This window comes from Durio zibethinus, chromosome 1, assembly GCF_047325235.1.
Source record: "Durio zibethinus cultivar Kanyao isolate XHJ-2024 chromosome 1, ASM4732523v1, whole genome shotgun sequence".
Taxonomy (NCBI): domain Eukaryota; kingdom Viridiplantae; phylum Streptophyta; class Magnoliopsida; order Malvales; family Malvaceae; genus Durio; species Durio zibethinus.
The window spans coordinates 6,381,622-6,434,688 of record NC_143162.1 but is presented as its reverse complement, the minus strand read 5'-3'; the positions used below and the strand labels follow the sequence as shown (position 1 = coordinate 6,434,688).

General features: G+C 32.9%; 4 protein-coding genes and 1 pseudogene across 7 annotated transcripts; 2 read left to right on the top strand and 3 right to left on the bottom strand.

Annotated features, from left to right (window-relative positions):
- Positions 1-536: 536 nt before the first annotated feature.
- LOC111311913 (ras-related protein RABE1c-like) lies at positions 537-3,787 on the top strand. Its single transcript, XM_022911755.2, has 9 exons — positions 537-691; positions 819-946; positions 1,574-1,646; positions 1,745-1,845; positions 2,581-2,646; positions 2,896-2,993; positions 3,117-3,179; positions 3,269-3,361; positions 3,490-3,787. The coding sequence occupies exons 2-9, from the start codon at positions 874-876 to the stop codon at positions 3,571-3,573; spliced, it is 651 nt and encodes a 216-aa protein (XP_022767490.2). The 5' UTR covers positions 537-691; positions 819-873; the 3' UTR covers positions 3,574-3,787.
- Positions 3,788-8,344: 4,557 nt separating this feature from the next.
- LOC111311912 (WAT1-related protein At2g37460-like) lies at positions 8,345-10,796 on the top strand. The gene is made up of 7 exons (XM_022911754.2): positions 8,345-8,697; positions 8,818-8,880; positions 8,965-9,081; positions 9,273-9,516; positions 9,599-9,760; positions 10,084-10,235; positions 10,295-10,796. Exons 1-7 carry the CDS (start codon positions 8,495-8,497, stop codon positions 10,533-10,535), a joined length of 1,182 nt encoding a protein of 393 aa, XP_022767489.2. The 5' UTR covers positions 8,345-8,494; the 3' UTR covers positions 10,536-10,796.
- A 267-nt stretch (positions 10,797-11,063) lies between these two features.
- On the bottom strand, positions 11,064-14,578 carry LOC111311911 (uncharacterized). 3 transcript variants are annotated; one of them, XM_089761359.1, is made up of 5 exons: positions 14,411-14,550; positions 11,988-13,253; positions 11,842-11,910; positions 11,567-11,760; positions 11,245-11,385 (listed from the first exon to the last, which is right to left on the bottom strand). In XM_089761359.1, coding segments are annotated over exons 2-5 (1,515 nt in total). In that variant the 5' UTR covers positions 13,239-13,253; positions 14,411-14,550; the 3' UTR covers positions 11,245-11,384. The 3 variants fall into 3 exon arrangements, 2 of the variants coding, with proteins under 2 accessions (XP_089617485.1, XP_089617481.1); XM_089761355.1 differs by having other exon boundaries at positions 11,247-11,385; positions 11,562-11,760; XR_016342425.1 differs by having other exon boundaries at positions 11,064-11,385; positions 11,562-11,760; positions 11,842-13,282; positions 14,411-14,578.
- A 3,805-nt stretch (positions 14,579-18,383) lies between these two features.
- Positions 18,384-19,200, bottom strand: LOC149520310 (uncharacterized). Its single transcript, XM_089741953.1, has 2 exons — positions 19,060-19,200; positions 18,384-18,743 (listed from the first exon to the last, which is right to left on the bottom strand). Exons 1-2 carry the CDS (start codon positions 19,198-19,200, stop codon positions 18,384-18,386), a joined length of 501 nt encoding a protein of 166 aa, XP_089598079.1.
- Positions 19,201-30,057: 10,857 nt separating this feature from the next.
- LOC111311910 (type I inositol polyphosphate 5-phosphatase 8-like) lies at positions 30,058-34,666 on the bottom strand (annotated as a pseudogene). Its single transcript, XR_016342421.1, has 10 exons — positions 34,380-34,666; positions 34,198-34,282; positions 34,027-34,098; positions 33,603-33,693; positions 33,193-33,297; positions 32,184-32,664; positions 31,867-32,063; positions 31,576-31,684; positions 31,229-31,377; positions 30,058-30,468 (listed from the first exon to the last, which is right to left on the bottom strand). The product of XR_016342421.1 is annotated as a type I inositol polyphosphate 5-phosphatase 8-like (transcript).
- Between the last annotated feature and the right edge of the window lie 18,401 nt (positions 34,667-53,067).

Here is a 53,067-nt window from a genome sequence, read left to right as displayed (position 1 = left end):
TGCACCTAAAAAAAATCTTTAACATTTAATTTACATCCAAACCAGTATTTAAACTTTAATTTATATTTAAATAAGCTTTTAACATCAATTAATTTTTTGTTTGAAATAAAGATTTACTTAATACCAAAAAAAAATTAATTGAGTTTAATAAAAATATAAAAATTTATTTAAATAATAATAAATTTCGGAAATTTTTTTTTAATATTTTAGTCTATAAGATTCTTGATCTTCAATGAGCAGGCATTTCAAAACTTTTTAAAATTTTTTTGAATGATATTTATTATCTTAATATCTAGTGCTGTAGTGCATTCCTGCTTGCGGCGTCGTCGCTGTTAGATATCCAAATCCAACACATACAGCACCGGCTAAACGCTGCCGTTTAACCAGTAGCTAAGGAAAGCCAGTCGTTTTCTTCAATCAGCAATTATCTGTCCGTTGACGAATTAAAAAAAACATCGTCCGTCAGATCCACACATATTAATCCAACGGTTGGGAGTCGAACCCAATAACTTATTTCTTGAATATACTCCCATCTTACACTTTCTTTCCTTTTCTCTCTCTCAAAATTAAAAAAAAATAAAAGAGGCACTTCTTTTTCAGCGGCCAACCGGTGCTGACGTACCAGAGGCGCTTCCCTTCTCATTTCTCTCGTCTAATTTCACCAGATCTCACTCTTGTTTTTCCTGATCCGGTGTTGCTTTCCTTTCAACTCGCCAAATAAAATTTAAAAACATTTTATTTCTGTTACTTTTACTTTTTTTAAAATTTTTTTTTGACATTGATTATTAACGTCGAAGCTTTTTTATTTTTGGGTCTAGGGTTTATTTGTTCTTCTCCCGTTTTTGTTTGTTTCGATAAATTTCTTCTATTTCGATGGCTGCTCCACCTGCAAGAGCTCGAGCCGATTACGACTACCTCATAAAACTCCTTTTGATTGGCGACAGCGGTAACTATTTCTGTTCTCTTTATATCTAAATATAGATATATCTTGATTTGTAATGCGTTCTAGTCGTTATTCCACATTGTTTTTTAGAAATGTTAGGGCTCTTTAAAAGGATTTGATTTGATTTTTTTTCTTTTTGAACATAGAAAACCTAGATGTGAGACCGTGATGTGCATTTCCAGATCATTATCTTAGATTAAACTTCATTTTAGGTTTATAGATTATCTTAATACGGAGATTTTATTGCGTTAAACGAGGTTGATTCGAAAAAAAAAAGTCTGTTTTATTTCTTTTATGGTGCATCTACACTAATGGCATTGCTCATCTTATATTTTAGGTTGTATTTATTAATTTATTCTGTCCTAATATAGCATATTGCCATGTGAATACTCTGTCTCGGTTAGTGTTACTGATGATGAATATCATGGAGTCATAGCATGTACATTTGCATAAGGGAACGTTTACTTAATTCATGCGATAGACCACCACAAATAGTTTTACTTGCCTCTAATTAGGGATTGATAGGTGATATTGTAGTGATTTTAAAGGAGTTTTTCTGGATATTCTGCACTTTTTTTGAATTTGAGTTATGAATATGTCTGTTTACTATGTTATTGTGTTGTTGGGCAGGCGTGGGTAAGAGTTGCCTCCTTTTGCGTTTTTCGGATGGCTCATTTACTACAAGTTTTATCACGACCATTGGGTAGGTGTTTTTCTAATTGCAGTATAGTGGTCTTATTGTTATTATTACATTTGTTATAAAGGGTGTATGGGTTAATAGGGTTGCGTTTACTTTGGCAGAATTGACTTTAAGATAAGGACTATAGAGCTCGATGGAAAAAGAATCAAACTGCAAATTTGGGATACTGCTGGGCAAGAGCGGTTTCGAACAATTACAACTGGTTAGTTTTTGGGCTTTGAAGGCATCATTGACTAGAAATGAATTGTCTAATCAGAATTATAAATTATCTGATTGGTAATAAATTTGATTGCATGACTTGTGCATTGTTTTACTTGAGTCCATTAATTCTTAGTGTTATTGAATGATTTGAGTTACCATTTGTTCTCACTCTAATATTGTCAAATTTAATAACATCTCTGATTCAAAATTGTTGTTGCTTTCCAATTCCCTTTCTGTGTGGTTTTTTAGTTTGTTAGAAAGTTAGGACTTTGTATGCTTCTGTGTTTTGTCTCTCTCACGCTTTCCAACCCACCTATTGTCATACTCTCGGATTGTGTGAAAGGACTTGGAAATAAAATTACAAACAACCTATGGTTAGGATTGAAATTCTTTCAGTTATGTAGTTGCCTAGCCTCTCATATTTTCTGGATTCTTGTTACTTAACCTTTAGATTGAAGTTGTTTTCTATTAGTATTATCTCTTAGGTAGTTGCAAATTTTTCCTATACGTAGTGTTTTATTTCTTCCTCTCCCACAACATGGTTGCTTGCTTGCTTCTTTTTTTTTTTTAAAAAAAAAAACTTCTCTTGTTTTACCCTTTTGGGCTGGGCATGGGGGTGTTCACTTTATTTTACTTGCTCCAGATGTCTACACTCGTCAATGCATCCAGATTTTATTGTCTTCTAGAGTCTTGTCTGGTTGATAGACGAATTAAATAATATTTTCTTTTTGTGCAGCTTACTACCGCGGAGCCATGGGTATTTTGCTTGTGTATGATGTAACTGATGAGTCATCTTTCAATAGTAATTACTGAACTTAACTTTTTATCATTTTGATTTTGGATTTTCATACATATGTTGTTTGATCTTATCCACCTTTGAATCTTTAGAACTGGTTGTAGTGTTTCCACTTATATTTGCTTGTTTTCCAAACTTTTCAATTTCCTGCAATGTTGAAACCTGAAAGTATACTCCTTATCTGGTGATTTGAAATTTTATTCTTTCTCCATTATAATTATCTTATCAACTGAACTGATATCCGTTTCTGCTTAGACATTAGAAATTGGATTCGTAATATTGAACAGCATGCTTCAGACAATGTCAACAAGATTCTTGTGGGTAATAAGGCTGACATGGATGAAAGCAAAAGGGTCTGTTTCTCTTTCTCTCTCTTCCATGTGCTTGTATTTGCATGCATTTGTGGTTGCCCTTCTGTTTGCCATATTGCCTTGGATATTTTTTCTTGTCAAGTTGATTAGAAACTTATTTTTCAGGCTGTCCCTACCTCAAAGGGCCAAGCTCTTGCTGATGAATATGGCATCAAGTTCTTTGAGACTGTAAGTAATTTTTTCTGCTGACTTTGTAGTTACTTTTGATGTTTAGTTGATCTTTCCTCTATGCTCAAGAGCCACAATCTATCATGCAGAGTGCAAAAACAAACTTAAATGTGGAGGAGGTTTTCTTTTCAATAGCCAGGGACATTAAGCAAAGACTTGCTGATAGTGACCCGAGGGCTGAGGTATGGTTTCTTTAACTCAAAATATCATCTTTTCTATCAACACATGCATACTATAATTATGCAAATCTATCTCTTTAACATCTTTTAATTCAGATATTGTTGTCAATTTTTTTTGTTCCTCTTTGCAGCCACAGACGATCAAAATTAACCAACCAGACCAGGCAGGAGGGGCCGCGGCAGCTGCTCAAAAATCAGCTTGCTGCGGATCTTGAACAAATTATGTTGAGAGTGAGATCTGAAGGATACATTCTCTAATCTAGGAGCTGTTTTGGTCCGGGGAAACTAATTTTGTTACAACTATATTGTTGGTGTTTGTATTCTTTACTGCCTATAATTATTTTTTACATATGCTACTCTTTGGTGTGAAATGTTAGATCCTCGTTATTTTGCAAAATTAATTATATTAGATTATTTTTTCCTAAATAACGTGTTTGAAAGCCAGTTTGTCTAGCATTTTGATATTTGGAGTTGAAACTAAGAATTGCTATAGTAATTTGGTGAGGATTATGGAAAAAGTACCAAGAATTGGAGCATAATCAAAACAAATACGTTTGTGCAATTTAAAGAGTACTGTACAACTTACAAACAGACCTCTCGTACTTGATTTACTCAAAACTCTTTAAGATGAATCAGGACCAGAAACCAGAGAATCAAGGAGGTGCATAAAAGTGGAAGGCCATCTTATCCAAAATGTATACCCAGGAATTTTCTATACACGTTCTCCTCTTGGATTGTACAGTAACCCCCCAATTTGTCTCCTCAAAAAATTCGATATCCCTCACACACGAGAGAGCCTTCGAAATGCACATGACAACGCATTTGACAGATATTATTACTGGAAAATTATCTGAATTTCCTTTTTCCATTCATATATTTTTCTCTCTTTTGCCAACTTGAAAGACTTGAGCTTCAACCTCTCCCTCTTCCCTGCCAAACGATCGGAGCCTGAACAGAGGCAAACTCGGCTTGACTCGGTTGATTTAGCCCCTAGCCCCAATACTAGTCTAGAATCAATTGGTAATCTTATTGGTGTGGTTATGTTGTTCATTTCTCTGACTTGTTTCCTTCATTGGAGAATATAAGTTTGGTACATAGTCGGATTCTCTTGGTAGCTGCGGAGAGGTTGGTTTTGGCTCCTTGGCCTAGGGCGTTGCCTATAGGTAGCATTGCAAGGATTTTTATTTGTAATTGGAGGTGACCCGTCTATCTGGAGAATAAAAGTTTGGTACATAGTCGGATTCTCTTGGTACCTTTGTTAATGTACATAGTCGGATTCTCTTGGTACCTTTGTTAATGCGGAATCATCTGCTGCCATCTAAAGTTGATTATGTACCAAACTTGGGCATCATATTCATTGTTTTATACTACTACTTTAATACAAAGAAGCATTTCTGACATCACCATTCGGGCATTAGAATGAGCCATGTCCTGTTTATCTTAAAAACATTTTACAGCTGCAACTAGAATGAATTTCAAAGATTTTATTCCTCAACTAGCTTGGGTGGGAATGGGATATTTATCTGTGACGTTTGCTACTCTATAAAGCTTAATAGAATCCTAATCCACGGGTAGATTATAATCCAATACTGGACTATTTACAACTCTGAATCAAATTGATGAGCAGCCGATGCCACTCAGAGTGAGAGACTCTATCCGATTTTGACTAAGGCTTCATTTGGATTCCACTGCACCTAAATCCAAGAGTGTTTTAGTCTTTAGTTGCGTTGCAAGATACATTTAGAGAGCACCACAGCGGTGTAGTTGAGAGCCAAAACTTTTATTGCCCCTCTATTTGGAACCAGAAGGAGAAAGTCTTATGAATCATTGGACTCTTGGGCAGTGACTGTCTCAATTACTGCATCTAAATACATATCCTTAATAGCTAATTTTACCTCTAGTGCTGTTTTCAGTCTAAACATCCATCTAAAATTGACCCTATTGTAATCTTCCTCACCATATAATCTGTACTAAATGACTTTGCTTGCTAGTACAAGATTCGGGTTGCTTGAGAAATTATACATATCAAGTTGGATGCTGCTGCAATAATGAAATAGCTCAGGCATAGCTCTAAAAGCCGCTTTCCCTCTCTTTTCTCTGGCTTTTAGATATTTCTTTTTCAGTTCCTTTACGACCACAGGTGTAAGTTTGTTTCAACATAACCACTAAATTCATTAGGTTTAAGTGGCAGTCAGTGGATAATCACGGGACAGGTTTCCACCCCATCAGACCTACATTTCATTAAAACAGAAATATCTGGGATTGTGGAGTACTTGGTGCCAATATATATATATATATATATATATATATATATATAAAGCATAGGGAAACAAACTGTGCAAGTGGAAGCGTGAGCCATGAAATGGAAAAAGCATTAAGGCTTTTTTTACCATTGACTAGTCCTCTTTCCCTCTGAAGATTGCAACAAAACAAATGAACAACAAATTAAGCTGAATAAAGTAAGAAAGAAAAAAAAAGAAATCTCAAAGAGATTTCATGTTGGAACAAAATAAAAAAGAAAACAAATTCTTAATCATCTCCTTCAATAATGGAGTTTGATTTCAATATAAGGCAATTTCGTCCTATCCACATTCTCCTTTTGATGAGTGGAATATGAATAAGCAAAAATGGCTCAGGAGTAATCTATGGGCTACATAAAAATACCTGATGCAGAAACAAAGTTTCAGACCCTGACCTGGCATGGCCTGATGACCTGTCTTTGCCCAAAAAATCTTCAAACAGAAAAGGTTAAAGTTGAAAAGAAAAAACCCAAATCTTGTTGTTAAGACAAGAAGTTCTGTTCATCTGAGAGTGGATGTATGTCCGCACTCAGTTGGGAATCTCTTTATTCAACTTACGTTATATTCATGGAGTAATGCAGACCAATCACGAAACACTCTTTAAGCAACTTTTGGGAGAAAATTACAAAAGCAACTCCACCAGTTCATGGACTCCTCAACCACGTAAAGGCACCAAAATATTAAAAAAAATGTCACTGGCGTCTACAAAATTAATGAAGGAAACAGCCAATAATTCAGCTGGCATTGATGTTTTCGACTTTGCCTTTGTTGGTGCCTGCAGGGGTAGGCTGATTTCCATAGTTAATGCCGTCACAATCAAGCACTAGTAATCACTATTGACGGGTAAGTTGCACCCTTCACGTGAGACTCGTTGCCTATTATATTTTAAGTATTAATTTGCTTTTAAAATAGGATTTAGTTAATAGTTATTTTTTATAAAAAAAGTTATACTTTCAAAATAAAAAAATTATAAATGTTTATATTCTTATTGAATGTTATATTTTAAAAATATTTTTATAAATTAATTGAATTAAATTATCAATTTATTAATAGCAATTCATTTTTTATAAAAATAAAATTTTTAATTCAATAAAAAAATTAAAAAATTAACTCATAATCTTTTTTTTTTTTAAATTTTTAATATATCTTAATATATATGTTATCGTGCTACTCCTAACACACAATGTGAATGTGATAATTTTTTTAGACTTAAACAATACTGTAACAACTTATTAATGTAAAAAAAAATTGATTTCCTCCGACTAAAGACACACAAAATGCTTTTATAAGTATGTCTTTAAAAAAAATAGAGGGTAAAATTGAGAATAAAAAATTACAGGAAGCCAAAAGTTGAAAGCAAACAGGAAGAAAATTAAAAAAAAAAAAAGGACGAAAGAGAAAAAATATTGCGAAAAAGAACTGGACTCTTAGACTCTTAAGAAGAGAAATGAGAAATCGAGGATGGCAAAGAGAACCGATCCCTTACAAGTCAAAATTCACCTCAATTCTAAAGTTTAGAACAAAAGATAGAGCACAAAGTAACCTCATAGTACAATTAAAGGATCTGAGAAAGAAATACATATATCCCAGAAAACTCACTGGTGGCACACACGAAGGCATGCAGGAAGTAGAAGCCAAAAAGGGTAAGCTTTGGAAAAAGACTTGGACTTGGTAATAAAGTACATGAACCCAATGTACGTGAACAAAGAAACTACCAAAAGCTATGAAGCAATCCTTTCTGAGTCAATGTTTGGTGCCCATAGATCCACTGGCAATAACCACCCACGTTTAATTCCTCCTCTCCTCTTAACAACTTTTCTATCTTTGTAACTCCTGAAATCTCTGCTTGATTTACTTGGGTTTGCTTGGTGATTGTGAAAAAAAAAGAACTCGGTCATGTTACAGTGACAAGATAATTGGGTAGTTTAGACAAAGATTCTACACAATTGAAATTCATCGTGACAACAGCTTCAGTTCTAATTTCTTGCTTTGGAGGACTCTTAAAGAGAGAAAAAAGAAATCGGGCAGTACTCTCAATTTTTAAGTTTAAACATTTCTACTTTTGATCAACCAGAAGATTGCTCGAGGATTGTAGAGTTCTTGAATGGAAAGATTAGGATTGCTCAGTTTCAAATCTAAAAAGATTTAGAATTTGTAGAATAGTGTAGCTGAATGGTTTGATCATAGAGTTTGTAGAATTCTTGAATTGATAGATTTAGAGTTGCATAGTTTCTTGAATGGAAAAATCTAAAGAAGTATAATCTCAAATTTAGAATCTAGATAGATTTAGATTTGTAGAGTACGATAGGTGATGGTATGATTAAGAGTTTGTAGAATTTTTGAATTGATAAATTTAAAGTTGTGTAGTTTTTAGTGTTTTTTAAATTCGACATTAAAAATATATATTTTTATGACTATGTGTAGATTTTTCGTAGTGTATACATTTTAGTAAAGTATTAAAATAATCTAATTAAGAAAGTCTTAGTAATAAATAAATAGATTTTGTTTTAAATATGTCATTCGAATAAATGTAATTTTAATTAAAATTTTGTGGTTACAATTATTAAGCTTTATCAAGAGCTGATGATAATTTTCATGAAATCGGATCCATGGGATCAAAAGAGAGGGGGGCCTATTAGTATCAGAGACAAATTGTTTTGCAACAGAAATGGAGTTGAGTGATGGGGCGTCAAATGTTAGATAGAATATGCCATTAAGTGGAGCAACTTACGTACATAAATAGGAAGAGACAGATAGCAGAAATTCCTCATGAGTGCAACAGCTGATTAACTTTGCTATTTTATTTCGAGAGAGCAGTCATAAATTCATAGGAGATATGGGTAACCAAGGACATGAACATGGTTCTTTGGGCAAGTTTAAGCCATTCCTTGCTGCAATTTTCTTGCAAGTTGGGCTTGCAGGAATGGATATCTTGTCTAAGGCTGCACTCAACCAGGGGATGAGCAATTATGCACTCGTCGTCTACCGTCATGCCATTGCCACCGTTATCATGGCTCCTTTCGCAGCCATTCTCGACAAGTATCTCTTCTCTCTCCAAAAACATGCATTCAATGAACATGCCTGTAACAATATAATGTTTGTAATTAGTACTGCATTTCAGCGGAGAAAACTGACATGGAAGCAACTTTTGTTTGACAGGAAAGTGAGGCCTAAGATGACACTGCCAATCTTCACCAAAATAATGGTGCTCAGCTTACTGGAGTAATTATCCAAATTAGATTACAATTTTCTGTTTTTTTAACATTTTAGGATAACATCTGACAATGTTTATCTAAACTCTGGCAGGCCGGTCATTGACCAAAACTTGTATTATGTGGGGATGAAGTACACGACTGCAACTTTTGCAGCTGCCATGTATAACATTCTTCCTGCCATTACCTTCGTAATGGCTTGGATTTTAAGGTAAACAAACCAAATAGCAACAGTTCGTTCCTGGACATCCAGTAAAATCTGAAAAACAGAGAATCCAGGCCAAGGCTTTCCTAGAAGCTGAATCATATGACAATAATTTTAAGCATAAACATGGTTAATTTTTCCATGCGTTCTTATTCTAATTACGGCAGCTAACTAAAAGTTTGATCATGTCCCTTCAGGCTTGAGAAGGTAAACTTGAGATCCATCCGCAGCCATGGTAAGGTTGTTGGAACCCTTGCAACAGTTGCAGGAGCCATGGTCATGACACTGATGAAAGGACCAGTGCTCGGGTTATTTTGGACAAAAGGAAGAATTAACCATCAAGCAGCAGCAAAAAATGGGACAGATTTCCATGATACGATTAAAGGCGGTGTAATGATCACAGTTGGTTGCTTCAGCTACGCTTGTTTCGTGATTCTGCAAGTAAGTACATAAAAAGTTTTGCAGTATCAATTCTTGATGGATTTCCTCAACCATGACGTTAACCTGGGTGTGTAATTTATAGGCAGTCACGCTGGAAACGTATCCTGCCGAGCTTTCTCTCACAGTTTGGATATGCCTGATGGGCACGCTTGAGGGCACCGTAGCGGCTTTGATAATGGAAAAAGGAAATACTGCCATCTGGGCTATTAAATGGGACACCAAGTTACTGACAGCTGCATACAGTGTAAGAATATTTACAATTTACCAACCCATACACTTCTGAAATGTTTATAGATTTTTGAACAAGAAATCATTCCCAGACTCAAATCTCAACATGATTATGATCATTTACCGTTCGAGTCCTGAAATTATAGAACTGATTCAATTTATCCATATCCTCTCCTCAAGGTTTTGAATAATCCTGAACAATATATTTTGGGGAAGAATGCACATTTTAGCTTTAATTCGTTTGCTGCCATTGATTTTTATTGAATCCAATGGTTAAGACTTAATATATTTTTTAATTTTTTATTTAACATCTTATATCTGAAAATTGCGTGGTTGCAGGGTATCGTATGTTCAGGACTAGCTTATTACATTCAAAGTGTAATAATGAAATACAGAGGTCCGGTGTTTGTTACAGCTTTTAGTCCCCTATGCATGGTTATTGTAGCTGTCATGGCCTCTTTCATTCTGGCTGAACAAATGTTTCTGGGAAGGTAAAGTCTCCAAATTCATATCACTAGAATAATTCTCAAACTGATGTTATATTTTACAGGGTGATTGGAGCTATCATCATAATTGTGGGTCTACATCTTGTGCTGTGGGGTAAAAGCAAGGATTACAAGTCTCCGCCCCCATTAAGCAACCAACAAATAGTAGAGCCAGCTAAAATAGAAATGGCTAATAACCAAAAGGACAGTTTTGATCATCAGGCGATCACAATTGATGCGGCCGGTAGAGAAATCTCAATCAGAGATGAAAACTTACAAGAGGAAAGCGATTCAATTCTGGTCTAGATTTTTCTTTCTCGTATCCACTACTCTAAGAGACGGAAAACCACTAAGCAATTACGGAATCGTGGTTTCAGATGCGAATCTGACTATCATCCAACGATACGACTATACACTAATAAAATATTATGACTAAAGTCATGATGCAGGATTTGATCAGTAATCCACCCAATACCTCAAGCGATAAATCTGATCGAGCATTTGTAATCATTAAGCTTAATGGAGTTTTTCTATTCTCAAAATAATCAGCATGAATTGATAACATAACGCATCATGCCAACGCTATGGGGTAAGGCCAAGGGTCCTCTATTGCTCCTTTGGTCCGTCGCCAATGGGTAAAGAAATTGAGGGTTGAGCGCATTTCATGAAACCATGGCTTGGGCCCATTTAAGTAGTAGTTTTAAATATGCAACACTGAGATACCTCAAAGAACATGTTTTGGACTTCAAACTAGTAGAATCTTATAAAAGGCAGATGATATAGTACAAACGGGAACCACCAAAGGATATATAAAGAAAAAAGAATAATAAAAGCTTTCTAAGAAAAAACTAGTAACATTTAAATTTCATCTCTTTCTCTTCCATTAAGCAATGGACTACATGTTGCTGAGATACAACCAAAGACACGATAACAAGTATCTATTTTTGTGGCACTGATCTCCTACTTTTAACATAATACCTAACCCTCAAATTAGAAAACATCCACGTTAAGTTAGTGGCATAGTCTGGTCAAAAGGATCACAAAACAGAGGTGACCCTACCTTACAAAAGAATATGATTGTTGTGTGACAATTGTTTCCCTTGTTCTTCCTTCCCATATATACGCTGAAGTTCTCGAGTGGCAGCTAAAAAGGACTCTGAAAAAGAAAGGAAAAATGAGTAGGAAACATTTGTTTATCAATAAAGTGTATATGTAAAAGATGCATTTCCTTTTAATTATCCTCATCAGTGTGAGACAGACAATGTTGGAGCATTCAGCCATTCATATCTTAGGAACAACAAAAAGCCATTCAAATTCAATAGTTTACTTCACCTTACCAAAGCCGGAAGGACTTCTGGTTAATAGGCGAACCAGTAATAGTCTGAATAACGTCAAACAACATATTCTGAGGTGTACTTCTGAGCTCTTGGACGATCCCATAAATTGTCTTCCCATTCTCAAAGTAGATGTGATTATTTGGGTGCTTTGTTTTGCAACCAGCATGTCGCTCAAATTCATATGCATTAACCACCTATTAGAAAGTAGAAACCAGCTGATCAGCACATAGATACTTTGCCTCAAAACTTCCCTCCATACAAATGAAAAATCCCACCTTAGAAAAATTGCATGCTTGACAGCCACATTGATATCCAGAACTCTTTATAACACTACGAAGCTCCTTCTAAAATACATAAAAAGAAGCAGGTGTGTCACCACAGTAAGGTAAACTATAAGAAGAATACATGAACTGAGATTTACCTCCCGTGACCAGGCAATATATTTAACAGGAACTCCATCAAGCATACCAGTTGATAGTAAACTTCTAACATTTGAAGGGAAGTTATTTGAAGGAACCTTTTTTGATGTTTTCAGCTCTTCTTTCTTCCTAGAAACATCAGTTCCAGAGGCAGTTACATTACCAGTGGAAACAATTGCATTGGCATTGGATTTAACCAACTTTTTCACATTTGGTGCATCACATCTTTGGACAGAGGGCTGACCCATTAATAACTCATAGCCCAATATAAGCCTTCCCGATGGATTTGTATCATCATCATCACCATAGCCACCAAAAGATATGATACTCTCCCCTTTACTATAGGACTGACCAATTGACAAATTATTGTACTCACCCTTGCTGTAACTATGACTAATAGATGTGACACTGTCATCTCCTTTAACGTAGGTGTGACCCACAGTTATGAAACTATCATCTGTCCTGTTGTAGGTTTGACCCATGGACATGAAATTGTTATCACCGTTATTGAAGGTATTGCTCATTGCATTGGCATTGTTACTTTCTTTATATGTTTGACCAGTGGTAATGCTGTCCTCACTTTTGTTATAGGATTGTCCCATTGACATGAAAACATTATTCTCTCTTTCATAGGTGTCACCAATACACATGATGTTTTCATCCCATTTGTCATAAGCAAGACCCATTGATATTTTACCATCTTCCACCTTGTTGTAAGCATGAACTGTTGACACAGAGTTATTATCCACTGTATCATATGCATGTTCCATTGATACAACCATGACATTCTCAGAGTCCTTGACCTGACTGACTTTTACCTTCCTAATCCCCCCATAATTTAACCCAGATCTAGGATCTTCCAATGTATGAGACTTGGATAAACCGAATAAAGAGTCATTTGTAAATAAATCTTCGCTAACCTTTCTCCCCATGTCAACTTTCTCTGTGCTAACTGAATGAATATTCTGATCATCATAATTCACAGACCGAGCTGTCTCAGAATCAAATAACTGTTCAGCAAACTGCCCAGAGATTGAATGAAAACTGGAAGCATTTTCCCATGGAGAAACATTTGAATTCAATATTTCGGAATATAAGTTAGTAGTTGGAACTCCAACCAACTGCTTCTTGTTAGGAAAAAAGACTGTCTCAGGACCATCCGTGAACCATCGATGAGAACGCTTGGGCTCAATTCTAGATGAATTATCATTTCCCATCTCACCTTCATTTAAATATCCAGCACCTTTTGTCATCCAAAAACCCTGATTCTGGAAAGACGGTCATATGTAACACATTCCTAATCAGAAACAACTCGAGACCATAAGGTCATGCAGAAGAGAATAATAATAACAGTCAAATCCTTTTCATTGATCTAATATTCAAGGTTAACCAGGTCCCATCAAGACAGCAAGTAGGCACTAGACTGTCTACACACGCATGATGTAGGAAGTAGAAAATGGTCAAAATGACATTTTTCTTCATTCTTACACATATCTAAGTTCTTCAGTACACCTCCACCTACAGCACTCAATTACAACTATCGAGAAAAAATTTTAAAAATATTCGAAATGGCAAAAAGATTTTTTTACCAACACAATATTTTAGTTGATACAAAATTTGTGTAAATGGCCTTAACTAGACAAAACTTCATAACAAATAAGCAACCGGAAACTACAGCAAAAAATTCAAACACTGAATCAACCAAAAAAGATACACATAAACTGATAAACAGCATCACAACAAAGTAGAAACACATCAAATTTCCAAAAAAATGCAACTAGAAAACCCTTCTCACATCACTTAAGCACATACCAAGCTCCAAATTTCATTACAGCACATAATAAACATAGCATTTTTCTCACTTTAATTCAACACTTTCATTGGATTGAAATTTTACTTCCACTTTGTGATTCTTGTCCAACAGTGAAAACCTTCATACCACTTTAAAAAAAAAAAAAAAACATAACGTCGCATTGAACAAAGGATCAAAGGTACGGTTTTTACACTAAACAACAAAGTTTTCTAACTCCTGGTTGAAGCAGATATTGTAAAACTTCGTGGATAATTGAAAATTGAAACCATCACTGCAAAATCAAGCAATTAATCAATAAAAAAGCCTTTGAAAATAAATAATCCTAATCTTACACAAACTATGCAATAGCTTTAGAAATGAAAGGCAATTAAAAACCTTCCATAAATCTATTACTTTTCAAGTACCAAACAGTGGGAAGTTCACTTAAGAAAATCAACATTTATTTTAAACAAAAAACTATAAAATCTTTCAAGTAGAGACTTTCTTCATTTTTTTTAACTAAATGGAGACTGAGAACTAAGTAAATCTTAACCCTAAAATTTTTTTTACGCGGATTACGATTTCAATAACGGATAACAAAAGGCAAAGGAGAGATCCCCATTCTGGAAATACCTGAAATGAGGCGATTGATTTATTTACGAATGCGACGACCAATGATCGGATAAAGGGAAAACTTTCCGGCAGCGATTAACCGGAAACCAAACCGGAGATTGTACGGACGGTGATTCCGGCGAGATTTAAACAGAATGGAAATTGCTTTTTTTTTTTTTTTTAAATAATGGTTTTGAGCTTTTTGTTGGAAGAGATTATACGAGTTGGTGACCTGCATAATTGATGAAGCTTTAATCTGACCGTACACGTGTACTTAGGTTTTGTCAGATCTGATTCTGATCTCTATGCGGCGTTTGGCGCCATTTCGATAAAACCTGCGACTAAACTTTTTGAAGTACCAAAGAAGATTCTCTCGAGTAGTGTAACATTTTATTTGGAATTTTCTTTTTGTTTTGTTTTGTTTTTTGTTTTTTTTTTTTTTTAGTTTTGAAGGCCTGAATGAACCCTAGCCGAGCCCATGAAAGAACTTTAAGTCACAATTGGAAGGGTGCGCTAGGTCCGTCCCGTAGTACAAGGCGTGGCAACTCCTAAGGGCCCATATTGCAAAGCTTCCACTTGGACCCCCGTTCTAAAAATATAAATCTAATATCTGTGTGAGCGTTAGGCCACTTATCGGATATACTAGCCTTGATGTTAATCGGAAAGGTCGAAAACCAACAAAGTTATGCCATAGACAATGGGAAAAGATCCTTGTCCACTCATGCTTCCTTCTTGCTAGACCTACTCAATAAGGGCTTTTACAAATAATTGACACCAATTTTACAAATAATTGACACCAAAATGAAACCCATCAAAGTTGGTGTCATAATGTATAGATTCGTAAATTTATCGTTAGACTTGAAATGAAAAGAGTCGTTATAAATCTTTTTTTAATAGATATGATTAATGACCTGATTGAAGTTGATCTGTAAAACAGAGATTAAGTTCGAAAGTCGATTGCGTATGAAAAAAGTTATAGCTACAACATCCATCCGAGGGATGGTACTAGTTTGATTTCGAATTATTCAAGCTTTGCTCATTTTATAATTTACCAAATAATGAATTATTTATTTTTTTGGTTTTGTTTTTCTTTTTTTTTTAAGTCTCATTCTTCTTAAGAAATGACAAAACAATTTTTTTTTTGTTTTTTCCCTTTTAAAAAAAAAACTAGAAAATAAAAATATGGGTGAAAATAAAATCAAAATAAAATCAAAATAAAAAATAAAAAGAAAATGAAAAAGAAAAAACTTGAGATCGGGTTGGTTTAGGACACGGGTTGGCGTGTAGGTTTTCGGGTCGACATACGGATTCTGGCTTATCAAAACGGTATCATTCCAGAACAGTATAAAAGAAGCCCTTTTGCGTTTTTCCTCAAAAATTTCAAAGCCTTTCTCTCTCTACCCTAACCTCTGACATCTCTCTAAAAAAGCCACCGAAAAGTTTAATCAGAAATTGGAAATCCCATCGATTTCTTGAAACTTTGTCAAAAATTCAATCAAAAATTGAAAAACCCATCGGTTTTTGAAACACCTGTCAGATTTTAAAAATCTCATCGGAATCTTGTTAGAAACTTCAATCTTTGTCAAAAAATTCAACCAAAAAATTCATCCTTCACTAAAAAATTCATCCTAAACCCAGAAAAAAAAATCTAAAAAAATTCAAAAAAATTCCTACATCATTCTAAACCCTTCCTGAACCTCTTTCAACTTTAGAATCACCTTAGAACCTTGAATCACACCCAGAATCTCAAATTAACTCTAAAATTCCAGGATCAAATTCCTGAACCCTTTTTGCCTGAGAATTTTTCAAACCTACTTTCAGTGATTTTCACTCTATTTTTCTCTGTGTTTTATGTGTTCTTGCTCTGTAGAATAAGTCCAATTTATAGGCAACCTAGGATCAATTAAAAAAATGGACATAATCAATCACAAGCTTGATTCCTAGGATTGCATTCTGTCCAGACAAGATTTTAGGTACAAAATTTTAGCAGTATTAATTTGATTCTGTATTGACCTAAAAATATTACGATCTTGATCTTCATCACATACAGATTGAGCAAAAAAAGAAACAAAAAAATAAAATAACAATAATAATAATAAATAAATAAATCTAATTAGATCAGAATGGGCTATAATGGGCCTAGTTGGGCTTGACCAAAATAAGCTTAGTTGGGCCCGAACCAAAATGGGCCCAGATAAAAATGGGTGTCTACAGCTGTCTTTCTTTGTACATCTTTGTTAGATGAGGATATTGTAAAGACCTAGACACCTACTCTGATCACAAGTTTGAAAAATAACCTGAACTAAGCTAAGGTCGGACGACCGGGATTAAACCATGAGTCAAATAAAATGATCAGGATCGACTCAAGGTCGAAAATGAATGATTGAGATGAAACCCCGAATCATAATAAATGATCTGGACTGAGCCAAGACTAAGTAACTAGGACGAAATCACAAGTCAAAATAAAGTGACCAGGACTGAGTCAGAGTCAAGAATAAATGATCAGGACGAAACCATGAATCATAATAAATGATCTGGACTGAGCCAAATCAAGTGACCGAGATGAAACCACAAGTCAAAATAAAGTGACCAGGACCAAGTCAAGGTTGAGAATAAATGATCGAGATGGAATCACGAATCATAAGAAATGATCTGGATTAAGCCAAGATCAAACGACTGAGACAGAACCACGAGTCAAATGAGACGACCAAGATCGAGCTGAGGTCAAAAATAAATGATCAGGATAGAACCACAAATCATAAGAAATGATTTAGACTGAGCCAAGATTAAGTAAATGAGATAATGCAAATGTATGCCTTATCTATGATGCAAATGAATCATTGATTGTGGTACTAAGGCTTTTGTATTCTTATTTCTGTACACTTTTAACAGAGAAACCATCAGATATTATTTTACATGTTTACTATGCACTTTAGCGAAGAAATTCCCCTTCATATTTGGCAAAGAAGCTATTTTTCATCAATCTGAAGGTGTATTTTTGGCAAAAAAACCATCTTTTGCCAACTTGGTGGCATGCAAAAAAACTATTTTTCATCATCTTGGAGGTATTTTTGGCAAAAAAATTTATGCATCTGCCTGTTTGTTTATCCCAAAGAGAGCCATGAAAATCAAATTTTTAATGTTTTTTTTGTGTTTGGTTTTTTTTTTTGTTCATATTTTGCCTTTATCTCCTTCAATCCTTCAAAATGACACATTTTTTAAGATTTTGTTCAATTATTAATCATTATCTCAATTTCAAAGCATGAGGATACAAGTTATGTATTTCTTCCATTTATGGCAAGACATAAAAAAGAAGAGCAATGTACAGGATTTAGAGAATGATAAGATGGCTTTTATTTATTTGGATAATCAATTACAAATGATGGTGTGAAGGAAAAAGAATGCACAAGAATGGTTATTTTGGGGTAGCAGTGCCCCAGGACAAATGATTAGACAACCATGACAATAAATCCTGGATCTCCTTGAAAAACTCAATTACAACTTGATGTCCTAACACTTCAAAGCTCTTCAAAATTTACTGTCTCTGATATGCTTTCCCAAGTAGCATTAATTGAAGCTGTCGGACCTTTTTCTTTAGATCCAAGCTGCCCTTTCAAGTTTTTAACTTGAACTCCTCTAATCTTTTTTTTTTAGTTTAAACCGTCATTTGCAGGTTTTCGATTTGACCTTTCTTTTTTTATTATTTTTTAATTTTTTTTAGGATCAATCAAAATATTTTTTTACTGCGTCATAATTGATAAGATCGTAAAGTTCATCTCCATCCATTTTTAACAAGATCAAAGCTCCTCTCAAAAAAGCTCTTTTTACCATATAAGGCTATTTTCAATTCAGGATTTATTTTTCTCTATCATCATGTTGACTTGGAAGAATCATTTTCAATACCAACTCTTTTTTTCGAAACTATCGAGGTCTGACTTTTTTGTCATAAGCTCTTATCATTTTTTTTGGTACAATTGGTCAAGGCACAGGGCCGTCAATCTCTTTCTTCAATAAAGTTTAAATGCTCATAACGTTCTTGAATCCATTTAGCTTCTTCTAATCCCACTTCTCTTATGACTCTTAAAGATGGGATTTTTACTTCTACTAACAGTACAGCTTCCATCCTATAAACTAAGGAGAAGGGAGTTACCTCAGTAGATGTGCGTACAGAAATTCGATACACATGTAGAGCAAAAGATAATTTATCATGCCAATCTTTGTACATTTTAGTCATCTTCTTCAAGATTCTTTTGATGTTCTTATTTACAGCTTTCACTACCCTATTCATTTTTGGGCAATATGGGGCTGAATTATGATACTTGATCTTGAACTGATCACATACTTCTTGCATCATCTTGTTAGTTAGATTATTTATATTGTTAGATATAATTCTTTTTCAAAAAGCCTATATTTGTAAATTATTTCTCTTTTAATGAATTTATAGATCGCGAATCTAGTCACTACTGTGAAAGAGGCAGCTTCGACCTATTTAGTAAAGTAATCAATCATCACAAAAATGAATCTATTTTTGTTTGAGGCCTTTGGTGTGATAGGTCCAATGGCATCCATCCTCATATAGAAAATGGTTAAGGTGGTGCTATGACATGCAAAGCACTAGACAGAGTATGAATCTTGTTAGCATAAATTTAGTATTTATGACACTTTTGAACGTAATCGATGTAATCTTTTTTCATTATCAACCAGTAATACCCAGCTCGCATGACTTGTCTTGTCATCATATGCTTATTTGCATGTGCCCCATATACACCATTGTACACCTCTTCAATAGTTTTTTTTGGCTTTAGATGCATTTACACAATGGAGTAACACTTAGTCCTTGCCTCTTTTGTATAAAATTTTTCTATATAAGAAAAATCTCATGGCCAATCTTTACAAGACTCTTTTATCATTTTTCGTTGTTAAATTTGGGTATTGCTGATTTCTTAGATACTGCATAATATCATGATACCATGGGTGGCCATCTTTCTCTTCTTTCAAGTTAGTATAATATACTGGTATGTCTTTGATATCAAGTTTGATAGGTTAAATCTTTGCAGTGTCACCAATTTATACCATTACGGCTAAGGTAACCAAGGCATCTGCAATTTGATTTTCTTCTCAAGGTAAGTGTTTAAATCGAATTGTTTTACACTGTTTGCATAGCTCTAAAATGTATTTATGATAAGGGATGAGTTTAGAATCTCTTGTCTCTCATTCACCTTTCAATTGATAAATGACTAGAGCTGAATCCCCAAACACCTTTAGTATTTCAATTTTTCTGTCCAAAGTCATGTGTAGCCCCATGATACAAGCTTCATATTCAGTGACATTATTGGTATAGTTAAGATTCAATCTTGCTGTAAAAGGATAGTAGTGCTCCATTAGAGATATCAAAATTGCTCCAATCTTATGCCTCATGGCATTAGCGATCCCATTAAAATACATCCGCCATGTTCCTTCTTTATCATCATCTTCTTCTAATTCTAAGATGGCCATTAATTTTTCATTTGGAAAATCAAACTTCATGGGCTCATAATCATCAGTGGCCCTATCTACCAAGAATATAGCAGTGACATTCCCTTTGATTGCTTTTTGACTTATATATATTATGTCATATTCAGAAAGTATCACTTGCTATCTTACGATTCTTTTTTATAGCAAAAGCTTCTCAAAGATATATTTAATGGGATCTAATTTAGCTATGAGCAAAGTAGTATGATACAACATGTTTTGCCTAGGTCTTTTAGTCGTTCAAGCTAAAGCGCAATACATTTTTTTAATGATGAATACTTGGACTCATACTCTGTGAATTTTTTACTCAAATAATAAATAGTTATTTCTTTCTTACTGGATTCATCTTGTTGGCTCAACACACATCCCATCGAGCCTTCATGTACCATTAGATATAGAATCAATGGTTTTCCTAAAATAGAGAATACTAGTATTAGAGGGTTCGATAAATATTGCTTAATTTTATTGAAGGCTTCTTGGTATTGTTCATTCCATTTCCTCGAATTATTTTTTTAAAGGAGTTTGAAAATGGGGTCACATTTGATAGTAAGTTAAGAAATGAATCTGGATATATAGTTCAATCTGTCCAAGAAATCTCGAACCTCTTTTTGAGTACTTGATGGCGATAAATTCTGAATAGCCCAAATTTTATCTAAATCTACTACTATTGCTCTTTCACTAACTGTAAATCCCAGCAACTTCCCTGATCTGGCTCTAAATGTACATTTAATTGAATTCAGCTTGAGTTAAAACCTTCTCAACATTTCAAATAACTTTTTAAGGTTGATTACATGATCTTTTTTTTTTGAGACTTGGTAATCATGTCATCCATATACACCTCAATCTCCTTATGTATCATATCATGAAAGAGTGTCACCATAGCTCTTTGATAAGTTACCTTAATATTTTTTAATCCAAAAAGTATAATTTTGTAGCAAAAGGTTCTCTATATGGTGATAAAAGTGATTTTTTTCATGTTATATGGAGCCATTTTTATCTGATTATAGCTAGAGAATCTATCCATGAAAGAGAATATCAAGTGTCGAGCTGTATTATCCACCAAGGTATCAATGTGAGACAGAAAAAAATTATCCTTAGGGCTAGCGTTGTTTAGATCTCTATAGTCTACACACATCCAAACCTTACCATCTTTTTTAGGGATAGGTACTATATTAACCACCTATCAGGATATTTGGCTACTTATAAAAAGCCCGCAACAAATTATTTTTTAATTTTTTCCTTGATTTTCAATAGCATTTTTTATTTCATTCTTCTTACCTTCTACTGCACTAATTTGCATTCTAGCTTCAGTGGTAAATTATGCTTTACTATTTCGATGCTGAATCCAGAAATATCTTGGTAGGACTAAGTGAAGATATTCATAAATTCTCAGAACAAATCTTCTAACCACTGTCAGTCAACAACTGTAAGTGAAGTGCCAATCTTGACTTCTTTTTTTATTTTCAGGATCACCCAAATCGACCAATTTAACCACTTCTTGATGAGGCTCAATGGATTTATCTTCATGTTCAATTAGCCTTATTAAATTCAGAGATAGTATATTTTTCAAAATTTTTTTCAGTATCAAGTTCATCGGTATTAATTAAATTTTTAAATTTAAACCTCAGATCATTGTCATGATTATCTTCGCATTCATTTGGAGACCTGAAAGTTAATAGAATAGGAAATAATGGCAAGAAATTTTGATGGTGGAATGAATAGAATGGAAAAAATAAATAAAATGCATGCTCTTACTTTTATTAAAATAATGAAAAATAAAAGGCCTAAACATAAGATTTCATCCTAATCTTTTTGGGCATAAGTGATCAGGAGATATGGTTAGAATGAAGGAAAATCATAAACAATTGGCATTTGGATGACTTTTTAATTCTGCACTTCATATCTTGATGGGTAAGGGTAAACCATAGCTTTCTCATTTTGGCTTCCATCATCCACCATGTGAATGGATAACTTAGCGAAAGCTTCCTCCCACTTCGATTCCTTTTATGTATCCTCTTTAACTTTTGGAAGCATGTATCCTCCAAGAGTGAAAGTTTCATTTAGGTGGGGAACAATCGTCGACTCATTTCTTACCCTTCTACTAAGGCTTGATACTTTCTCCATCTCATAACTCAGTCCTGTTCTATCACTATTATCCTTAAGCTTTGAGAATTCTCTTATCCCTAGAAGGTTTTTTTCCAGAATAAACCTAATACTCGAACCCTTGTTAACCATCTGATTAATCTTGATCTGACTGAATTTAAGCCCTTTATCTACTATATTAACAGGTTCAAAAGATTTGTATGAGCACTCCAATGATTTTTTTATTGTTTCTACATATGGGGCATTTATGGGTTGGGTTACCAGCAAATCTTTCTTCCTAGCCATAATCGCCAATTGACCTTTTATATTGAGTTTGATTTTTTGGTGCAATGAATAAGGAACATCGCCTACCTTGTAGATTCATAGTCTTCCTAATAGGTAACTGTATGATGAAAAGATATCCATAACTTAAAATTTTATATTAAAAATACATGGACCAATCTGTGTGGGTAATTCAACATCTTTTAATACTTTTTGCCTAATCCTATCAAATGCCTAGACTACCATTTGACTATCTTGGATATAAGACATATCAAAGGGTAACTTCGTCAAAGTAGACATGGGCATAACATTAATGGTTGACCTATTATCAACAAGGACATTGGCTACTATATGGCCCTTACATTTAATAGTGATATGCAATGCCTTGGTGCTTTTTCTACCTTCCGATGAAATCTCATCATCACTAAAAGAGATAGGAGTGGCACTACTAAATTACCTGTCAGATAATTCACATACTCCGTGAAAATATTATGGGTCACATAAGCCTAATTTAATACCTTTAACAAGGTATTACGATGTGGTTTAGAGTTTAAAAAAAGTGATAATAAAGAAATTCTAATTAACATCTTATTCAATTACTTCACTACAAAATATTCACTGTGTTTGACTAGCTTCAAAAACTCACAAGCTTTTTTTTCAGGCATAGATTTTGATGTATATTTTTTTGAGATCTCTGGTTCAGTTTGCTTCTCTTTCTTTTTTTTTGATTTATTCAAAGTCTTTGGAGTGTAACATCTTTAACTTCTAGTTATGCCCCTTATTTCTGTTATATGGGTAGTTTTAACTTTTAGCACATCTTTTTGTTGCCATTAAATCGTTACCCCACATTTATAATTTTTAGGGTACCACTTTGTTATCTTTATATGGAAATGGTCGTGGAACTTTGAAGACTACTGGTTTGGGAACAAACTTATTTTCAATCAATTGTGGCTTCTCTTTATATTGTATAGTGATAGGTTTTGGCACCCATTTATCTGTCATAGATACTTCAGTGTCTTTTAAAGCTCTTAGCTCTTCATACAGCTCTATTTGGTAAGAGTCTATCAATTTTTAGACTTCACTATGAAATTATTTATAGACATCAATTAAATGATCTAGTGCCCTCCATGATATTTACATGTTTAACTTGGGCTATGTTTTCTCACATGAATGCATTGAGTCACTGGTTGTATCATTCTGACTTTATATAAAGTTTTATATAGCTGGTCAAGTGGCATCTTAAGCTCCTCTACCCTCATTTTCACATGTTTTTCACCCGTGTCCAAAGCATTGACTATATGTTGGGCAAAGGATTCCCATTGATATTAGGTGCAGAGCTTTCACTGGTATCAAAGCTTATCAGCCCTTTTTTAATCAGACTATGTACCTTATGTTTGAAAAGAATATAGTTTTTGGTAAAATTTCTTATCACCCTAAAATGATAGTCGCAATGGGCATTGAAATCATACCATTTAGGGTAAAAATATTTAATCTATTTTACAGGGACATGGGCTATCAAATAATTTTTATAGAGCTCTTGGTACAACTCCTTATAACTTATGAGTATTAGGTCAAAGGTTGATCTTTCTCTGGTTCTGGTATCACTTGTGGTGTTGACTGGGTGAGCATAAGATCTTAGAGAAGATGGATAAGATGGTCGAGTAGTTGATTGGTAAGGAGATGCATAAGTATGATTCACTGTGTGATGGTATACAAGATAAGTAGACCGAGTGTAGGTTCTGAATTATTATTCTTTAAGACTCACAGCTTGAGTCTCACTTTTTTTCTTCTTAAGTGCTCTTTTAAAAGATTCATCTTCTTCAAGCTTTTCATTTTTGATGGTATTTTTGATGATTTTTCTCGAAATTACCATATCTGTAAAATTTTTAGTTACATTTTCGATCATCTTTTCATAATAAGGTGACTTTAGAGTGCTCATAAACAGCATAATAATTTTTTTCTTTATTAAAGAGGTTGTACCTAGGTGACCATATCCCATCACCTTTGAGCATATTGCTTGAAAGATTTAGACGCCTTCTTTTCCATTACTTATAGAGAGAAACAATCGAGAGCCATGTCAATGATATGTCGATATTAGTTAATAAAAGATCTGGTTAGATCTTTTCATGTCTTGATTTGAGTCTCATCTAATTAAATGTACCATCTTATCATAGATCCAATCAAACTGTCTTGAAACACATGTATAAGTTGTTTTTCGTTACTGGCATGTGCAGCCATTTTATGATAGTACATAGTGATAAACATGATAGGACACTTGATACCATTGTACTTCTCAAACTCTGGTACTTTAAATTTTGATGGCATCATTACATCTGGTACTAGGAAAGTCTCACTGTATCCATGGATCCATAAAAATCTATTCCCTCTACAGCTCTTAGTCTTTCTTTAAGCTTGTTAATAGCCTGATCAGTTTTAGAATTTTTCAAGGGCATAGCTGCCTGTGACTTTTCCTTCTCTTTTACCTCATCTATAGTTGGGAGTTGAATGGGTTCAGCTACTTTTTTGACAAAGACAAGATTATCATAGCTCTAAACATTCTCATGACTTAGAGTATAGGTCATTCCTAGGTAATTGTACTTTAAAAGAGCTACCTGTTGAGGCTAAAAGAATGGTGTATTTTGATTTGATGGTGGGTCGAAGCCTGGAGGATATGTCGAATTAGTAGCTTCTTGTGAAGTATCTTTTTCCGCTGATTTCCCCCTATTTATCTTTTTCAAGGCTTCTAAAATTTGGCTCAACTTTTTCTCTAATGCTTTTTGGGCTTTTTCTATCCTTTTAAAGTGACTTGTATTATCCTATTTCATCTTTCTAGCTCAAGCCCGAGTATTGTATTGATAAGTAGCTATTCTTGTACCTTAGTACGACAATTAAAGATTTAATGATAATGTTATGATAATGAATGTATGAGTGAATGTGATGTAAATGAAAGAAAATAGAAAGTGAAAAATAAAATATTTACCCCTTGAAAAAGATCCAACAAAAAAAAACTTTCATTTATTTCATAAAAGTCAGTTTTATATCAAACCTAATACTATTCCTCTATATAAACATCTAACTTGCTCATACTAGTCCTTAGCTTCCTCAATAAAATTTAACAAATTTTATCCATGCTCCCCTGATGGTGTGATCGAAGCTCTCAGAGTCTTAACCTTTTCTGCCACCTCGCTTACTTGGATCATGACCTTACCTATATGAGTAGTGAGGTGTTCTATGTATCTATATCTTCCTAACCCTTTTTTTTTGTCGCACCACACCTAATGAGATAATTCTCTATGCCTTTCTATAAGGAACCTAATACAATTTTTTTGTTCACTCAACTTTGATGTCAAAGTCAGAATGTGGTCTGAAAGCCATTTGTTCTCCTGCTCAACCTCTATGAAAGCATTTTTTATGTGGTCGTGCTTCTTTTTCAACTCTTCATTGTCACGAGCCAACTTAGTATTGTTTATTTCTTTGGCTTATACCTGTATGCGCAACCTTTTATGCTCCTATTGTAACTCCTTTAGCTCTTTTAGAGCATCGTCTCTTTCTCTAACAACTTTTTAGGTCTTATTGTATTCTTTGGAAATTTTATGGGCTTGGACCTCTAGTTTCTCTGCTTTGTTTTGCCATTGGTCATTTTCTTCCTACAGCTTTAAAACCTCTTGTCTCAATTTCTCTTTCTCCATCTCATACTCTAATTTCGAAAGCTTTTTATCGGACTCTTGACCTACTAGTAAGTGACGATCCTAAAGCCCAAGTGCAATCTCTTGACCTCTCTTATTTCTTCAAACCAAATACCCTGAATAACTCGATCAATGGATGGCCCTAAGCTTACTTTTTTAGGCTTATTCCAGGCTTTAATCATGTTATCAATCTTTTGAAAGGTTTTAGGTTCCCCATATGAGCAGTTGAACGATCGAGCTTATAGGTCATAAGAATAAACTGTTCAGCTCCATGCCGCCTCCTTACCATTAATGGGGCATAACTTGTTAACCCCCATAGGTCTAGAATTGGGATCTTTATCTCATCTCTACATTGGTATAGCATAGGTTCTTTGCCCATCCATAAAGCTAACCATCTTTACCTGACTAGCTATGAGTCCTTGTAGCAAATATTTCTACTCCTTTTAAGTTCTTACCTTTAGCTAAGTACTTTGACAGAATTCTCTAATTAGATTCTGAGTGTAAAGATAAAGTTTGGTAAAGGCACTTTTCTTGCATTCAAAATAGCTCTTTATCCATACATATAATAAGGCTATGCAACCCATGAAACGTGCTTTATCCATCTACCTACAAAAACTCAGGGATCTGATAGTTTATACTAAAATAACTGGTGAAGGGTTATAGCCTCTCTCAATCTGCTCAAATAGATCCACCACTTCTATCTCAACGTGTCTTAAGACCTTGAAAAAAATGACCAACCCATATATGGCTAGAGCAAATGCATTCATTCCCTGGTCATCATCTGGATGCTTGATAATGAAATCCCAAAGGACCCCCCACGGAATACCTTTGTGATCACCTTTCTCTCAAATGTATGAATCTATAGTCTCCTTTCCCACCCCTAGCATCTGACTCAATTTCCTGTGACTCCCTGATTTATGTTTCTTCATGTATATTCTGTTTGGATACAATAGATGTATACCCATCAGAGTTGACTACTCCTTGATTGTTGATACTAGATAAACCTCATTAAAAATGAAACATCGGTAGGAGGGATCCCAAAATTGTACCATCACTTTGATAAGTGAATAGTCAACTTTCATTGACAAGAGATAGGCTATATGTCCAAACTTCTCACAAAAAGCCTCAAGCCTTGAAGGGATCATACCATTTCATGTGTCTGATAGGTTTTTCAAGTTATTGTGCTTGAGGAATAGGTGGACTTCTCCTGATAGTGTAAGGACATAACCAAGTGGCAAACAATCTCTTTTTTTCAGCTACCTCTTTTCTGATTCAATCTTCACCTCTATGGGAGAATCACATTTGAACAACATAGATAAAGTGTAAACCTGACGTTCTATGGAATCTATGAGGACTTTTGTTGAAATAGTTTTAGGATAAGAATACTATGTAATCTATGAACATGTTCATGAATGTGTGCAAAAAGAAATAAAAGAAGACAAAGAAATTAGTTAGTCATTTCAATATAGGGAAAACATAACAGTTAAGATAACAACATGACCTAAAATTTTGGATTATCTACAAAAGGTGGGAAATAAGGCTCTATCTATGGTTGGGCTTCTAGAGTCAACTATGTGTAGTTTGGGCCATTTCTAAAAGGTTTCCAAATTATTCCCTACATCACGGTCCATTACAAACTAGTAAGGTACCCCAATCCTTACCCATCATAGGTTTCAAGCGAAAATGGTTCAATCTGAGTGGGAGTATTTCGCAGGCCTATGCAGAAACATGAAATCTTACGAAGGCATAGGTACTTCACTTTTTTCTAAAGGTATAGCTCGAGTGGATGGCTTATATTATACATATGCAAATGAATGGTAAGTGTAATAAGTAGATATTTTAGCAAATATAAGTAATGACTAATAGGGCAAACAAATAAACAATAATCAAGCATATATAAGCAATGAAAAGAGGCAATTTCAAATTTATTAGATAAGGCTTGGATAATAAAAAATCTTTTACTGGCTTGACTCTCTAATAATGTCCCTAGTGGAGTCGTCAAGCTATCATAACGTATAGATCCGTGGACCTATCGCTAGACTTGAAATGAAAAGAATCACCACCAATCTTTTTTGGTTAGGTGTAATTGGCCACCTGATTGAAACTAATATGCAAAACAGAGGTTAAGTTTGGAAGTCGATTGCCTATGGGAAAGGTTGTAGCACTCCCACAATGCTCATCCGAGTGATGGTACCAATTTGATTTCGAATTATCCAAGCCTTGCTCATTTTATAATTTACCAAATAATGAATTATTGATTTTTTTTGTTTTGTTTTTTTTTTTTTAAGTCTTCTTCTTCTTAAGAAATGACAGAACAATTTTTTTTTTGTTTTTTTGTTTTTAAATAAACAAAAAAATAAAAATATGGGTGAAAATAAAATAAAATAAAATAAAAAAAATAAAAAATAAAAAACTTACGATCGGATCGGGTCAGCACACAGGTCTTTCGGTCGACGCACGGATCCTAACTTACCAAAATGGTGTTGTTCTAGAGCGGTATAAAAAGAGCCTTTTTTTTGCATTTTTTGTCAAAAATTCTAGAGTCTTTCTCTTTACCCCAAAATCCTCTAACATCTCTCTAGAAAATCCATTGAAAAATTCAATCGAAAACTGAAACTCCCACCGGTTTTTAAAAACTTCACTGAAAAATTTAATCGAAAACTGAAAAACCCATTGATTTCTAGAACACTTGCCGAATTCTAAAAATCTCATCGGAATCTTGCTAGAAACTTCAATCTTTGTCAAAAAATTCAACCGAAAAATTCACCATTCGTCGAAAAATTAATCCTAAACCCAAAAACATTCAAAAAAAATCTAGAAAAATTCAAAAAAATTTCGAAGTCGTTCTAAACCCTTCTTGAACCTCTTTCAACTTTAGAATCACCTCAGAACCTCGAATGACACCCAGAATCTCAAATTCACTCAAAAATCCCAAGATTAAATTCCTGAACCTTTTTTGCCTGAGAATTTTCCAAACCTATTTTCAGTGATTTTCACTCTGTTTTCTTCATGTTTTATGTGTTCTTGCTCTGCAGAATATGTCCAATTTATAGGCAATCTAGAATCAATTCGAAAAACGGATAAAATCAATCACAGGCTTGATTCTTGGGATTACATTCTGTTTAGACGAGATTTTAAGTATAAAATTTTAGCAGTATTATTTTGATTCTGTGTTGATCCAAAAATATTGCGATCTTGATTTTCATTCACGTGCAGATTGAGCACAAAAAGAAACATAAAAAATAATAATAATAAATAATAATAAATCTAATTGGACCAGAATGAGCTATAATGAACCTCGTTAAGCTTGATCAAAATGAGCTAAGTTAGACCTGAACCAAAATAAATTCAATTGAGTCTGGACCAAAATGAATCTAATTAGACTCGTACAAAACTAAGTGTCTGTATTTGCCTCTCAATTATGCTAATAATGCAGCAAAGATCTGTCTAGATATGTGGGTAGAGTCTATCAGCTCATCAAATGTTCGTTTTTGGCTGTATTTACCATATAGTCTCTGCAATCTGTGGTTGGATTTGAGCGTACTGTCCTGCTTCTGTGACTCTCCTTTGGCCATGAATCAGGATCCCGGGTCATAAACATTTTTGCTGCCACTAGCCTAGATGTCAGGTTTCCGTGGTTAGAACGAGTTGGAATGGGCGTTGTCACCTAAAACACGTTTAGAGTGACCGCTAACGAATTGTTGAATAAATTTATTGTTGACGGTGACCGCTAGACTTAGGCCAAAACAGGAATGCGTCCAAACAATCTATGGAACATGCAAATTGCCAGCTAAATTGCGGACAAAACCGAAAAATCTCCCTGAAGACGTAGATTCACCAATGATCAATAGTATTTTTCTTCTCATTTACACTCACTTTAATTAAAATGAAACACTCTTCTACAAAAAGCTGAAAATGCATGCTCTGCCAGTTATATTTACAGAATCCCTTGAGCTCATCGCTTTGTCAAAAAATTAGGCATGCACTCCAAAATCCATATGTAATTTTAAGTATATATTTTTTTTCTTCCGCTGCATGAGCCAAGAAATGCTCCTACTAGCAGGCCATACTATCCACCATGAACATCGTTGCTACCCAGCACACAATCTCAACCCCTAAAAAATGCCGGGGCCAACACGGGTATGAAGGATGCTTATCAGTTTTTGCACCAGTACTCAATCTGTCAGACGATTACATCTGCAACTTCACTATCGCTGGGCCATTTTTTGGACATGAGAATGAGGAGTCAAAAACTGGAAGTTGCATTTAGGCAGCTTTGTGCCGTTATGAATTAGCAAAAGTTCCTCAGCTTGGACCTTGGCCATGCATGCTGATGACAAGGCAGATTTTGCTGAAAATCTTGATGGGCAGGTTCTAGAGGTGGATATGAGCTTGTTTGCTAAATCTACTTGGACTGAGAAGAGGGAATAAACTGGTCTGTGATCCGAGAACCTAGACTCTCCCCTTGAATACCATACCTGATTAAGTCCTTCGCCTTTCCACAGAATCCTATCGCACCTGCAATCATTTCCAGGAAATTTTACTCTGGTATTTCAGTCTTCACATGGATAATTCTTCAATAAAATAATAAGTCGACTTGGAATTTTGGAATGCATTTGACTTAGCAAGAAGAAAACATTAATAATGATTAAACCAAGTGAAGACAGCAGGTCAATGCTTAAGGTTTCAGCAGTCTTAGCAAGAACATTAATTAAACATGGTCGGTTATTTAAGGTTACTATTTTATTCAAAAGAAGACGAAAAATCCTACTTGCCGACCACTTTTTAATTAATCTGAACAGTTGAGTTGAAAGTTCAATTAAAACCTTAGCTCATGAATTAACAACGCAAATGATAGCCATTACATGAACTTTGACTCTGAGTGACCAATCAGATTCATTACGAAAATGCAAAACGCAATTATGCATGAAAAGAACCATATTGTTAAGTGAAACCTCTGTTTAAAAAAACTGTTCAGGGTAAATGTGATGAACCATGTTCAGTTGGTCGGCAAAGGTTCATTAAAAATGAAGCAAGCAAATCAGAAAAAATAATAATAATAATGAGAACTGCCACAACTAGGAACAGAACCGCAGTAATCAATACAATACAAATATATAATCTAATAATATAAAAATCAACATAAGGGCACTACTTGCTTCCAGCAAGCAACCTTAATGAACGTACAACTTGGGATTAATTTAATCCCACTTCATGTATTTAATTACTAAAAATTAAGAAAAATAGAGGTGAAAGGAACATAAATTTGAAATCTTACCAAGCAGGATTACGTCGTTTTTCTTTAGATTTAGATGTTTGGACCACATAGTCATCAGAATCGGATAGATATTTGTAGGTTGGAGCAAAGTATATCCTGCCTTCTTCCCACCCTTTAAACACCCGGCCAGCCCTTTGTTCTATCCTTAGCTGCCAAGCAGGGAGGGTAATATCACATGTTAGATCTTAAAATAAACAGTAAAGAAATTCAAGGTCAATTTTCTATTTTCTTTGCTTCACGACACTGACGCGAAACAAAGCCAGGGGCCAAAGCAACCAGATTAGCCTCTACGGAATGGGGAGCCTTATCTGAAAACAGAATAAAGCTTGTCTAGATTAGCCTCTCACCTGATCCTTCTCTAGAAGTGCTTGCCAGTCATTCTTCTTCAGTAATTCATGTGTATGAGCAGAACTCGCAGCAAGCCGATAGTTCAAATCCCCTAACCAAATAATCTTACTGAACAAATAAAAACAAGGAAAAACATTAGAGGGTGTAATAAAAAAAAGTGCGAAAATTTATAAGATATTCAGGTTATTTTCATTTTCCTTTATTGATAACAAAACAAAAACCATGACTATTTAACTAAAAAAAATTATACCATGCCTATTTTGGACGAATTAGTGGAGGAAGGAGCTTACTCATGGTCTAAAATGCTCTGCGGAGGAAGTGGCTGTCTGAGATCTCTAAATGAATGAGAAAACCTTGTTCTCTTTAATATTTCTGCAACATCAGAATTTCTTCTGATCTCATCCCTTTCTTTCTCCCCGGAAGTCAAGTGGGTACAAACAAAACAAAATGTTGTTTGGTGCAATGTCATACTAATGGATATTGAACCCTGTCAGCAAAAGAGAAACTAAAATTAATACAATTACAATTTAACTGCTATAAATTCTGGATATTTTTCTTTTCGTTTCCAGCAAGTCAACAACAGTGTCGAAAAAATGCAACTGCTGACCTTGTTTCCAAGATATCCCATGATGCCACGACCAACGCATGAGACTTTGAGGTTGCTAATATGCTCGTAAAGATCAGCTCGAACCCACACACACAAGAAAAGCCCTACCATTTGCTTGCTTGCAGCTAGGCAGAAGCGTCGCCTCACTGGACTGCCCGACATCCAAATGGGACTAGGAGAGCCTTCTTCGCTTGAATTTGAATTCAAGTTTATCAATCCTTCAAAATCCTCTTTGCCAACTTCATCTTCCCTTGAGGGTAAGTCAGCAAAGCTGATCCTAGGCTTCAGGCTTGCTTGCTGCTCAAGCTGAGGTGAGGATGGACTCGTTGCTTCAGTGGCGTTGCTGTAACATTGAGCAAGTTCTTCGTCACATCGGTTGGTATTCAAAGCTTGACGAATAAGGGAAAGCCATTTGTCAGCCGGTCCATTGTCCTCAGCTCCAAGCACGTTGCCAGCATTTAGAGGAACTATTTCCTGCAACCTAACGGGCAGAAAAATCCAGGTTAGCAAATCACCTAAATTACTACAATATCCTTAACTCTTCAAAAACTTATTTTATTCATTTATCACTATTTTCTCAAGCAAGTAAACAAGAGGTTGAAGGTGGGGGCACAAAGGCAAATGAAAATAATAAAAAGAGGATGGAACAAAGGACTCCTAGTGGGCAAAGTTCAAGCTGGCTATGAGCTGTGGCGCATGTTAAGATGGCGTCAACTGCGGTCCAGTCACTCCACAGTCATGTTGAATGGTAGATACCTCTAAGTTAAAAGAAAACTTCGTCTATGCGACTGCTTGCACTTCCCATACAAGTAAAATACGAAACAAAACTATAGCGAGAAACAAGATCATTTGTATCGTTGTTCTTGATGAAAATTTTCAACAATTGAAAAGAATAGAAAAATGCATAATTGATATCATATCTTAATTAGACTTCTAAAGGACGTTGTAAAAAAGCAACTTGGTTTAGACTATTTACTAATCTTCTAAAGAGAAAAAAGCAGGAATTTACCCAAGAACGTAGATGTCAGCAGGAGCTGGTGACATTAACCAATGTCTTAAGTTCAAACCCTCGTGGGGTGACTTCCCTCCGACATTCCATGTCCCTACAAACATCCTGGAAACTCCAAAAACAAACCCAACATTACTGCATAATCCATATCACAACAAAACCAAAAACTTTAATAAAACAACAAATAAAACACAATTATTGACCATAATTAAGCATCTTTAACTCAAATAACTCTAATATTTAACTACATACTATTAAAACAAGTACTAAAATTGTCGTCATATGTCATTTCCTAAAAGTTTGCAGTGAACCCGTAATGATTTCAACTACTCAAATATTGCACATGCACTTTTCGTGATCACATAAACCTAAATCAGAAGTCCAAAACTCCAAAGTTTTTATAACCTCACCTGAGGTTGAGCGAATCGGTGACAGGTGGTGATGCCGCCGGCGTAATTTTCGACGGTTTAATTCCTCCGGCAGCTTCCATCATCCAGCCTTCTATCGAAACCAAAAACTCACAGTTACATAAAAAAAAAAAGTAAATCTTAATATTACAGGCTACAGGGATAGTCAAATCTGGCCCCTGCACGTTTGCAGAAAAACTGGTAATCATAAAAATTAATTAACCAAACCGGGACCCAACCGAAATCAAAACCAAGTTCTTTCTTTGACGTCCAATCAAAATGAATCATAGCCGTCAAACTGACAGCTTCGGGAATTTCAAGAAACTCTTTTTCCAGTTCTCATCTTTTCACGAAATGGACGGGGGAGAGTTAATATCAGTGCAGAACATTACAATAGTGCCGGCTTTAGCAGAGGAAAATATATTACCTGAGAGATCTTCCGGTACGATCACATAATAATCATCGTCAGAACAACTCTTTCTTCTTTCATCAGTCTCACCTGAAAAGAAACAGGGAATTTTCCTTTGAATCCAAAAACGAAATCTCCGTACAAAATTTTAAATGAGGTGAGATATATCCGGAATGAGATTTTTTTTACCGTCTATTGTGTAATCGGATTGAAACTCGTCTGTTCCACTCGGTATATTCAACCATTTTCTCACGATCACTTTAGGCCACGAAGACTGTAACAGCCCAAAAAAAGAAAAAGATTTAGATTTTCAGCAACAATTAATATAAACCCGACGAACCAAAAATCGTTGAGAAAGAAAAGGCGCATACCTTGGAGATGTTTCTCATATCTGTTCTCATTGCTGAAACCGCCTGAGCAAGGGAAATTTAAAAACCAAGATCAAAAACAAGTTGGCGGATTTTATAATGGATTATTGATTAATTCGTTTTAAATGGCGAAGATATTTCAGGGAAAATCATATATTATCGTGAATTAAATAGAGAGTCTTCAAGAAAAAAACAAAAACGGGTGGCAAATCAGGGTATCCAGAAGAGTCGAAGGGAAAAGGCTTTGGTTATCTATATTTTGAGTGAAGACTTGATAGTTTAATGAGGTTAAGCTAAATGAAGAAATTCAACGAGAATATAAAAGAGCTAGTTGCAGGGGAAACAGAGACAGCTTCCAAGGAAGAAACGTAGACGGAAAAGAAAAGAGTTAAAAAGAAAGAGAAAGGAACTCTCAATATAATAAGGCAGGTTCATCCTTTTTGGTGAATATTTGTTTTAAAAAAGAATTGGATTTTAAGTCTTTAACGCTTTACAGAGAGGAAGACCGAAGACGGTGGAAAATGAAAAATGGGTAAAATTTCCCAATCATTGAAAAGAATTATAAGTTTTTGGTTATCAGATTTTTAAGGATTGGATCGAAGTCTCTGATAATGCCCTGGAAAAAGTTTGGCCTTCTATTTGGTACGTCTGTACTTGGAAAAAAAAACTAGTATCTTGGAAGTTTTGTATATATATTGACATTTGATTGTGCATGATTTAGAAAGAGATCAAAAGAGAAGACGAAAAAGGGGAGAAAAGATTGAAAGGATTGAAAGCTGAAACTCAATCATGGACACAAGTGGAAAGTGAGAGCTGTTAGAGAAATAGGAAATCTTAGTTTGTTGATTTTTGGGACATGAAGATAGGGAAGTGAAAGGAACTTAACAAGAATCCGAAGATAAGGTCATAGACTCTGGTTTTGGAAGATAGGAATTTGAAAGGGAACTAATTGACACAGGCAAAAGGAGTTCCCACAAAGCGGCCAGCCAATGAAACAGAAGGATCTTTTAATACAAATATGTGGTTTTTTGAGGCAGGAGTGGCCAATGCCATTGCTAATAATTTGATGAAGAGATAAAATCAAATCAATGAGCACGAAACGCGACAAAGACCACGGAGAAATAAGAGCTCCCAACTGAAGTAATAATTCCACAAAAAACAAAACAAAGAACCAAAAAAAAAAAAAAAATCAAACCCAGAATAAAAGTTGAAAAAAATTGAGGAACACTCACAATTTACAAGCTAGAAGAAGTCAAAAGGAAATGGAGATGATGAGGTTTCAGAATAGTAAAAAGGGAATTGAAAGGCTCCTGCGTTTGAGAATGAAATGAAAAGAAAACTCCTCTTTTTCAATCTTCCCTTTTTCGTTGATATTTCCTTTACCGACTGTGCAGTATTTTGTTTTGCCTTCTCGATTGATTTGTTTACGGGAGAAAACTGAAAAAAATGTATATGCAGAGCATTATTCTTGCGGGCGTTCCTGGTAAATGCAAAAAGCAGTTGCCTCTCAAATCCAATTTATAGTGCTTGAGAGAGAAAGAGAGAAAAGCAGGTTTCAGTCAGAAACACGCCAAACTTTGAAGTCCAAGCTATTGCATATTCATTTTCCTGATTTGGGGCAATCAAGTCATTATAAGAAAAACAAGTACCAGAAGAGTTAGTCTCGGTAGCGAAGCAAAGGGAGGAGTTTTTTTTTTTTGACCATTTCAAGTCTTGCGTAAAATATTTTGAGTTTGTAATGAATGGTATCAAATAAAAATTAATTTGATAATATTCAGGATTATACATAAATTTAAAAAAATTAAAAATGATTCAAATCATTATGTTCCATTCGAGTTTTATTGTATTAGATTCGGACCATAAAATGTGTAATTAATTTGATTTTCAATTTATAATGTAAAAAATCGAATCTAATAGACATTTTAAAAAAATTATTTTATTGATGTAGTATTACCATGGGCACTGTAAAGGTAATTAAATACTTTAAACTTGTGATTGAATGGGATTAGGGCTTCTGAGATAAATTTTGCTGCCATTATAATTCAATTGGGTCACCCCTTTGATTTGTCTAGAGTTGCTGCATTGTAATTAATTATGCTTGACTTTTTTACGAATTTTTTTTTCTTTCTTTTTAGTTTTGAGTAAATTTTCTCTGATTGGGGCCAAATAAACATGAAATTTTGTCGAAAATAAACTTATTGATGTGAGGGTTCCAAAAAATTTACACAATTTGGATAATGGTTTTTTACTTTATAGCAGGCCATATGTGATTGAATTACTATATTTGTTTTTTTCTTTTCACAGATAATTACTCAAAAAGCAAATTTAAGTTTTTTTTTTTTATGAAAATTAGATTTAGATTCAATTCAAGTAATTAATATAATTATTTTCTAAAAAATAATATTTTAATAAATATAAAATTATAATTTTAATGCCTATAATTTTTATTTGTTTTAAATAAATTTGTTGATGGTGTATTGGGTACCAGTAGGCTAAACAGTGACCTAAAAGCTCTGTGAGGGACGACTTGTACCTCTAGCAACAAAGTATAGTTAGGGCACCGGAATCGGTTTTTCATTGGACGCGGTCCAACGTTTAAATCAATCATATGTTTAGGGTTTACGAAGATAAAAAAAAAAAAAGTAAATTACAAAGAGTATTTAGAATATCGTATTTGTATTTTTTTTATTTTATATATACGATAATAAATGATAACATGATCAAAATTGTTAAATATATTTAACGATCTTGAATAAGTTGAAAATCAATTCATTTGTTGTGTGATAATATCCTGATGAGATATTAATGATGCTAATTGGATGAGCCTATCTATGGACAAGGAATGGAGGCGAGCTCATACTATGGCGAAACGTTTGGATGTTGGATGTTGATCTTTTTTAACGATGACGTAACAAATTTGACGAGTATGAAAGTTGATTTAATTAACTGAATAAGTATGATATAATTTTTTTTACAAAAGAAAATAAATAATTGAATGAGATTATGTGGCGGTGGTTGGTTGAGTCGTTGGGAAAGAAAAATTAGTTCAATGAAAACTGCAAAGCAAATCAATAGCTTCACATTGTTCATATTACTATACACTACTAAAAGCGAAACGGTGGCCACTGCCGAATCTAAAATTCATGCTTTCAACTTGGCAATTTTATTTTATACTTTTATAAGTTGGCCACTGTCAATCGATCATCACCTTCCCTCTCCACACCCCCCCCCCCCAAAAAAAAAAAAAAGAATGATTTCAAATATTGGTCATAGCATCGTGGAATGTACCAAATACATGCATGTGTATTCACAAAATAGAGAATCTTATTTTTATTTTCTTATTACTTTTTTTTTAAGATTTAAAAAAAATCCTTTCATAATCTGTTTAAAACAACATCAAACCAAGGATTTGATAATTATATTATATACTTTATTGTTCAATAAATACATCCTATATCCTATAAAACTCATTACAATATACAAAATAAAAATACAGTAAGATGCATGCTTTTGAAAATAATAATAATAATAATAATAATAATAATAATTATTATTATTATTATTATTATTATTATTATCAAAAGCATGTTTTTAATAAATTATGAAATTGAATTTATAATTACCTACTTTTATTTTTAATTAAATTTTATTTGAAATCTAATAAAATTGGAGATAAAAATTATTTTTTATGCTTAAACCAATTGGTTAATAAATTTTATTTGAAATCCAAGTTTGGCTTTCATGCGATTCAAGAGTTTCAAGAATGATTGTCTTGCTGATGGAGCGAATGCTACTGTCCAAGTGGGTCCAGTGGACGTGGCGGAAGCTTTGGCTGTTCGATTGGCTTTTGTATTGATCCAAGGCTCGGGAGGAATTTGACAACATGGACCTCATTATACGATTTAGGAGCCAGAACTATCTAAGAAGTGAGAGACCCTTGCTATTGAGAAAAGATACTCACGGTATAACTAATTATATGCACGTTAGCTTTAATTTATTATTATTTTTTAATTTACAAGTAGACTATTGACGAAGTTGCTGATTGGATTGCACGTATGACTAGAATTGGATGTTATCCCATTGATCATATATATGTATTCCCCACCAACAAATCCAGTGCCTGTTCTATCTCTGTAATTGTCTTTTGCTTGGTGACTTTTTTAAATGAACAAAAAAAATCTTATCCTAATATGTTTCTACTTTATTTTGTCGAGGTGTGGTGGCCTAACATAACTTTAGGGTACGTTTGGCTTTAAATGATGGGTGAGAGATCAGGTGAAAAAAAAATGATCAAGCGAAGAATGTAGTATAGTGTAGAGTATTACCCTATATCGTATCGTCCATCTAAATATAATTTTTATTTTAAATTAATTAATGAAAAAGATTTACATATAAATATTACTGTCATGTCCTTTTATTATATGATGATAATGAATTCAATCATAATATTTTAAATTTATTTTATATATTATCTATAATGAGAAAAAAAACCAATTAATAACATTTTAAATTTAAAAATATGGTTAAATTTATTGTAAAATTTTAATATTTGTTGGATAATAAATTCCAACTTATTATGATGAAATTACAAATAGGTTTGCATGCATGTTTTCAAACTTCAAAGCCTTCGTTTGGTGAAAGATTTCAATTAATGAGGTTGTGATCCGTTCTCGTCACACTTAATTTTTTATTAACTTCCAAACTTTAATTGAAACTAGATAATTTCCAATAATATCTCAAAGATTAAAAAAAAAAACTCCAATTGATGTTGCTATTTTATGTACACTTTTTTTTGTGAAATTTATTTATATCTAATATTATGATTATTATAATTTTATATACAATTTGATAAATCATAATTTAAGATAAAAATTAACTATTAAAAAAATTAAAATTTAATTTTTAAAGGATAACTTTAATTTATTATGTAGATTTCCATACATTATTGTTTTATAAGATTCATACCATAAAGAAAGTATATATAATCCAATGCGTTACGTTTAAGATATAGTTGAAGAGCTTCCAAGTAGGCGCCAGGCGTAATGTCCACGAAACGCAAATTTCCTTTTGTATTTATAGGCGATTTGATTTGGTTTGGCGAATAGCACTGTAGCAGCTTCCCCTTTTGACACCAATCTTTGATTGCGTTTTAATTTTAGAGGGGGGTCGGTCTAATCTGCCTTAGCTGCCAACGATTTGCCATTTTGATTTGATTGTTTATACTTGTCAAATCAAATGTCAGAGCCCCTCTTAATTCAGGCAACAAGCGTTAAAAAGCAAGGAATCCGAAAAGTCATGACTTGGGCAAGCGCCAAGAGCGACCTTTTCCTGTTTAAGATATTTTCTAAGTATTTTTGTATATTCTCCGTCTCATTTTCAATGGGAAATTTTGGGGTTGAAAACTATAAAAAAATGTATATTTACATTCATGCGTGGAGTTGAGATGGCTTGCAGGGCCACTTCCACAGAAATCAAAACTGCAAAAACCTGGAATCTGTTGAAAAATTTTTGTTTTCAGCAGCTCGAAGTTGTTGTATTTTCTATATCCACAAGAAGAAAATCGCATGAGAGGGGAAATTGTCTTCAGATTGTTGGTGAAACTTAGGTAAAGGTCCCGACTTAGAGTTCTTGTAGGTTGCATGCAAAAGAGGACATTTGCCAATTTTGTAACTAAAATATTGAATTGAGTTGTCCTTGACTTTTTGCCTCCACCTTAGAAACGTGGGAATATATTCTCCTCTGGAGAAGGTAAGGCTTGGGCATTCGCACAAATCTGACTCCTTGCACTTGCCTTAAGATATTAAAATTATGTTTGGTATAGATAATATAAAATTATAATTATTTTATATTAATTTATTTTATACTTTAAAAAATAAAATTATTAACAAATTAATTATTTTTTGATATAAAATAATTTAATAATTTGAAAAGAAATATTTTTAATTCATAAGATTGAATTTACATATCTTATTATATATTTAAAAATTATATCAATAATTTAAATTATATAAATTTTAAAAAATGACATTTTAATCAATAAATAAATTTTTTTATTTTAATTTTTACATACATCAAACAAAAAATAAAATGATATTATTTAATTTAATTTTATTCATAATAACATATTATTCTATCTTATCATAATTTTATGTACTAAATACATTTTAAGAGTATCATTTTATTATATATTTGGTGCATATATAAAAAAAATTGATTGTAAAAAGATTAATCATATTTTTATTATACGATGATTTGATTTTTCTATTATTTTTAATCTTATGGGATTAGATAACAGTGACATATAAATTACTTATTTTATTATTAAAATTTACATTTAAAATTTTTAAATATTTAACAAGCTGATAAATGTAATTATTTAATTGGTTAATTAATTTTTTTTCATTTTTTCCCTTCATTTCCTTTTGAATTTTTCTCTATTTAAAATTTTCTCTCTTTCTAAAAGTTTTTCCTTTTTTTTTGTTTTTTCCATCATTTTCTTTCTTTTCCCCTTTTTCTCTATTTTTTTCTTATTTTAATAAATGAAATATATAGTTTTGATAAAATTACTTTTTTAGTTTTTTGAAAAGTTATTTTTTTTGGAAATAATCATTTTTTAAGTTATTTTGTAGAAAAAATAAATTTAATTTATAACTGTAAAGACTATTCTAAATTAAATATTTTGTAGTTAATAAAATTTGAATTATTAAATTTAAATAGTATTTTTTTTTCTTCTTCTTCTTGTTTCATTTTCCTTTTTTGTCTCCTCTTTTCTTTTTCTTTTTCTTTTTTCCTTTTTTTTTTTCCTTTCGATGAGGGGGAGAATAAAAGAAAATAAGAGAAAAAATAAAAAGAAAAATAGATAAAATCTATATTTTTGATAAATTTTTTTTGAAAAAACTCAATTATTTTTTTATTATATGTTATGATAATTTTTCAAAAAAAAGAAAGAAGATATATAACTTATATTTTTTATTTAAAAAAAAACACAATAATTTTTTTTTGGAAAAATCATTTTAAAATATTTTACATCTTAATCATATAAATTATTTTAATTTAAAATATAAAAAGAATGAAAGCAAATGAAAAAGAAAGAAAGTAAAAGAAAAAAGAAAGAAAATAAAAGGAAAAAATAGTGAAAAATATTTTTGATAAAAGTTAAATTTTAAAAAATATTATTTAGAAATTTTTTAATTTTTTAAAAACAATTGTTAATTTTTTAAAAGATAAATTTCAAAAAAAGCAAAATTTAATTTAGAAATTATCATAAAATGTCTATTTTTTGGTTAAAATATTTTTGAATTACATTTATATAAAAAATTATAAATTTAAATTTTTAGTACTTTTAAAAATATTAATTTTTATTGATAAAAAAATTATTTTATCTTGCTTATAATTTTACATATAACAAACAAGATGGAAGATAAAAATTATCCTATCATACTTTAAAGTATTGCACACACAAAACTTAAGAGAAGATGATATCGTTTAATTTAATCTTATATCAACTTATCCTATTATAATCTTGTGCTCAAACACACTCTCTATAACTACAATACTATTAATTTAAATTGTAACTATAGTATAGTAATAATGCCCAATGGAAAAGCTATATGAACTTTGGCTAAGTAGCAACTATTAGCTAGGAGTTTAAAGACAACGTTGGACCATGGTTTCGAGTGGAGTTCTTATTGTTTGTTGTTGTTATTGTTATTTTTTAAATGTGTAGGGATCTATTTATGTTAGTATAAGTTTTACATTTTTTTATGAATTTTGAATTAAAATAATTAAAATAAAACTATTATTTTAATTTAATTTTAATTCAAAAATAAAAAATATAAAACTTATATTTACATTGATGTAACATTTTTTTAAATACCCATTAATTTTAAGTCTTACCCAACTTCTTTAAAAAGTAAGACTTAAAATTGATACCAATTAAAAAAAATGATCATTAAACTGTAAGGAAACCCATCTTTTAAATATTAGCAATAACGTGGATTTGTTTGAAAAGGATCAACTCAAAAGTAGCCTTATATAATGAATACTAATAATATATATATTTTTTATGATGATGTTTTTAGGTGTTTTAGTTGGAGAGAAATTGGTTAGAGGTTAAAGGTAAGAAAACTTGGACCTATAGCCAGAAAGTATGGTTAAGGGTGTCAAAATTGGTTTTTCGTGATGTGTTCCGATGCTTAAGTCAGTGAAGTATCTAAGTTTTGATAAGGAAGAAGGTGAAGTGTGTTGAGGAATTTATAATGGAAAGAATGCTTAAATCTTACATGTTTTGACCTCCTTTTTACTTTATATGTGACTAAGGGCGGTGATTTGACTGAAACAGTTGATAGTTGATGGTAAGTCTAAGTGAAGCTTGAGGATGGTCCATATATGTGACTATGAACTATATTTAATAATCTCATATAAGCATGGATTATATTTAATAGTCCCACGTAAGTTGAAAACCAAGTGTTTAGTTTTAAAGTGATGTTTTGATGGGACAATAGTAGAGGTGTCGAGCGAGCCCTTCTTTGGTAAGAAGCAAGCTAGTTTCTAAGGTGAGGTGACGTGGTAGTTGAGCATGCATTGATTGGGTGACTAAGATAGTTGACCTCGTTTACCAAGTAAATAGTTATAACAATTATCCCCTATGTCTGAGGGGATTATAAAGTGATCATCCTCAGGCTATTGACTAAAGTCTAGAAAATGTGTTTAGAGGGAAAGTAATGTTGTTTACCGAGCTTTGTTGATGATGTGTCTCTATGAAGCGAGAAATGCTCTTTTGACTAGCCATGTTGATGATATGTTCCTGCAAGGCGAGGGAATAGTCCCTTGGAGAGTTGTGTGGTTTGTCGAGGTATAGAGAATAGTAGGTAGGGACTTTGAAAAATGTTAATGTGAAATACTATTTCTTTGTGTTGAGTGTGTGTAGGTGTAACAAGTCTGTTAAGATGGTGTGGGGCATGTACCCATGTTTTTAAATGGCATGGTTATTTAAAACACGTGGTGCATTTGGGCTATAGAGTGGTTAGGTGTAATTAATGGGTTTAAATTTTAAATTGAATCTATTTTTAAAAGGGAATGAATTTGTTTATTTTGAAGAAAAGGGTAACTGAATGATCAATTTTAAAGGGGATTAATTTAGATCGTTTGGGAATCATTTGAAATGGTTCGAATTGATACCATTTTAAAGGTGTGGTTTAGTGCTTGAAACTATCCCAATTGGTATAGTTGCACTCATGTCATTTGGCTAGGTATAAATAGGAAATTTAAAACTTTTCAAACTCACTTTTACAATTTGTTATCGCGAGTGAACTTTATTACTTAAGTGTCTTTTATGCTTGTTGATTTTTTTTTATCTTTTTGCAAAAATTTTTATTGATAAGAAATTTTTTAAAAATTTTTATTGTCTTTTGTTGTCTATGAGAGAAATGACACCAAAATGAAGGATTGTAATTGAAAGCTCTAGTGATGACAAGGTTACTAGAGTATTAGCCACCAATATTGATGGCCAAGGTAAGGGTGAAGAGAAGAGGCTCAGGGTCAAGGTCGTGGGGGCTTAGTAGGGTAAAGTAGTGAAAGTCACAAGTGTAACATTATGATTAAAGAGGTGAGGTCTCTCCTAGTTGATGTAAATGCCCTATCTATTATTAAAAAAAAAAAAAAAAAAGGTAAATAGGTGATAGTAGAAGAGCCCAAGGATTTGTTTCCAATGATGTGGTTTTTAGACATCTACCATCCCAACATAATGCTACTATAGTATAGCCTTTATCCCTAACAATGCCATGTACAAGATATCCATACCGTAAGCGGGCTTTACCATCAACCAAATAAAAAATAACAAGAGGACAGTAAGGTTCTACCTGCATAATTTCAAACATGGCTACCATTTCTCTTTACACCTTTTTTTCCTTCTAGTCTTAGCCAACTTCAATCTGATAGTGTCCCATATAACGAAGAATGTGTAGGCCATCACAGTGATGTATTTTATCCATTACAAGTTGAACAAGTGGATGCCTTCAATGAACATCATCCTTGCGTTGTATATGCTTAAGGAGATTAACAAATGACTCTAATACCTTTAAACACATAAGAGGTCATGTGTACTAGACCTATCTTCCAATAACTATCTCTTGGATGATAGATACATGGTGGTGCGGACTAAGTTTTTTGGCATGTAATTCTCTTTCAAAATTAGGTGATCACATGCCAATATATTAACAAGGGGGATTCTTGAGCTTGAAGATGATAAGCTAAGCAAGTGAATATTTTGAAAGATGCTAAGATATCCTATCATGACCTAGCCACTCACGAGAACATATGTAATTATTGCCTCATCTTGACAAAGAACAGGACTTGGCTATGCTGTCCAGAATGTATTAGATACGAAAAAAGGTAAAAATGAAGGGACAGCCAAGCACAAAAAAAAAAAGCTTTTTTGGGTAAAAAATGTAAGTTCATTATGGCAAATTGATTTATGTGCTATACTGCTATTTTTGTTGATTAACATTATTGATTGGTGTGAAATTGTTTAGTTGTATTACTGTTTGACTTGTGATTTTGTTTTATTGTTATAGTAAAGAGGGTAGCTATGATGCCCAAAAAACATGAGCATTGTTAGTAGTGTCTCGTTACTGATAGCATATAGAAGATGTCTGAAGGGAAGCAAGTTGAGACTACCCACATTGGTGTGTAAGGTATTAAGAGGGTATTAGTGGGCATGGTGTTAGGTTGGTAAAGGGTATTACTATGGTGTTCCCAAGTGAATGAGTAGGGTTAGTTCTATAGTGCCAAGTGTTATGGCCCCTCATAAGGATAATTGTTATTCTTGTTACTATCTTTGTTTACAGTTCACTGATTCTAATTGCTGTGTGTTTGTTTTATAGAGACAAATCATACTTTAAAGATGAAAAAGTTACTTTAACAAGAGACGCAAATAGGGAAAATGTCTCTACATAATAATCCTCTTTCTGTGAAAAAACAAATAATGAAGAGTTCCAGAACGTCAAGCAATACAATGCTCAGGCTTGGCAAGGCCAAACATTTAGCAACTGTTGCTCTAGCTTATGTGGTGCCTATTACCATAGCTTCAAATGCACTATTTTCACCTTCTATAATGCTTAAACCTCCAATAAATATGCCCAAGCTTTTTGTGACTGTTACTGCCAGTACTATAGTAATTCATGCTATTGTCTGCCTCTTTCATTATTTATCAATACTCTTTCTATGTTGGTTAATGTTAATGCCAATAGTAGTTTCCCATACTCAGTAACTTGCAAGCTGAGTTACACCTAACTGTTAAGGTAAGTAATAGATAATGGTATTGTGATTGTGTCTTTATCATGTAAGATTGATAGGTTAATAAAACTTGTGTTTTTTTTATAGTCTTTGGCTAATAAGGTGGGCTTCTATGAACAAATGAGGATGTTGATGGATGAATTATGCACTAAAAGGGAAGACCTACAAAAAGAGGCTTAGAAGAAAGCTAACTAGGAGGTGCTAATTAAAGAAAAAGATGTCTGTATTAAAAGGTAAAAACCTTGAATGCCTCTTACCTAAAAAACATTAAAAAGTTAGAGGGCCAGCTAAGGGAGACCACTAGTAAAAACCTTGCTTTACAACAGTTATTAGACGGGGTTAATGCCCATCAGAAAAAGGTAGAAAAAGAAAAAACTTAGCTGTTAAGTGAATAAGTGGTGGCCATTACATGTGCTAATCAAGCACAAATAGAAAGGGACGAAGCCCTAAGCACAATCTACAATTGGACGAAGAGCTAGCCAAATTAAAGGCAAAATTAGAAGAAGAACGTGTAGAGTCTTTTTTTTAGGCTAATTGAAAAGAGGATAATTGGACTAAGGTTTGCTTAGCCCCTGGTAAGCAATATATATTGTTAGCCTTGTATGAAGTTCAACTACATCGGCACCATTAAAATTTAGGGGTGGACTTTTAAAGGATGAAGATGCAATTAGAAGGCTTCGATGTTGAGTTCCTCTAAGACTTAGCCTTCCTAAAAAGGGTCAGGGTGTTAAAGAGGATGGATAGAATCTTAACAAGCGTTGATCTGAATACCCTACTTGCGTTAATTGGGAATACTTAGGCTAGTAGTTTTGGTGCAAAGTCTACTCCCGTGTGCCATAAAACTAATGTTGCTATTCCTCCTCTTAGTGACCCTATCATTGTGCTGACTAAAGATGCTTTAACTCCAACCCAACTCTTGGTGTTGATAGTGGCCTTTCTACTACTCCTTAGATTTTTATTTATGCCTTGTACTTTTGATTTTTATATTTGTTTTTACTTTGTATGTACATGATTATTATGAATAAAAATGAAGAATTTCTCAGCAAATTTTGCCTATATTTGCATTATTTTTTGTTATATTTTACTTTGTATGTACATGATTATTATGAATAAAAATGAAGAATTTCTTAGCAAATTTTACCTATACTTGCATTATTTTTTATTATGTAATTATTTTATGATATTTGCCAAGGTTGAGTCTTGTGCTTACTTATATAAAAATGGCAAGTTAAAGACTTCTTATAACTTAACTTGACTTTACTACTTGGATATCTCAACTTATAACAATCGTAAACTTAGTATCATAACAATATGTTTGGTTTTGACCAATATATATGCCTTGAACTTAATTATTTTCTAAATACTAAGTATTTGAAAATATTGATTAAGATGAAAGTTTGCTCAATTTAGACTAAGTTCAATAAAAACACTCATCATAAGATAATGTGTGTTTTGAAATTTCACACGCTTTGAACTAACTTGGTTTCAACTCTCTAATAATCTAAATGAATTTAAGCAGTTTGATTTGTTGCCAAAAAGGTCTCGTCTCTTTACGCAATGATTTGTTTACTTACTTAAGTAAAGTAATGTTGTAATGTTCGTGAAGTTGCAAGCAATTTTGCTTATAGAAATAATATAGCATAACAATACTTAAATAGATTTGCTTTATATAGAAACAAAGTAACTTTCTAAAAATAATAACTATGTGTACTTTATTGTAAGATGGTTTTTTTTATTATAATCTTGTTGTGGTGTATGACCCTTATTTAGCCATATTGGTATAGAAGTTGTGATGCTAGATAAATGTGATGCGCAAAGTGCATTGGGCATGCGTGAACCTTAATGCAATTTATGGATGGCACACATAGTGCATTGGACATGTTGGTGTAAAAGCTTTAACGCAATTAAATGATAGTGCTTAAGGCGAGTTAAGTGTATTGGCATAGAATCTTAACATAATAAAATGATGTGGTGCATTGGCATGTTGAATGTGTTAGTATAGAACCTTAACACAATGTCAAGATTGATTGCTCTAATATAATTATAACAAGGCAATGAGACCTTATCTTTCTTTATTAAGGTTTTCTTGTATATAAGTTCTTATAAGAGGTAAAACAGATGAAACCTAAATATAAAAATGAAAAAAAACACTGATAGAAAAGAAAATGCTTAATAAACTTAAAAGACTTAATGGTGGACGCTTGTCAAATGTAGTATTTCTTCAAGTGGATGGCATTCTATGTCATTGGTATAGGGTTACCCTAATATCTTTTAGCCTGTAAGCCCTAAATCCAATGATAGTAAAGATTCTATACAATTTTTCCCTGATAGGCGATAATTTTTTCATTTCTTTAACTGGCTTATCGGCTTTACACTTTTTGAGTACTAGGTCACCTACTTAGACATATTTGTATTTAACTCGAGAGTTGTAATATTTGGTTATCTATTGGGCCCTGACAGCCATCTTGACTACAGTTAGGTTTCTATTTTTTTTTTTAATAATAGATCTAGATTAACCCTCAAAACTTTTATTTTATTCGAGGTTAAAATGTGTTGTTCGAAGTATGTTTATGCCCATATCGATAGGTGTTATTGCTTTTGTCACATAAGTCAAAGTGATTAGAGTCTTTTTTATTATTGAGTGTTTTGTCGTCTTGATCACCCAAAGTATACTGAGGGCTTTTTCCATTCACTCCCTTTTCATTTCATCAAGTTTTTTTTTAAACGGTGAAAATCTTTTAATTTATAGACTCTACTTGGCCATTGGCCTAAGATGGGCCATTAAGTTGTGTATGATGGCTCTCTTAAAGTTTTGGCAAAATTGTTTCAATTTATCAACTTGGAATAATGTCCTATTGTTTACTAAAATAGTGTGAGGAAGACTAAATATGCACATTATGTACTTTCACACAAAATCTTCCATTATCTTAACAATAATGGTGATTATAGGTTTTGCCATGACCTATTAGGTGAAGTAATCACAAGCTACATTAATTAATTTTTTTGGGTGATCGCCACAAAAAAGAAACTTAGGATATCAATGCCCTATTGTGTAAATAGCCATGTTATGAAAATTTAGTTAAGTGATCCTAGTGGTTGTCGTAGGACTTTGACAAGCATCTAACATTTGTCACACTTCCTAACCAATTATATTTTATCCTTCTTCATGGTGGGCTAGTAATAATCTCGTTATAGTGTTTTTTGTGTAAGTTCTTACCTGCCTACCTGGTAATTGCATACCCCTTCATGAATTTTTCTTAAGACATATTTTACTTTAGAGGGCGATGGACATCTAAGGAGATAGATTGAGAAAGCTTTCTTGTATAGAGTATCCCTTAATAATGTAAATTGAGTTGCTCTATTTTGGATTTTTTTACTTGTTGTAGGGTTAGAAGGGTGTTTCCTTTTGAGGTAAGCTTTAACGAGGGTTATCCAGGTGTCTTCTTTTTTTATACATAAGACATATGGGTTTTGTAAGTATCGGGGTGTTGATACATACTCCAACAAGATTTTTTTCATGCTATTTTATTTCAATAAAGGCTGTTAGCTTGGAAATGGGTTAGCCCTAATGTTGTTGACGTGAGAGACTTGTTTAAGAGATAGCATTGTAAAGGTCGACTGAGTTGACGGATAATGGCATGATGCTTGATGAGTGTGAAATCTCTACTTTATATTTGTAATTTACTTGATGGGCGACCAATTGTGAATTTATATATATATAATTACATCATTCACATTTAAGCTAGTTGCCAATTCAAGCTCTACAATTACTGCTTGGTTACATTATTGGAAACGGAGAAGCCAAAATATAGATCATACTATCATTCTTACCTACAAGGGCTCAATAGCAAGATTTTTATGCCAGAGCCATCTTTCCTTAAGGAACCATTAACATATAGCATCCAAGTTTGCTCTAGTAAGGAGCCTAATTTTGGGTGTTGTTGGATGAGCTAAGGAAATGGGGTGAGGATCTCAGCTGTATAATTTAACTCATTTGTTTGTTTTTGTTCTAACAATTAGGGTTGGGGCTATTTATCATGCTTTGGTGAGGCCTCAACTTTAGGTGTGAATGAACATTCAGCGAGGAAGTTTGTGAGGGCCTAGCCTTTAATAAGCTTATTGGGTTTATATTTAATGAACTCGTTGAGTTTGACACTCCATTTTATCATTTTGCCAGAAGTACCTATCTTGTACAATACCCTTTTAAAGGGCTGGTCAGTTAGCATGATTATAACATACACTTGGAAATATAGCTTTACTTGGTGGACAACTATGATCAAAATGAAGGCAATCTTTTCCAATCATGTGTAGTTAACTTTTCTATTTTGTAATGCCCTACTGACATAATACACTATGATTTGACTTTCATTTTTTTCTTAGACCAATACTATAATTACTAGTTCATATGATGTCACCAACCAAACATATAAGGGTTTATCAAGGACAAGACTTGCGAGTAAAAAAGGTGAGTAAAATATTGCTTCAGTTCTTTTAAGGCTTTCTAGCACTAATTATCCCAGCTGAACTTAGTAGTGCTTTGAAAGATTTTGAAAAATGGTAAACGTTTATTGAATAACTTGGAGACAAATCTATTAAAAGCTGTTACTTATCCTATTAATCTTTGTATTTTTTTAATCATCTTCGGAGGGTTCATGTTTGATAGTAGTGACCTTTTTAGGGTTTACTTCAATGCCCCTATTGAAAACCATAAAAATCCTAGGAATTTGCCTGCCTTCATGCCAAAATACACTTGGTAGGGTTCAATTTCATGTTATTTCGATGTATGATGGAAAAAGCTTCTACCAGGTGTTGTTCATGCTATTGCATGAAGGGGTTTTTAACCAGAATGTCCTCTACATATACTTTCAAAAACTACACAACTTGTTCTTTAAAAATTTTATTAGCTAGCCTTTAGTAAGTAACTCCTATATTCTTAATTATGAAGGGTATGATTGTGTAGCGAAAGAGATTGTTTGTAGTTATAAAAGATGTTTTCTCTTAATTAGACTTCTCAAGCTTAATCTAGTTATACCATAAAAATGCATCATTGAAACTTAAGTACTTGTGATCCACAAAGAAGTTGACCAACCGATCAATAGAAGGTAAAATGAAATTGTCTTGACGGCAAGCATTATTCAAAATTGTAAAGTCTATACACATCCATCATTTACCATTCGTCTTTTTCACTATTACAATGTTGGTAAGCCATTATAGGTATTTTACCTCTTTGATATATCTTGATGCAAAAAATATATCAACTTTTTCTCAAATTTGCTTTTTTTTTGTTCGAGGGCAAAACACCTTTTTTTTTGCTTTACTAGTTTGGTGACTGGGTCTACATTTAACTGGTGAGTGGTAACATGCTAATCTATACCTGCAATATCAACGGTGAACCAAGCAAAGATATCTGCATTGCATTGTAAGAACTGATGCAGTGTAATTCTTATTTTTGGGTTTAACAAAGAACCCGTTTGAGTAACTAACTTTAGATTAGGAGGATATAATTACACTGGCACAGTTTGCTCGATAATGTAAGACTTATATTATTTGGTCTTATTGTGGACGTCTAAGCTATTAATGCTAAGGTTTGGGCTAGAGTGGGGTTGATGAGGTATACTAATGGTATGGGTTTAGGTTATTGTCATAATGTATTGGTCCAGAGACTTGATTGTTAAACATAAACATTTTGAAATCAAGAAAACGAGAACTCACCACCAATCTTTTTCTAGATTATGATTGGTCACCCAAAAATTTTATTTTTTTAATAAAACAATAAAACATATTTAAATCATATTAAAAATAATTTTAGTCTACGAAAATAAGATTAGGTTCAGGAGTCAGTTAACATGTGGAATGATTAGCACTCCTACAATGCCCATAAAATTGGTACTAATTAATCATGTGCTATTTATAATTTTGGATAAAAATGATTTTTTATATTTAAATTTAATAATAATTCCCTTTATTTTGAAGAAAGAAAATCAATTTAAAAATTTTTTTATTTAGAAAGATTATGAAAATCTTTAGATTAAAGAAAATACCTTATAATACTCCAATATATAGGTAAAATTCAAAAGTCCTCCTTTCCATCTATGATTTATTACATCATTCCTTTAAAAGTAGAAAAATAACATTTTTAGCAAATGACAATCATTGGCAACTCTTCAACATCTAGGCAGAATACTAAAAATTATTTTTTCTCATAATGTTATTTTAATTTTAATTTTTTAAAATCAATATTTTTGAAGAATTTTTTTATGCAGTAAAAATGAAAAAAATGTCATAGTTAACCATAAACATCAATAATGAAAATAAATAAATAAATGTATATCTACAGAATGAATGCAAATATGAATCTAAAATAAAATATATGCAAATGTAGTCATAAGTGATGATGAGAGGCGAATTTAAGATGGGCCTTTAAACAAAAAAAAACCACTTGGACTCTCAAACCATTAGGTAAAGTTTGGGTGTGACTATTTATATTTAAAATCTCATTTTTTATCTTTTACTCTTTATTTAATTTTATTACTTTAGGATTAAGGGATTGTATGAAAAATCGTACTAAAATAAAATTTCCTTAATACTCCATTGTCTAAATGGCATTTGGGAATAAATGACTTTACCAAAGGTTTTCACACGAACCCTTAGATTTTTGGATGATTTTGGGATTTTTGGTTGATTTTGGGTTTCAACTATGGCTTTGGGGTTTTTTAGGGTTTAAGTTTTCATTTAGGACCTAAGGTTTCACTAAAGTTTTAAGATTTGCACATAGGTTCTAGGGTTTCATTTTAGGGTTTTAGAAATGTACAAACGTCTCTAAAATCTCCAACATTTAAGTAAACTTTCGTAGCAAGCTTAGTTTTTATGATTTTCAAAATTAATTTTTATATATTTATATATTTATATATTCTCTTTTTTTCCATTAAAATTTTATTATTATTATTATTATGTATTTATCTTTTCTCTATTTCATCAAAAAAAATTTATTGTTATTTAATAATTCCTTAACATCTAGGTGAAATTATTATTTTTTAAAATACAATTTTTAATTCCCTTCAACATCTACGCAGAGATTTCAAATTTTTATTATTTTTGTTATTATATATTTATTATTATTTTTTAAGAAGTATGATGGAATTAAATAATTTAAAGTGCATCAAAAATAAATTACATCTAAAGTAATTTAAAACATGAGAAATTAAATTACATAAAAACTAAAATAAGTATCGAAAATTAACGAATAAGGAAAATAAACATGCATAAAAATTTACTTTGTATTTGAGCAGCATAAGAAAAATGTGCATGAACATGTATAGCATAAAATATGCATGAAAATAAAACAAATAAAAATGAGGTCCTAGCTTTCATACAAGTAGCTGCAAGGAAAACAAAC

Bases quoted from the DNA above. Each gene is read 5' to 3' on its own strand.
- LOC111311913 (XM_022911755.2), top strand. From the start codon at position 874: ATGGCTGCTCCACCTGCAAGAGCTCGAGCCGATTACGACTACCTCATA. The intron at 947-1,573 runs GTAACTATTTCT...GTTGTTGGGCAG, and splicing joins CCTTTTGATTGGCGACAGCG to GCGTGGGTAAGAGTTGCCTC. The intron at 2,647-2,895 runs GTAATTACTGAA...GTTTCTGCTTAG, and splicing joins TGATGAGTCATCTTTCAATA to ACATTAGAAATTGGATTCGT.
- LOC111311912 (XM_022911754.2), top strand. From the start codon at position 8,495: ATGGGTAACCAAGGACATGAACATGGTTCTTTGGGCAAGTTTAAGCCA. The intron at 9,082-9,272 runs GTAAACAAACCA...ATGTCCCTTCAG, and splicing joins GTAATGGCTTGGATTTTAAG to GCTTGAGAAGGTAAACTTGA. The intron at 9,761-10,083 runs GTAAGAATATTT...GCGTGGTTGCAG, and splicing joins TACTGACAGCTGCATACAGT to GGTATCGTATGTTCAGGACT.
- LOC111311911 (XM_089761355.1), bottom strand. From the start codon at position 13,238: ATGACAAAAGGTGCTGGATATTTAAATGAAGGTGAGATGGGAAATGAT. The intron at 11,911-11,987 runs GTAAATCTCAGT...TATGTATTTTAG, and splicing joins ATATTGCCTGGTCACGGGAG to AAGGAGCTTCGTAGTGTTAT. The intron at 11,761-11,841 runs GTGGGATTTTTC...ACTTTCTAATAG, and splicing joins AAGCATGCAATTTTTCTAAG to GTGGTTAATGCATATGAATT.
- LOC149520310 (XM_089741953.1), bottom strand. From the start codon at position 19,200: ATGCATCTAAAGCCAAAAAAAACTATTGAAGAGGTGTACAATGGTGTA. The intron at 18,744-19,059 runs GTTCAAAAGTGT...CTAACTAACAAG, and splicing joins AAAAAGATTACATCGATTAC to ATGATGCAAGAAGTATGTGA.